The sequence below is a fragment of the Artibeus jamaicensis genome, unplaced genomic scaffold (genome assembly GCF_021234435.1).
Source record: "Artibeus jamaicensis isolate MK-2021 breed Jamaican fruit bat unplaced genomic scaffold, CSHL_Jam_final contig_886, whole genome shotgun sequence".
NCBI lineage: Eukaryota > Metazoa > Chordata > Mammalia > Chiroptera > Phyllostomidae > Artibeus > Artibeus jamaicensis.
Genome location: NW_026522002.1, coordinates 70,662 through 136,601, shown reverse-complemented (window position 1 = coordinate 136,601; position 65,940 = coordinate 70,662). Strand labels below are relative to the sequence as shown.

The following is a 65,940-nucleotide window of genomic DNA, read 5'->3' as shown; positions in this document are numbered from 1 at the left end:
CGGAAAGACCCCAAACGTCGGTGGCGAGGCTCAGAAAAGTGACGTTACAGGGAGGGGATTGGCCGGGGGAGTGGGACTGGCCGGGGGAGTGGGCCGGGGCGGTGGGCCGAGGCGGGGGGTGGCGTGGGTACCGCCGGGGTAGCGGGAACCCTGTGTCCTGTTTGTAGTACTGGTTTCCCATATGTGCCAACGCTCACTGAGGTGTACGCTTTAAGTGAGTGCATTTGTTACAGATGAAGTTTATCTGCACGCAGTACGGGTACCTGGAAGAGAGAGGCGTTGAAGGGGGGGTCACGTGAACTCAAACAAAACAAAGCCAACCTGTTGGGACTGACGGGAAATAGTCCATGGGAAATAGCATAGTCCCTAAGGTATGATGAGTGTGCCGTAAATGTGGGCTCACCTTCGGTTCGCACGAATCCTCACAGAACGAGTGCCTGGGACGTATGTGAAACATCTTGTCACCACAATGCAGGGAAACAGCGGGGAAGGCTGGACTAGGACGTGCCGGTGATGCGGATCTCAGGGAAAGGCGGTGTTTTCATCGACATCCGGTGCACAGGCACTGACAACCATTTTCCGTGTTAACTCAAGAATTCATGTTTCGTGTGACACGTGCAAAAACAGGAATGGATTAAGGAAGTTAAAAGTCTGGCTTAAAAATATTAAAAGTCTGCCTTTCTGTGTGAGGACAGTCAGGAGTCCTGAGTCTGAATCTCATATTATAGCCCTGTGATCTCAAGCAGTTGAGTAAGTCTGTTTCCTTCCTTGTTAAATGAGAATAATAGTATCTGCCTCCTGTGGTTGTTACAAGAATTAAGTGTGGTGAAATGTATGACAAAGAGATTAACAACCTATGCCAGGTCGAGATCTGGACGGCCCGGGGGAGGAGCAATCCCGACCATGCAACCTGCCTCCCCTTGGCTTCCTCTTCCCCTCTGTGAAAGGGGCTTCCTGCTTTTTCTCTTATCTTCTCCCACGTGGCTCGCTATAGGTGGGTGTGTTGGTTTGCAGTCCTTTTTCTCACGTAAATCCTTTTTGGTGATGGAATACCTAGTTGATTTTGTTTTATAGTCAATAAATGAGGTAACGCATATAAAACACATGACCTGACATAAATATTAATCACCCCTACACCTGTTTCATAAAAAAAGACCTAGTCAGGTCCTCTCCTAGTTCATGAGTGTGATGATTGTGTGACATTGTGTCACATTACCCATCTCACATGAACAAAAATACCCCACAACCACTCAAACAAAATTAGAATAACAGCTATTAGCCAAACACAGGAGGCTCCAGGAGAAGACATGAAACTCTGGACCTTGGACCGGGCCTTGGAGATCTGGACGCTTTGAATCCCTGAGGAAGGAGTGTGCTGGCGTGATTCCATGCAGCTCCCCTGATTTCTTGCTGACTAAACCACTTCCCTACATGGGGACCCCAACATGGAAGGGTTCACTACACCTCTGACCATTTCTTAGCTGTTTGGTTTACACTTGATCTTAGCCAAAAGGCCCAGGAACCGTGTCAAGGTCTATTTTAGACCTTGATTAACTGTGTGAAGATTAATAAACAGAAACGTCATTTCAGTTGGAATGGGCAGGGCCTTTAGGGGGAGATCTCACACCATACCATTCATCAATTGCCCCAAACTGGAAGATACTTTCCATTTCCAGCAGGAAGATGTTTTTTACCAGACTACTCCAGCAGGAAGGAGGATCTTGCCCAGCAACCACTCAGCCAATGAGAGACAGTTACAACTCAGCCCATGAAAAGCTGCTACTCTCTGAACTCCCAGTTTGCTCCAATGGATCTTTGTTTACCACAGCCCTCTGCATTTCCCCCTGGCCTGTATAAAAGAATGTTCCTCTCCTTTGTTCTCTGGACTTACCCTGGTTCACCTGCCATGAGACTGAATGTCCAAATTGCAATGCTTTGTTGTTCCCAGGTAAACCTGTTTTGCTGGAGGGATAGCTGGTCGGTTTTTTTAAGTCAACCATTGCTTTGTCTCCTTTGACATGCATTCCTGTGAGTCTAATGCCCCATCTCCATATTCGATAATCACGTATTTTACAGGCTTTTTACAATTTGATTTTTAAAACATATGATTGTAACATATATTTTATATTTAACTCTAGCTGGAATGTATTTTGGTGTGTGGTTTGAAGTGAAGAATCTGACACATTTCTTTCAAATGACCAATTGTCCCAGTGCTATTTATTGAACAACCCTTCAAGGACAGATCTCAACAGGTGGAGATGGATGTAGGTTATTTTGGGCAGTGGGAACATTTGCTCCCAGATGGCTAGAAGTCTAGTTTGGCTGGAGCCCAGGATTTGTGAGGAGGGGGTGTTGGACAACAGAGTGGGAGGCAGCTATACTGGGGTTCATGGGGAGGCCCTGACTTCTAGGCAGGAGTTTAGACTTGAGTCAAGGGGAAGCCCCTAGAGCTGTGTAAACAGGAGTGTGGTGCCTCCACTCAGTGTTCCAGGGAGGTCACTGACCACAGAGAACAGCATGCAGGGGGCTACGAGTGGCAGACCCAAGCCAGCAGAAATGGGGTGTGGCTAGCAGAGAGGGAGGGAGAATATGTTGGGGTGTGAGAGTGGACTAAAAGGTGATTTTAGGGAGGATATCCTGAGCGGCTGGTGCCCAAGGCTGTCAGGGAAGGATGAGTCTTCGAGGGAGGTGATGGGAGCATTGACTGAAGACCCCAGAGGGCCCAATGCTGCGGGTGGGAGGGGCTCCTCCCCCAACTACAACATGAGCTGCTTTGAGGCATTTTTGGAATACTAAAAATTTGTCCTGGAAGTTTATTACTTCTCAGTGGCTTTAAGCACCTGTTGTGACTGCCTTTTGGCAGATCCAGCATGAATGGGAGGGACTCTAAGGGCTGGCTTGTTAAATGTGAGGAGCTGGCTGGATGCCCAAGGGGATGCGTCCAAGCAGCTGTGGGACCCAGACACTCGGAGTCCAGAACAGGGTCAGCAGCAGAGATGCAGGTCTGGGAGCTGCCAGCAGACAGGGTGGTTTTGACGTCAGCGCCCAAGAGGCAGAGTGGAGGGGTCAGGGACAGGTGAGTGAGATGGGAAGAGAGAAAGGCTGAGCCTGCACGGAAACTTCCCACATGTTCTGTAAATGCTCTGAGATACGCAGATCTTAAGGAGTGTGGCAGAGACTGCAGCTCACATCCCTCTTTCCGAGGCCTGGCTTTGACACTGCCACCTCAGGGGCAGCACAGTGCTGACAAGGGAATACATGGGCAAGAGTATGGATTGGGGCTACCCAGGTGGCAGAGGGATGCATGAGGTTGCCCAGAGAGACCTGAGCCAGCTGGGGTACTGGGAAAATGGTCATTAAGTAGGGCCTAGAGTTGACACATAGGGAAGGGACTAGGCCCTGGAAGGCAAGGAGGTATCCCATTTCCTCTGACCGAGAAGGGGAGGAGAGACACAGGAGCTTCTGGTGAGAGGAGAGAGGCTGGGACGGATCCTACGGAAAGGCTGCGTCTGCTCCAGAGCCAGGAGTGAGGTGCATGCCGAGGATGGCATGTGGAGACTGGGAGACGTGGGCAGATGAGAACTCCCTGAGCTGTGGGTTTGGCTGGGGCAGGTGGGGCAGATGGGAGTGGCCTTGCCAGGGCTGAGGAGACACTGAGGGAGTGGGGGACTGGGGCCAGTGGCCTCAAATGGCTGGCCCCTCCACCTGACTCCAGGCCAGGAGAAGGAGGAAGGTTCAGATGTTGTAGGGCCTGGCTTTCTTTCCCTCTTAAGCTTAAAATTGGAACTCACACAACGGCAAGAGTATTACTCTATCCAGACCCCCAATGTTCATGTCTGACCACCTTTGCTTCCTTGTCTCTCATTTTCCCTTACTCCTGAGAACAAGGTGGGATGTGGTGTCCTTCAGCATCTTTGTCCTGAAAAAGGACAAGGGCCCTCTCTTGTCTAACCAGAGCACAGGGATGAAAAACCCAGAAACCAGCGCAGATCTGATACCATTACCTATTCAACGGACTTAATTTCATTTTTGGCCAAGTGTCCCAATTACGTACGTCCTTCACAGCAAAAGCTCCCGTTGCATTCGGGGGGCCTGCATCTATCTCTCTGCTCTGGACCTGGTCCTTCCTCAGCCTGTCTTTGCCCGAGTTGACAACTCCAAGGTGTAAAGCTGGTTGTTACGTGCACTGTTCTCCACTTTGGGCCTGATCCACCAGGGAGGGAAGTGGCCTGAAGGGCAGCAGGCAGGATGGGGGCTTTGGAGAAACTGGAGCCGAAGCTGAGGTTTCCCTCCCTGAAGGCCAGGCCCAGGATTCAGCTGGCACCTCCAGTGACATTTTCTTGGGACTGCACAGTGGGGAGCAAGTGAGTTCTTGCAGAGTCTGAAGAGATCCCCTCACTCAGTCCCACAGGATCTGGCACCTGTTGTGCGTGCCAGGGCCTTTGGTCTTCTTCGGGGTGGAAACTGTGCTGGTGCTGGGCCCAGGGGCTCAGTGCCCCTCCTCAGGTCTCCCCAATCCGCTCATTGGCGCTCCACAACCTGTAGCTGCTCATGACCTTAAAAATAGCACCCTGGGCTCCGGGTGGTGTGGCTCAGTGGATTGAGCGCTGGCCTGCAAACCAAGGGGTTGCCGGTTGGATTCCCAGTCATGGCACATGCCTGGGTTGTGGGCCAGGTGCCCAGTAGAGGGTGTGTGAAAAGCAACCACACATTGATGGTTCTCTCCCTGTTTATCCCCCTCTTCCCCTCTCTCTAAAAATACATAAAAATAAAAATCTTCTTAAATTTTTTCAAAAAAGGAATTGAACCCCTAGAAATAGCACTGTTGGGAAGTGTATCCAGCTTTGTAAAAAGCAGCTCTGGGAGTCCATGACTTGGTCACCCCGACACAAAGAGCAGGCGGTGGCCTGTCCTCAGGCACAGTGGCCCTCAGCTCGGCAAGGCCAGCTGCACTCACACAGCCTCCAGCAGGGCTCTCCTCCCAGCTGCTGTGGGGAACAGGTGAGCCCTTTCCAAGTGCCACTCAGGCTCTGTGTAGTCTGTCCATGGGGCTGGACAACGGCCATCTGTCTGGCTTCTCATCCCATCCAGAAAATCCCAGTGTTTTGTCCTCTCCCCTCTCCCCCAGCATTTCCTAGGGACTCTGCTTCTGTCGCCCCAGCACCTTCCAGAAGGCTGTCTGACTCAGAACCAGCTCCACCTGGTTACCCCGTCTGCCCTTCACCCAGTGAGGCAAGGCCCTCCCATGGGCTGGAAATACCCCAGTCTGCTGGGCAGAAAGCCAGGCCACATGACTGAAGGGCAGTCTGTGACCCGCAGTGGTGACAACCACCTGGAAAACAGCCATAGCCTTTTAAAAAATCCTTACCTGAAGTCCAGGTAAGAGTTGGGAACCCAGGCTCAGTTTCCTGAGCTGTCAGGCAGGTGAATGTGTGGCTGTGTTTGAAACCTTTCCAGCCCTGGGCATTGTCAGATTCTAAGCATTTGCCCTGGGCTGGCTGGATAGTGCTTTTCTCTGCCACTGTGATTCACTCTTCACAGGTTCCCCAGGAGGCAAGGTGTCTCCGCCTGCTTGTTGCTGCAGGTGTTTTCTCCTCAGTGAAATGCCTATTCATGGCTTCTTCTACTTTTTTTTTTAAAGATTATTATTTTTACTTATTTTTAAAAGAGGGAAAGGGATGGAGAAAGAGGAAGAGAAACAATGATGTGAGAGAGAAATATTGACTGGTTGCCTCTCACACACCTCCAACCTGGGGACCTGGCCTGCAACCCAGGCATGCACCCCGACTGGGAATCAAACCTGCAACGTCTGGGGTTATAGGGTGAAGCTCCAGCCAACTGACCCACACCAGCCAGAGCCTGGGGAGGATTTCTCAACAATCATTCGTGCTTGTACTCCTGCCTTGGTGACTTCCCACTGCCACGCCTTGGAGTTCTGGTGGCCCCTCATGCCTCGCCCATGAGAACCCATGGGTCTCTGAGCTGCAACCACTTTGCAGTGGGCTGTCATCTTGTCATCCGCCCTGGTCTTCTGTCACTGTTGGATTCCCTCACACTGTGGCCAGGTGGCTCCAGCTGGCCATCCTGCCTCCAACTCAGAATCCACGCGGTGAGACCAGCCCCCGGTTCCCTCCAGCCCTGGCCCAGCCTGTCCCCACTGTGGGCAGCTCAACCATGCCATCTGCTCCCAGGGCTGCTGCCCCTGGATGAATTTTCCCACACACAGAGCCCAGCACGATAGGCCAGCACCGGGGAGCCTAGCTGCGCGTGGGCCTGCATTTCTGAAGCTGGGCAGCCCTCTGCATCCAGAGCACACACGGGGAAGGTGCTTCGGGTCCAGGCAGGGACCACACTCTCTCCCCACATGTTGCCCTGCCTGGTCAAAGAAGCAGCCGGACATCTGTCACCCTCCTCCCCCTCCTTCGGTTGGTTGACTTGTTTCCTTGCTTAACACAAGTTTTAGTTCAGGAGATAGAAATGTTTTTAAAGTATCATTTATTAAAAGCTCACTAAAACATTGAGGGAATTTAAAATGAAAAACAGTCACACATAACACGGCAGCCTTGCGGACTCAGTTGCTGTGTTCTTTGTCCCCGTCTGGTTTATGTCCACATGGGCGCCCACTGTGCGCTACACTCACAGTGTGGGGCTGCACGTCATGTCCAGGAACAAACGTTCCCTCTTCCCCTCCCTGCTTTGCAGTGCTGCGCCCATCTTTCTGTCACCTCTTTCTGTCACCTTGGGGAACACCCACTGCCATAAGCCCGTGTCACTTGTCCAGTGCTCTATGCTGGGAACCCGGCTTGTTCCCTCCTCTGGTTTTCACAGGCCAAGCTCCTGTGCAGGGGGTTTTGACTCCTGCAGGGGGCTCAGGGCTGACGGTGGCCCCTGGGCCTGGGTTTCCTGCACGTCTGAGGTGTGCGAGTCACTCCCCCGCGGCTTTTGTGTTGCCATCTCTCAGAGACCGGAGACATAACTCTCCATGGGGCATTTGAGGAGGAGATTGAAATGCGTGTGTGAGAGAGAGTTTGTGCCCTGGGCTCACTCGTGCCCCAAGTCCCACATACCCCGTGGCACTGGGGACACCGTCCTGTCCCTGTCCCCTCCCACTCTTCTTATTCTCCCAGATGGAGCTCAAAGCACCCCATCCCCACCTTGGGGTCCACATGCTGCACTGAGTTGGCCATGTATCAGCGACGGTTCAGGAGTGGCCAGGACTCCCAGGGACACCTGAGCAAGTGCCCAGTGGCTCCAGGACATGGGGACAGTGGCTGGGGCTGGACAGGGTCAGGAGGTAGAGGTTGCTCTCCACAGGATGTTGGGTGGTTTAAATGGAGGGTGCAGGTGCTGAAAGTGTCTGCTGAACTCTGACCCTGGCCCAGATCGTCTGGAAGGGCCGAGGAAGGGGCCGCTGTGGGTGTGTCCTGGGCAGGGAGGCCACAGGACCCAGGGGAGGCTGCGCACCTGTCAGCTTGGCAGCCTGGCAGCAACACGCACCACAGATGGCAGCTTGAACAGCACAGGTCCATTCTCTCCCAGCCCTGGAAGCTGGACATCCCCGATCAGGTCCACAGGGCTGGGTCCTCCTGTGGCCTCTCTCCTGTCCTCACCACGTCATCCCTCTGTGTCCTCATCTGCTCTTCTCATAAGGACTCAGCCATGTTGGACCAGGGCTACCCTCCTGACCTCACTTTCCCTCAATCGCTCCTTTGAAGACTTTGTTTCCAGACCCATCACGGTCGAGGTCCTGGGGGTAGAGCTTCAACGTGTGAACTCGGGGGACACCATTCAGCCCGTATCCAGCTGTAACCCTGGAGCTTGGGGCAGTCCTGAGCCCACAGCCCAGGGCAAGGCCCCCACTGTCTCAGAACCCCCTCCACTGCCTCCGGGCCTAGAGCTTTGGCCATTGGTTTCCACGGGGTGAAGGGAAAAGCTCCCCTGCCTCCACCTCTGACTCACCTTTGCTCCAGCCAGCCAGCCACCCCCAGACTCCCACATAGGGTCACTGCTCCTTCCTGCACTTGAGAAGGCCTGTCCTGGGTGAGACCCTCCCATGGGTCCCCTTTGGGGCGGGTCGGGGGAAGGCATGAGCTTCACTAAGGAAGGTTTCAACCAGATTCCTGGGAAAAGCCTCGGCTGCAGCCCAGCAGCCTGGACTGGGCAGGGGGTCTGGAGCCTGCTCTGTCCTGAAGCCAGTGGGGTTGGGTTTACACCCCAGGCTGGCCTCCGCCTCCCTGTACTGCTGACCCCCTGCTGCAGACACAGCGTCCACCAGGCTGTTTCATGATATTTGCAGAAGGAGGGGCTTGGGGACATCAGTAGCTGGGATGCCTTCAGGGTGCACAATCTCTCACAAAGCCGAGGGTTGCTGAGGGACAGAAGGACAAGTGGCCAGGGCCATCTCCTCATGGTGGGGAGGTGAGAGTCACCAACGCAGGGCCTCTCTGAGCTGCCTACCTGTGCTGTTGGACCCTGGGCTCTCTCATGACTGCTCAGCCTGCTTAGTGCCTCTGGCCAAGACCTGACCGAAACTCTGTTATAAGATGCCCAGGTGAACTGGCCCAGTGGGAACACTGATCAGAGAGTAGCAAAGCGGGGCATGAAATGGCCTGTATGTAAGGGCAGGGCCACGAGGGCTCGGCGGCTCCCTCACCATGACGGTCGGCAGGCCTCACCCACAGTGTGACGGACACGAAGGCAGCTCAGAAAGCAACAGTTGCCTTTCATTCAGTTCAGGCATGATAGAGTTGTGGGCAATTTTTCCTCTGATGTAAAATTTCCGTAAACATTTCCCAAAACATCTGCTCTGCAAATACCAACAAATCCTTTGTAGAGGACCAGGCAAATGACAGCCACAGCACTGCGCCCTGTGAGCTCAGGGGCACCCACACCCCCCTTTCATGCTCGGCACTTGTGAGGACTGCTCACAGGACTAGACAAGCCCAGGACCAAGGGTCATCAAGGCAGACAGGGAACAGCTGGAGGGAGCGGGACTAGGGCGAGGTGGGAGCCTCTGTGCCCATGGGGTCGTGGGTCGGGTGCACCCTGCCCTGGCCCATCCCTGAGGTCACCTGCAGGCTCCTCGCTCCTCACTGTCCAGAGCGCCTGTGGACATTTCCTCAGGTAGGTTTGGTCGGCGAGATCTTTGGCCACGACTGCACTGCAGCCCCAGCCCCTTTTCCTGGAGGTCGAGGGTGGAGGTGGGAGCTTGTCCTCTGGCTCTCACCCCCGGTCACCTCATCAGCATAAGCACAGCTGTGGTTGGAAGGGGTCTCCATCAATCATCTCTCAGGCTGCCCCCGGGAGTTTCAGGAGCCTCGAGCTGTGTTCTGATGGCACCATACCGGGCCTCAGAGCTGCTGAGAGCACCTGGCTTCGGGAACAGGGGCTGGGCTGGGTGGCCAGGACTGCAGGTGGTCTTGGGGCGTGCTCATCTCCCCCCCTGTCTCCCCAGGGTCTCAGGGCACTTGAGCCCCAGTTCCCTACGTTGAGAAGTGACAGTGTGAGCATTGAAGGTTAGCTGTGAAGGTCAGATGAGGTGAGAGTCGGAGGACTTTGGAGGTGCCTTCATGAGGTGTGTGATTCGGTGTGGGGCAAGGTCCGCACCGAAGGACAAAACCCCAGACCAGGTCGGGCGGCTGCTCCGGCCCTTCGCCAGTGCCACAAGGGCCTTCTGTCTGGCCGGGAACACTTACCAAGCACCTCTAAGTGTGGTGTTCTGGACAGCTCCACAGCCTTCAGTGGAGGGTCCTGGGGGGCAGATGGCCTCCTGATGCCGTGGGAGGTGTTTACACAAGACCGCCCACCAGGTCCAGCCTGAGCCTGAGCAAGTTGGGGAACCAGGAACCAGAGGCCATCAGCAGCATCCCAACTGCCCCCTGGTGGCCAGTCCCTGTGCCTTGGTGGCACATGACGCCGTGGACCAGGCCGCAGCGATGTCAGGTGGAAAAAGGGTGATGGTGCATGCGAGGTGGGTGGGTGCCCCCACATGGGCGCGGCACTCAGCGCCTTCCCGGGGTTGGGACGATGGGTGACACGCTAGTTGGAGGCCCTCGCTGGTGCACGGGGGGCAGGGTGGACACTGGGGGCTGTGCTTCAATGGGAGAAGTTTCTGTAAGTGGGGCGATCCCTCTGCTGCTCTGGTTGTGCCCTGGGGTGTGGGGACTTTGCAGCCTCTGCTATCCCCACATTCAGCTGCTGTGGTCCCACTGTGATTCCGGGCCCTGTGGGGGACCCCAAGGCAAGGCAGCAATCTCTGGTTTCAGCTCAGCCCTTCGTTGGCGAGGGGAGCACGGGCCCTGCCCGGTCCTCGGCTCCCAGGTCCCAGCCTCAGAGAGCCACCCTGAGAACCCAGGTCCCGTTCGGGTCTCAGGCAGGCGTTTTACCGTTGTGAGTGGTCATTGGCTTCGCTTTGGTCTGGCAGTGCAACAGTTTTATGAGCGTCAACTGTCTCTTGGCAAACAACTGTCACTGTGATGAAAACTAAATGGCTATGAAAAATAACTGCCTGGCTGGGCCTCATGTGGCCAAGAGAACCTGATGACCTAGCTGTAAAGTTTCATGTGAGGCATGGTGGGCAGCGCCTGGGGAGCCCATCTGCCTGGGGAACGGGGCCGTGTGGCAGGCCCAGGCTCACCCCATGCTCCAGAAGCTGCAGTGGGTCGGAGCCCCGTGACTGCTTTCCCAGGGGTGGCCCTGAGAGAGCAGAGCCCAGGGAGGATGCCACGCCCCAGCCTGCTCTGCTGGAAGGGGTGTCTGCACGCTTGTCCCCTGTGGTTGGGAGGCCCAGACTCTGGCCTTCCACGAGGGGACTTGGGCTGGCGGGGGTGGGGGTAGAATGGCAGCCCTTTCCTCACTGGAACCCTGCATCCCCCAGGGGCACAGAGGCTGCTTGCTGACAGCCACAGAGCATGGGTGCAGCGAATGCGTGCTTCCCAGTGGCCTCTGACGTGGGTCCTGTGAGGACTCCTCAGGGGCAACACCGTCGTCTGTCCACGTCTCTGAGTGCTGCTGTGTGGCCAAGCAGTTTGGTGCAGGTGTGACACAGGACACATGTCCCTGCAGCGGCCCCGCTCAGGTCACTGGCCCTGCCCTTTCCCCACCTGGCACAACAGCAGGATGAAGGTGACACTGATGTTGTAGGTGTGGGGTGAGGGGACGTTTGCCAAGTGCCTAGAGCAGTGGTGGGTAGCCATGGCCGGCAGCAGGTATCAGGGCTGGGTGTGCACATACAAGAAGTGCACGGTGTGAGGCCAGAGTGTAATGATAGTGTTCTGTCACCTCCCTCTCCCTAGCTTGTCACCCACCCCTGGGACAGGATCTCAGGGTCCCAGAGCCCCAGGAACCACCCCTTTTCTCTGGAGGCTGGACGCACTGTGTGGGGCTCCGGGCCCTGGGCGTGCAGCAGGTAGCCCCCAGCAGTGCTAGGCCCTCGAATGCCGCCAGGTGGTGTGAGCAGTGGCTCCTCCAGGCTCCATGAAGTTCCCACTCCCTCTCTAAGCCCTTGGCTCTGCCAAGAAGCAGGTGGGCTTCCCAAAGCAGCAGGGGATACCTGGCTGGTGTGGCTCAGTGGGTTGAATGCTGTCCTGCAAACCAAAGGGTGGCTGGTAGAATTCCCAGTCAGAGAATATGCCTGGGGTTCCCACTAGGGGGCGAGTGAGAGGCAACCACACATTGATGTTCCTCTCTCTTTCTCCCTCCCTTCCCCCCTCTAAAAATAAATAAATAAATAAATAAATACTTAAAAAATAAAAAGAAGCAGGCAATGCTGACAGCTCTGGGACAAGCCCTGCCCCCAGCAACCTGTGGGACCCGCCAAAGGCTGAGACCTCCTGTGTAGGGACATTCAGGCCCATATTGGGGTTGGGCTCCTCTGTGGAGGAGGCTGGGGAGGGGCCACAGCCCCCTGTTGGGACCTCCAGGCTGGCTTGGGGACAAGCAGTTCTCCCAGCGCAGGAGGTGTTCTGTGTGCCCTCCTGGACAGGGACCAGGGGAAGCTCACCACAAGGCCACGGCCCATACCAACTGGGCACATCTGAGAAAGGGATGAGAGCAGAGGGGCTGCCTGTGCATGGAGGCAAGGGCCCAGGGCTGGGCTGGGCTGGGAGGGGCTCTGCTGCCAGAGAGGCGTTGCTCTGGCCTTCCTTTGCTGATTCCCTGGAAGTCCCAGGCCCAGGCCAGGCTCCTGGACTCTGGGAGGCCCTGGTTGCTCCCCTCAGTGGAGGTGCTCGCTCCCAGGGCTGGGACAGCATGAACCCCAGAAAGCTGGCGGGCCTGCTCTATGCCCCCAGTGGGTACTGGGCCTGCTGGCTTCCCCAGGACCCAGTAGGAATAAGGTCGGGAGTTGTGCAGGGGAGAGATAAAACAGGACATCCAGAAACCCACATGGGGGGCGGGGAGGCGGTCAGCCTGGGGCAGAAAGGACAAAGCTTCCTCTCAGACTACTGGTCCCACATCCAGGGGTTCCTGGGTGGAGGTCACACCAAATGGGGTCTCCAGGCCTCCTCCTCTGGTTCACGTGACCCTGCAAAGTCAGCAGAGATTGCTGGGGTGACATTGCCAAGCAGGTGGGGACGTCCACCCACAGACATAAGCCCAAGTGGCAGGCATGGTACCCTTTATTGACCAGTGTTTGGGGGGATTCTCGAGGGGTGGGCATAGGCAGCCAGAGGCCTCGTTGATGGACAGACAGGACAGGCGGGCTCAGCTGCTTGGCCACAGGAGGGTGAAGGCGCTGCGGCTGCAGCGGAAGTCGGGCTCGGGTTGCTCTGGCGAGGGCTCCACAGACACCAGGCGCTGGGTGCCACGCTGGGTCAGGGGGATGCAGTCAGACACCCGGACCTCCAGGGGGCGACCCTCCCTGCAGTGGATGGGAGAGAGGTCAGCTGCAGACCTGCAGGTGGGGAAATGGGCAGGTGGCCAGTGGGGGCAAGCATGCAACCACCCACCCCACTCACCCCTGGCAGTGGGCCGCCAGCACGCCCACCAACTCCCCCACTCGGTTGTCCAGCGGTGGCCTCGAGTGGTGCAGACACACCACCAGGTCGTCCTGGCCCTTTGCGTGCAGCACCACCAGCTGGTCCCGCCCACTGGTCACGCTCAGCCCGGTCACCTGCGGGGCAGTCAGGGTCAGGCGGCAGCAGGCCCTCCTCCCAACCCTGCACCCCCCAGGACCCAACCTCCCTAGTGGCTCTTGAGTCCCTGACCATGCTGGTGGTACTGAGCTGATCTCTCAGCTTTCTGTCCATTCCTTCTAAGTAACCACACTGGTCAAGGCTCTGGACCTGGTGTCCCCCAACCCTGGCCTGCCTGGGGCCAGTCCTTGCCCTGTAGGAACAGGAGCTGTGGACCTAGGGGCCAGGGAGCCACAGAACCAGGTAGTGAGCGGGGTCCACAAGGTTCTGGTGGGAGACCCTCAGCCAGGCACAGGTGTGGGGACAGGGCCCACCTGGGGGCCAGAGAGTAGAGTGGGGGGAGCATGGGGGCTGTGCTCGCAGGAAGCCACACAGGCTGTCGGCGAGGGGGGCTCATCCTGAGCTGGGACTGTTCTTGAAAGTTCCAGCTGTCCCAGGCAGGTGGGAGAGGTGGGGGCCCATGGATGCCCTGCCTTGTCCCCATGGCTCACCGAGTCCAGGGGCACAGCCCGCATCACCCGGTACTGCCGGCTGGGATCCAGCTTATACAGGTGCCGGTCAGTGAGCAGGAGTGCGCGGTCCCGGCGCCTGCTGAAGCGATTCACCTGCAGGGTGGGCACCAGGGGTCACCGGCCACCCGGGCCCCTCCCACCCCGCCTCAAGTTCTCCCTGCCTGGATCAGAGCTGACCCTGTCCCACACGTCGGGAGCCTCTGCGAGGCCCCAGGGATTGGCCCGGGCCCCTGCTCACCTTGCGGATGTGGCTGGAGAAGAGGATGGCGGTGAAGCCATCCTTGTCCCGCAGTGTCCTCAGGCACTGAGCAAACAGGTTGGAGGCGGTGGGGTTGTCGGTGGCCTGAGCACAGACAGGGGTTACGTGGGATGGGGCGTGGGGGTCACACTTGGTGACAGTGACTCTGGGTGAACGGCACAGCCACCCTTCATCTCAGGAGATGGAGTTGGGCTCTGTGTGCGCCGCTTCTGCTGCACCTGCCCTCCTGCCCCATGTGTCCCAAGAACCCAGCACAGACCCTTCAGCCTAAGGTACAGGACTGCACATCTCTGCCCACCAGCCCTGTTCCTCAGGCCAGACCTGGACAGACACCCGCTAGGAAGGCAGCAGCTGGCAGGGACCAGGCCCCTCCCTACGGCGCCCACCTGGGCAAACCCAGCCCTTGTCTCCTGCAGGCCCGACCAGGGGCGTATGGATGGTGCCCATGGGGACCTGTGCCTGAGGATGGGGGTTGGACTGTACTTGAGAATGGGGGTGGTTGGCCTTAGAAGGGAGGCTGGAGGGGAAGCAGGGTGGAGGCACAGTGCTCAGTAAAGCCCAGATCAGCCAGTTCTGGGTGAAAACCCATCAACTCCAGGGGCGGAGGGGCAGGGCCCAGAGGACAGACAGACAACCATGTGCAGGGGGAGGACACAGTACAGCCTCAGGCTGGAAGCCCTTCCTGGGTCCCCAGCTCTCTCACTCACAGAGGACAAGTAGTCTCGAAGCCAGGCCCGCCGGCAGCCCCAGTCTGGCCGCAGCTCCTGCAGGGCCCCCATGGCGGCCACCTTGGCCTTGATCTGGGCCATGTCTGAAGGGGGGATGTTCTTCACTAGCTGCCGGGCCCGCCACCTGGGGAAGGGCTGATGCTCAGGAAGGCCCCCTGTACATCCCTCCCCTCCCCAGCCCTGGTCCCGCTTCTCACGCTCCTCCCCTGTTGGAGAAGTCCAAGCCCTTCAGCCTCGCACCGGCCACCCTGGTGTCCCAACCACCCCTCCTGCTTGGCCATCCAAGCCTGGCTCATTCCTGGCCCCCACCTGCTATCCTCCCCTTGCTGCCCTCGAGTGAGGAGCCCGAGGCCTCTGTCCCCTCCAACGCTCAGAGTGGTGCGGGACAGTGGTGGGGCGGGGGCATCTGGGCTTCCCCTGCTCTCCTGATGACTGAGCGCTGAGCACAAGGGGCCCGGAGGGTGCTGGCTGAGGCTGAAATCTAGAGGAAGCAAGGGGCTGCGTGGGCAGTACCTGCAGAAGAGCGCGATACAAGTGTCCTGGAAAGGCTGCAGCACAGCCGGAGGCGGTGGCCAGACAAGGTCCCGGCCGTAGAGCGGGGGCTGCCGCGCAGCCTGGAACTGCTGGTGCAGCTCTGCCAGGTGGGCACGCATTTTGTGCCTCCGGAACCAGCGCATGATGGTGTAGACTGCCCGCAGTCGCCGGCAGCGCCACCGAGCCAGTGTACCCCGCCAGGCCTGGGGCCAGATCAGGGTGACAAGTCAGGCCCAGCCTGGCCCCGCCCCCTGGCCCCACTCTGGCCTGGGCTCAGGTCCCTGGAGAACGCTCTGGTCTCTCAGGGACCTTCTGCTCCACCCACTGCCTGGTGGTACCTCCTGCCAGCTACCTGCAAAGGGCTGCTCACCCGTCCCAGGCCTTTGGGCTGAGACCCACACAGCTAGGGACTCCCAGGTGCCCCAGGAAGAAAGCCTGTGACGAGAGGGACAGGGGCAGAGACAGCCCATTCCCCACCTGTAGTAGGCGGCTACCAATGGTCCACCTGGATCCTGACCTGGTCCAGACTCACCTCCCACTCCTAGGGGACCCCTAGACGGAGGGACACCCTAAGAGTGCAACCGTCAAAACTCAGACCACAAACCCTACAAGAGAGGCTGGCAGGCAGCCCAGCGGGCCCACAGATTGAATCAGACTTAACGCTGCGTGGGCTGCAACTGTCCCAGACCCCAACAGGGACAGGCAGGTGCCAGGGGACACTGACAGGCAGGCGCGTGTCAGCAGCAGGTCAGCACAAGCTTTCTATGTCCTGCTGTTTCTGTCATCGTCTTAAGCCCAGTGCCCACGTGTCAGAGGTGGTGACAGCTGGGCATCTGTGTGTGTCCCTGCTGATGGGATCGTGTGTTTCTACAGGATGGAACAGGCAATCCTGGGGAATCTGAGCGTGGCCGTGTGTTGGCCACTCAGACATGCGGGTTAGATCAGCGTTGGAACCCTGGGGTGTCACGTGGCTGTGAAGGGGAATGCCTTTGTGCCAAAGCACGTCCCTGCAGGTGCAGGCCCCGCCCCACCCCCACACCTGCTTGGCCGCACCTTCTGCAGCAGCAGCACGATGATGGGGATGAGGCGCGCGCGGCTCTGCTCCAGCGCGACCAGTGTCCGTGGCGAGCGAATGAAGAGCTTGGTGTGGCCAAAGGCCACGTCCTCCTGCAGCCCGTGCTGCTCCAGGAGGGCGCTCACGGCTGCGCGGTCCGAGCCCAGCAGGTGGTTGGGCCACGTGTACTCACAGGTCATCTTGTACCTGTCACCACAGGCCAGGGCAGTGGGTGCCAGGCCCTGGGGAAGGGAGGCAGACCCGCCTGCGCCCTCCCCTCCCCTGCACAGCCCTTTACACCTGAGCCCCACCCACATCCCAACAAATTGTGCCAGTTCCTGGTAGCTGTACCTGAGCAGGAACCGAGGGTAGGGCTGGCGGGAGGCGAAGCCGGCCCTGCGCACCCTCACGTTTTCCAACAGCCCCAGGTACGCAACCTGGTGGCGGCAGTGGCCCTCGTCCAGCCGCGCAGCCATCTTGTCCTCGTTGGGCTTGATGCAGCGCACGTAGAAGGGCTCCTGGGGTCAGAGGGCAGAAGACGCTCTGGCATCCGTGGCGTCCTGACCAGCAGGGCTGGGGTGGGGGCCCTCCCTGCTGGCAGGGGCTCACAGCAAACAGGAAAAAACAGCCCCTGCCCAGGATGCACAGAGGCCACCGGGGGCCCAAAATGATGCCCAGGCACGAGGGACCTGGAAGGATCCGGGGTGGGGCCGGGGCCTGGCTGGTACCTTGGAGGCCAGGTTTTCTACCAGGGCCACCATGGAGTTCTTGAAGAGTGTGCCGGCCGTCAGGGGGCGCTTGGTCACTTCCGTGATGTCCTGCTGCCCGTCTGGCCACATGGCCCGCAGGGTGGGGTCCGAGCTGTGGGCACAGGCCCCAAGCTCAGATGCCATTGCAGGGAGGCAGCCCCCATCGGCTTGGCGCTTTGTAACCTCCAGGTATCTGGTAGGAACCAGACCCGAGCATCTGTGGGCCCGGCCGCCAGAGCCCTGGCCGCTCACCTGTTGTACAGCAGCCGCTTGAAGTCCTGGAAGAGGGCGTCTCTGTTCTTGTCGATGAAGCCCAGAACAGAGTACCTGCCGGGGAAGGGGGGGGGCAGCTGGGCGTGAGGACCCTGAGTGTCCCGCCCTCCTCCCCAGGATGCCTGTGGGGTAGGGCCCAGGGGCTGGCATTTCTGAAAGCTCCCCAGCTTCTGGGATGCAGCCAGGGCTGAGAACTGCTCTTAAAAGCCCTTTTGCACAGTCACCAAGAATAATTTGGAGGTTGCCAAGGATCTGTTTTAAAGTATTCTCAAGTCTGACTGAGAACTCTGACACTTAAAAGAATGCAAAAGTAAAAATAAAAGTCCTTTGGCAAAGGGCAGATTTGCAGTGTCTAAAAGGAGCGGGCAGAAGCAGGAGCGAAGGGGTGGTGGAGGCCTTACGTGACGTCCCCCGCGTAGTGCTTGATCCGGAAGTCTCGGCCGAACTCCATGGTCTTGTCCGTGGGGCAGAGCTGGTGGGAGGAGGGGATAGCCAGGGTCAGGGCCCAGAGGAGGTGGGCAGTCCGCAGAGGAGGACAGGCTGCTGCTTCAGTGGCGCTGAGGCGGGCAGCATGGGGACTGTTAGGTACACGCCCGTGCTGGGACTGCATGAGGGTGGGGTGGCCGCAGGGCGGAGCACCTGGCGGCTTGTGTAGTGTGGGTGATGGCGGTGGTGGGTGTCCAGCGTCTGCAGGAAGATCCGGTCTGTGATGGGGCCCGCGGTGCTGCAGGCCTCGTCCAGCACGGCCAGGATGCCCCGGTGTGGCCGCTCCACCAGGTCCACAATGGTGGCGTTGTTGAAGTACTCCACCTGAGGAAGAGCGAGCAGGGCAGCTTCTTAGCCCGCCGGCCTCTGCCCAGGCCCCGCACCACCTCCCCGGCAGGGCCCGTGCTGCTCTGGGTGGGCAGGCGGCACTCACGCTCTGCCAGGCGATGCCCTCCCGCTGGTACTCCTCCTGCTCCTGCTGCAGGATGAGCTGGACGAAGAGCTGCTGCAGCTTCTCATTGCAGTAGTTGATGCAGAGCTGCTCGAAGCTGCAGTGAATGCCCACCTGTGTTATGTTGCTGCCCTGGGGGGCTTTCACTCTAGCTGGGAGCCTTGCCCCAGAAGCGCCCCTGAGGCTGGCCCACGGAGCCCCCTAGCCTCGCTGGGGGTGCCTCTTCTGGGCTGGGCCTCTCCTTCACCCCTGGCCCCTACATCTGGTGGCAGGTGGGCTCACAGTGAGGAGCAGTGAGCTCAGGACTGTACCTTCCTGGGCACCATGGGATGGGCAGCGGCACCACTGAGGCAGGCTTGGACATGACCCTGGGGCAGGGACCCATCAGGACAGGGACCAGATACCTCGCTTCCCAGCCAGCTGAGCCCGCCCCACCTGTTGACAGGGAACACTTCAAAGCCGTAGATGTCCAGCACACCGATGACTGTGTCCTTGCCATCCTGCCGGGGGTCCCGGTCCCGGGCTTCCATGACATTGTTGATCCGGTTCACCACCCACTCAAACAGCCGCTGGTACACTGCCTGGGGAGAGCCCGGGCTGCTTCTGGCTGCCTCTGGCCTTGCCTCCTCCAGGAAGGCCCCCTGGGTTCCTCCCCACACAGCCTGTCCCCAGAGTACCTTGGCACAGGCGTCCCGGGCATAGCTGGCTTCGGCTGCAGTATGGCCCTTCTCAATGACTTCCCTGCCTCCGGAGGCCACAGTTCGGGCCAGGAGGGAGCGCAGCACCAGCCCCCGGGGTGTGGCTGTCAACTCGGCCACATGGTCCACCAGCACCTCCTCAGCCACAGCCAGGTGCCCTTCCTCCGTCTCCACAAACTCAATGTTTCCCTGGTGATGGGGGAACCAGGAAGATTCAGGCTCCCTGTCCCCCAAGAGCCCACACGCCTTTGCTGAGGTGCAAGGAAGGGATAGCAGGGACACAGCCAGGGATGCGGGAGCGGCCCTGGCTCTGCAGCCAGGCTTACCAGGTGCAGAATGGCGGCCAGGATCCGGTGCACGGAGCCCACCTCCTCCGAGCTGAAGCCAATCACCCTCATGGCCTCGGTCACCGCCTGGTGGGGACTCCTCTCGTCATTGTCCGGGGCCTGGGGGAGAAGGGGCTCAGCACCCCAGCCCATGCTCAACCGCTGCACCTCTCACCACCAGGGCCTCTGACTCTGCACTGAATGCCCGTGGGATGGGGTCCCCGCAGTCCCGCCAGCCCCGGGCCCTGTGGACCCGCTGGGGAGCCCATACTCACACTGAGCCCTGCACCCTGGCGGGTGAAGTTGTACAGGGCAGGGTTTCTCTGCAGGTGCAGCTGTTGCAGCTCACTGTCCTCGCAGCCTTGCAGCACCTGTGGGACAGGCCCGGGTCAGGCCCACCCATAGGAGGGGCCTACAGATGTCCTTTTGGACCCCGCCCACCACTGAGCTCTGCAGAGGGGTGGGTGGACACTGCTGGAAGGCAGGGAGAACCCACTTCGATGGTCAGACATGGTGCAGACACGAAATGAGCCCTGAGAACTCGCTTCAAAGTCCAGGGGGAACGCACGTCTGGGTCAGACAGGGCACAGACACAGTGGTGCCCAGGGGGAACCCACCCCAGGGAGTGGGGCCAAGGGGTCAGGAAGTGGGCTGTGGACAGGGTGTTCGGAAGGGCCATCTGGTCTGCCCCACCTGCCTACCTTGGCTCACCTGATAGAAGGCGTGGAAGTTCCTTTCACCCACGTGCTGCTTGAGGACCCGAGACTGAGGAGAGAGGAGCAGCTGGATCCAAGACTGGGTGGAGGGGAGCCCCCCAGGACAGGCCCCAGAGGAACCCCACCCTGTGAACCTGGGGCGTTAGAAAAGGTACATTCTGGCCCCCAGGGCTGGGGCTGGGGAGGGCAGGGCCTTTGGGACCCACCTTCTCCAGCAGGTAACTGTGGATGTGCCCTCCCACGGGGTCTCCTTTGAAGTCAAAGTTGATATCCATGTACTTGCCGAAGCGGCTGGAGTTGTGGTTGCGGTTGGTGCGGGCGTTGCCGAAGGCCTCCAGCACACAGGTGGACTTGAGTAGCACGTCCTTGACCCTGCAGGGGGTGTGGGGCAGAACCATGATGCATAGACCTCGACCTGGGGACTGTGCCCCGGCCCAGCGTCCCTGTCTGTGCCATGCCCTGTGCTGCCCCTCTGGGCCGTGGAAGGGCCTTCACCCTGAGAAGCCGAGAAGGCATCTCCCAGGCTTTGCCAGTCTTCACCAGGTCTTCACTTAGCCTGTGGTGAGGACTTGGGTCTGGACACTCTGCCAGTGGCCTCCAGCTGCAGGGGGAGCAGCTGCTGGCCACTGGCCATGTGTGCTCAGCAGGATCTGCCCCCCAGCCCCAGGCCCGCTGTGTCCACAGGAAGAGCAGGTTCCCGCACAGGAAGCCCCTCCCCCAAAGCTGGTGAGCAGCAGGATGGCCCTGATTTCCGGTTTCTGGCTGAAACCCTGACACCTGGCTGACATCGTGGACCTTCCTGGCCGGCTGGCTTGCCAGCTTCACCACTTCTGTCCGGTGTCCCGAGAGGGGCCCAGGCCCTGTGTTGGCCTCGCCCTGTGCTGCCTCCCTGCCTGTGGCAGGCACCCCTGCGCTGGGCCTCGCCTTCCCTCACCTCAGTGGAGGGGTCCTGGGTGAGGACCCAGGAGGCTTCTAGACAGATGGCCTGGCCCTGAGGCCCAGTGGCCTCTCCTGTTGCCTGGCCCTGCCCAGCCTCACCTCTCTACCTCAGCCCTCTGGCTGGGGTTGGTGACTGCCGCGATGTACTGCATGATGCGCTTGCTGGCTTCCGTCTTCCCTGCACCACTCTCTCCTGCCGGAGACAGGGACAGGCAGAGTGAGCTGCCTCTGCCCCTCTACTGGCGCCCTGTGCCTGCCCGCCCACCAGGGGGCTCCAGTCACCTCCCGTCACTCACAAATGATGGTGCCGGGGCCCCGGAGGGTACCTGAGATGACAATGCAGGTGTCCCTGGACCTGCGTTTCATCGCCCCGTAGGCAGCGTTGGCCACAGCGTACAGGTGGGGCGGCCGCTCGTAGAGCTCATGGCCCTGGTACCTGGCGATGGCCTCGGGCCCGTAGAGGGGCAGCTCCTGGTACGGGTTCACGGACACCAGCACCTCCCCAATATAGGTGTAGATTCGGCCCTTCTCAAACCTGGTGTGGGCAGGGCCACCCCTCAGCCCTCAGGACACACGCTAGGCCCAGGGGTGGTGGGCCCATGTGGGGAGCTTGGGGCCCTGGCCCACCCTGGGGCTGAGCTTGGAGACGGGAGAGCAGTGGCCCTGAGTCTTCCCAGACCCACCCCCACCACAGCAGCATGTTGGGGTCCACACTGCCCTCCATGGGGTCCTAACACACAGGAATTGTGACCCCCCTCATTTACCTAAGGCCACACTGGGTAAACCAGAGCCTGTGGGCAAGGAGACAGACAGGTCTCAGGCAGGACCAGAAAGAGATTAGGAGGCAGAGGGAGGGGCCTGGGCTGCTTCCTTTCTCAAGGCCTGGGTGGGGCCCCAGTGGCAGAAGGGGACCCCGCCCAGCCCCACCCAGACAGGGCCTGGGAGTGGTACCTGGGAAGGACTCGGGGGCTGCAGCCGCTGCCACCCTCCCCCAGCACATCCTGACTTCTCAGCCCTTCCTTTAGGACCCTGTCACCAGTTGGGGCCGGAATCACAGGGCTGCTCCCTGAGATGTCTGGGCCCTGCCCTGCCCTCGGCACCCATTGGGGTTCCTCTTCCTCAGCTGCCTCTGATGTGGGGGTTCCCTGGCTACACTCCCTCAACCACCCCCCCCACCTGCTGGGACACACTTTCCCATGTGCCAGCTGTGTGGCCCATGGCTCGGCATCCTGTGTCAGAATGGAGTTGGTGACACTGTCTCCTAAGCCGGTTTGTGTGAATGAGGTGCAGCCCTGCCTAGCTCGGTGCCCTGTGTGGAGCAGCTCATCCCTGTCCTCTGACCCCCACACCTGTGCTCAGCAGGGTGCCTTCTGCTCCCCTTGGCTGCCCAGGGGCGAGGCCAGCTCCTGGCAGCAACCTGTGTCACCAGCGCCGCCTGACCCTGGCCCCTCCCTGCCCTCTGCCCTCCTCTGAGGGAAACGCGCCCTGCTGCTCTGCCACAGGGAGCGTCCACCCAGTCTGGTGCTGGTCTGGGTGCAGTGGAGCAGCCCATGTGCAACAGAGGCTTGCTCGGCCTGCCCACTCCCCCCAGGGCTCAGCAGGGCCCCGAGAGGGTGATGGGGGGTCTGGTCTGGGTGCTCAGCAGTGGGGCAGAAGGCACTGGCTGTGTGGGAGGCGGGGTCTGGGGAGTCCGCTCCAGCACTGGCCACTGCCCTGGCCTGAGGGGATGGTCCTGCCTGCCTCACCAAGTGCCCCCGAGGTGAACCCAAGATAGTGGTCTGGGTGGCTGTGTGTGGCTCCCCTTCCCATGGGGGATCTGGGAGAAGGGAGCCGGGGCCCAGGCCCACCTGAGCTTCAGGTTCTCCATGAAGTCCTCCATGGTCACTTGGTCCAAAAGTACAAAGTCCGCTTTGCCGCACTCAGGGCCCTCCTCGTCCTCCATCCTGCCGGCAGGGAGCACCCAGACCAGGTCGTCCGCCCGCCCAACCTTCCTGTGCAGAGTGTGCAGGGAGCAGGCCCGGCCCTCTGCCCACAGCCCGCCCTGCGCTTCTTCGGAGTGTGGTGAAGTAGGAAGTGGGTTCTGGCCCCGGGGAGGGGCTGTCCCTCCTTCCCCAGGGGCTCTGACCCCTGCTTCCTGGGCGGGCTGCCTAACGGTGCTCTGAAGGTTCCCTGGGGCCCTTAGCGATATCCAGCCCACCCCTCGCCCCCAGTGGCAGTGGCCATGGTCCCCAGCCCTGCTGCATGGGGTCACCTGCAGGACCTCAGCATGTGCGGGTGGCCAACGCCCTGGCATTTGGGGCAGGGACCTGGACATGGGCAGTAGCCATCCTTGGAATGCAGAGACCATGCCAGGAGGTGACCGGCAACACTGGCCAAGGGTGGGCTGGGGTCTGCATTTATCTGCCCCCGGGTGTTTTCCGGAAGGTCCCTTCCTGTGTGAGGGCTGCCAGCCTGCCCATTTGGTGGCAAGGTTGGGGAGCAGCACAAGGGGCCTCCTGTGCTGAGAGCTCCACTGACCAGGCAGCAGGTAGGAGCGCTCAGTTCTGTCCCTGAACAGCCCGTCCCCAGCACAGGACGGAGGGTCTCCCAAAGTCATCTCATCCATGTGCTGACTTTGGGACTCTGTGTCAGGAGGAGAGTTTATCTGACAATTGCCTTTCAATCAACCTGCTTTCCTTTTTATAAAGATTTTATTTATTTCAGAAAAACGAGAAGGGAGGGAGAAAGAAAGGGAGCAACATCGATGTGTGAGAGAGACAGAGAGACATCGTTTGCCTCTTACACACTCCCAGCCGGGGACCTGGCCAGCAATCCAGGCACGTGCCCCGACCAGGAAGCGGACTGTGAGCTCTCAGTCCACTGGCTGGCGCTCAGTCCACTGTGCCGCACCAGCCAGGGCCCAACTCACTTTTTTAAGCTCTGAAATAATTGTTTGATATGCAATGGTCCCCCCGAAAACACCAATGTAATAAAATTGCAAATTGCTTATTGCAGTGCGGAATAAAACCAGCCCTGCCCCTGTGCACCCCCCAGAAAGCCCTGCGAGTTCTTGTGGGCCAACTGGGGTCAGGTTTCACCCTCCCAAGCTCTGGACAGCCCTCAGCCTGCGTCTTGGGCTGGTGCTTTTGAAGGGCTTTCCAAACCAAAGCCGGGGAGAACCTGGGGAGTTCCCAGCATGTGTTCACTTCTCCGAAGTCCTGGGTGAGTGTCCTGGGCTTGTATCAAAAAGGAGCGCAGTGGCCGGTCCATGACACTTTGGGGTCACTGAAACCTGAACTTAGCAAAATTTGCGTATGACAAAATAGTTTCTCTTTCTTTCTTTTTGTAACCCTCATCTGAGGGCATGGTTTAACTGACTGGGGGGAGGGGCAGAGGAACATCAATGTGAAACATCGATTGGTTGCCTCCCATAGGTGCCTGGGCTGGGGATTGAACCCCAAACATTTCTTGGTGCGTGGAACGACACTCCTACTGAGCCACCTAGCCAGGGCATGAAAGTTTCCTGGGGGTTATTTTTTTCCATGTGAAAATGTCCCAACCTCTTGGGTGGGAACTCAGTTTTGGGTCCTGGCTTCAGGAGCTGCTGCCACAACCTTGAGCCACGCTCTACCCCACACCCCACTCTGACAGCCGGCAGGGGTCTCCACCTACCAAGGCAACATTCCTCAAATCCTTTCACCTTCCCAGCCCACACAGGCTAGGCGTGGCCTCATCAGCAGCCTCCCCAGCCCTTGGGCTTGTCATCCCCAAGGCCTGACAGCTGGAGTGGTGCGGGTGACACGAGGTAGGGTGGCAGGGGACCAGTTTCGGGTTCTGAGGTGGCTCCCCCATCTGGCCCCCCGCTGATCCTTTGACCTGCGCTGCACACCCATCCCTTGTGTCTCGGCTCCCACGTAGGGTTTGACTCCATCACCTCCTCTCCAGGCTGGCACACTACAAACCTCAGCTACAGCCTGTCCTCTGAAGGCGCAGAGGAGCTGCTCCCAGGCCACCCTCACTGTCCCTAGCTGCTGGGACAGCTCAATAGGGTCTGACTGGGTTTCAAGGTGAGGCTTTCAGCCTGGGCCTCAGGGTGTGGCTGACATGACTGGGGTGCTCTTCCTCTCACCCGGCACTAGCAAACTGAATGTGAACGCTGTCAGCCTAGCCCAGCCGGCTGCCGACCCTGTGGGGCATGGGGACCTGCCTGTGTGCCTGCAGTGCTGGGCTGTGACCAGGTGCTCGTCAAATGAAACATTAGGCAGGTGTCTCACTCACTAGGGTGTCAGTTCAAACTCTGCTTCCAGTAGAGACGCAGAACCCCATCAAGCCCCCAGGATCTCCAGGTGAACCTGCTGCAAGCAGGCCCTTGCCCGCCGGCTTCCCTCCCTGCATGGTTCACAACGGGATGGGAGGCACTGGAGCCCTGTTCCAGCTTGGCTCAAATTCCTTCAAGTAGGGCAGGCCGTTCTCTTCTTTGCACTGAGCATACTGTGGAAAAGAGAGAAAGAGGCTGGACCAAATCACACATTTAAAATCTCTTTATTAAATGTCCCTGATTTCTCATTCAGGAAATGCCAGAGGGGCCTAGGTCCTTGTTCTGGAAGCAGGCTGAAGAAAGAGCATCCCATCTGGGCTCAGAGAGGATCAGTCAGATGCTAGGGCCTGAGCCGCCCAGACCCCAGTAAGAGCCAGCAACTCCCGACTCCTTGCAGAAGGGGAGCCGGCAAAGACTGGAACCCGCTCACAGAGATGAGGGGCAAAGTCCTGGGCCCCAAGCCCGCCGCACCCTCCCTGGCGTGCTGGCGCTGTGGGTTTCCACCGCTGGGCATCCGCTTCATCTGCAGAGACAAGAAGGTTGGAGAACCATGAGGCCTGCCGCAAAGACTCACTGGCGTGAACACATGGCCAGGGGCTGTTACACGAAGGCCAGTCGCCAGTGTGGCAACAACAAACAACCTGGGTTCCCACCCCTGACCTCACTGTGAGCCGTGAGCCTCTGCAGTAGCTGCCCGTTCTGGCCCACACCACTGACCCAGAAGATCCCTGGGGAAGGATGTCCCTTGGATCCCAAACCCCAAAGGCCATTAGTCACCTGACTTACAATATGGAAAGGTCTGAACAGTGGGTGGTTTTGAACTTCCTGGCCAGGCACTCCTGGTCTTCCTGCATAGCCCCCACTTTAAAGCCCTGGACCAGTCTGGTGGCCACCAAAGGGAACAAACATCTCTTGGGTCTCTTCTAGCCCTGACATCCTGGCACTTAGGGGCAGGGACACATGGCAGTCTGTGCAGGGAGGTGCCCCTCAGCAACTGGAAGGGTCTGACCCCTCGCTCCCAGCCTGCAGGTGACAAGGCAGCTCCTGCAGCTTCACAGGTGCTGGGAGGAAGCTTGAGTCCCCAGTGAGACAGAGAGTTGGTGATTCACAGCAGCAGCAGCAGCCAGAGCACTAGCCCCAATTCCCCTGGGGTGCCAGGTGGGGCCACACTGGCTCCCTGCTCTGCAGGGAGAGGCTACTGCTGCCCTCCCCACACCAGGCTGTCCCGAACAATCCCAAACAGATATAGTGTGGGCCAAAGGAAAGCCAGTGCCTCACTTCCAGAACTGCAGAAACACAAGACTCATGGAAAAGAACTGTCTCCTGAGGGCAGCTGCGTGGAGGCTCGCGTGTTTGGTGCCTGGGCTCAGACAGAGGAGCTCTGGGTCTGCTGGAGGCCCTGATCTTCAAGAAAGGCGTGGTGTGAGCCTGCCACCCCGAGGGATCTAGGGGCTCTGCTGCCCTGCCTTGACCACGCCAGGCCACCTGACCATACCCACAGCCACACCAGCGAGGACACAGGGCCTTCCCTCCCTCCAACCTACCTGGCTCCACTGGGTGAGCCTGGTCAAGGAATTCTGCCCCCTGCCTCTGTATTGGATGGACCTAATACCCCCTATGGCACTCCTCCAGACTTTGACTGGGTGAAGGCACTGTGTTCTCCGAGCCACACAAGTGGTCTCAGCGTGGGGACAGAGTACAGGAGCAAGAAGGCACTGCTGGCCACCTTGGGCTGTAGCCATGTGGACACAGAGATGCCCTGCCCTCCCACCCACAATGCTGACTGGTGAGCGCCAAGGGGGTGGTGCGCACACACTCCAGCACACAGGGAACACCCACTCTCTGGGGTGGACTTAGCCAAGATCAAACCCAAGGCTCCTGCTCCTCAGGGTGCTGCACAAGCAGGTGCTGGACAGAGGAGCCCTCACACTGGCAGGCTCCACTGCTGCCACTGCAAGCGGGACCCAGGTCCAGCCTCTGGGCCCAGCCCCAGCTCTGTCCCAGGAGCCCAGCCAAGGCTCAGTCAGGCCTGGGCAGACCCCTGGGGCAACACACAGTAGGAGGGAAATCCCTGCCAATTATGCCCTGTGCAGAGTCGCTGCCACACAAGCAGGCTGATCGAGGCTTGGATGAGAGAAGTATAGGGAGGTGAGGTGTCCAGCCAAACCACGTGGGAGTGGGCACAGCCCTGACTTCCCAAAGGCAGCAACCAGGGACCTGGAGTCTGCCCATCCCGACCCCCCTCCATCCTCCTCCTCCCTGATGCTCAGACCACAGGACCATACTGCAGGCCAGAGCTCCCAGGATGGAAGGAAAAAAAACGATCGGGAACATCTCTCCCTGGCCCCTGGCCTGTGGTTACCACTTGGGGTCACTGCCTCTCTCAAGGCTGCCCTCTCTACATAGCCCTTCCCAGGTTCCAGTGATCACTCCTCCCTTCTTCTAAGGGTGTGGTCATCATCAGGGCACCCCACACTCCGCTCCCACCTGTGAACTATGCCCTGACCACCCCCCCAGACCCCCAGACTGGAGTGCGCTGTTTCTGGCAGAAACGGGACTGACACAAGAGCCTGCCCCGGCTCCCCACCTGACAGAAGTCCTGGCTCTGGGTTTGGAGGCTTGGACAGATCAATGTGTCCCCATGGCCCCCATGTACCTTGGGTCCCAGCCTAGTGCAAGGCCTCTCTCTAAAGGCCTTCAGTCGGCTCCAGCCCACTGGCTGGCCTTCCAGGGTTCCGAGTCCAAATGGCTAAAGCCAGAACCTCACCCTCCAGAGAACTCCTCCTTTATGACTTCACCCACTGAAACCACCTTGGAGATAACAATGAATGTTCCAACCCAGAGTCCAGGCCTCGAGGAGGCAGGACAGCAGGCCCAGGCAGCCCCAAGGACTCTGTCTGCAGTGTGGACAAGAACGCCACCGGCCCATGCCTCACGGGTCCGTGGAGGGCAGCCTCAGAGATACTGGGTGCTCTGGGCACCATGGATGACGCTGCCGTCCTCAAGCGGCGAGGCTACATCATGGGGATAAACTTGGGAGAGGGCTCATACGCTAAAGTCAAATCTGCTTACTCCGAGCGCCTCAAGTTCAACGTGGCGGTCAAAATCATTGACCGCAAGAAAGCCCCTCCAGACTTCTTGGAGAAGTTCCTTCCCCGGGAAATTGAGATTCTGATCATGCTAAACCACCACTCCATCATCAAGACCTACGAGATCTTTGAGACCTCAGAGGGCAAGGTCTACATTGTCATGGAGCTCGGGGTCCAGGGCGACCTCCTTGAGTTCATCAAAACCCATGGAGCCTTGCATGAAGACGAGGCTCGCAAGAAGTTCCGCCAGCTCTCCTCGGCTGTCAAGTACTGCCACGACCTGGACATTGTCCACCGAGACCTCAAGTGCGAGAACCTGCTCCTCGACAAGGACTTCAACATCAAGCTGTCAGACTTTGGCTTCTCCAAGCGCTGCCTGCGGGATGACAGTGGCCGGCTGACCCTGAGCAAGACCTTCTGTGGGTCGGCAGCATACGCAGCCCCAGAAGTGCTGCAGGGCATCCCCTACCAGCCCAAGGTCTACGACATCTGGAGCCTGGGCGTGATCCTCTACATCATGGTCTGCGGCTCCATGCCCTATGACGATTCCAATATCAAGAAGATGCTGCGAGTGCAGAAGGAGCACCGCGTCAACTTTCCGCGCTCCAAGCACCTGACTGACGAGTGCAAGGACCTCATCTACCGCATGCTCCAGCCGGATGTCGGCCGGCGGCTGCACATCGACGAGATCCTTGGCCACTGCTGGGTGCAGCCCAGGACCCAGGTCCTGTCCTCTGCAGCCATCAACAAGGAGGCGGGGAGCTCCCGGGGCGCTGAGCCCTTGAAGACCCCCGAACCTGGCTCTGACAAGAAGTCGGCCACCAAGCTGGAGCCCCGGGAGGAGGCACAGCCTGAGGTGAGGCTGGAGTCAAAGTCCAAGGAAGAGACGCTACAAGTGCAGGCATCGAGGCCGTTGGAGACCGCCAGTGTCACCCTTGTAGGCCAGCAGCAGAGCAGGGAGACAGTGGAAGGGGGCTCCCTGCAGCCCCCTGACACACACACCTAGTGAGCCTCTCTCAGGGCCCAGGGGCTAGCAGGAGATGAGAGATGAGGCTCAGGGCTTCAAGCCCGCGGGCTGCAGAGAAGCCAAGGGACGCAGCAGTGAAGGACAGTCCCGGATGAGCCACTATTTTTGTCAGTTTCCTTTCCCTCCCTTAGAACATGGCTAAAGAAGCAATAAATCACTATATTAGTGCATATACTGGGTGAAGAATGACTTAGTTTTGTACAAAACACAGCTCGGCCCACATCACTGTCCTCCTCTCCCCTGGGCTCTGCCTTTGAATCAGTGCACACAGAGCTCACCCTCCATGGCTCTGCTGCAGGATTTAGCCTGTGGTTCTCTGGAGCTTGTCTCCTGCACCCTCAGTTCCTCAGGGCAGGGTTCCTTGCCCCTTACTGCTCTCTATTCTTTATTCCCTGTAGCTGCTTTGCCTCCACCCGCCACTCCCCCTGAGTTTCATCTTCAACTTTTTGTAAGTCTGTTTCAGGATATGGTAATACAAAATTACCAATAATGGGCTTGGCCCAGAGCAAACACCCAGGAAGCCCCAAACAACTTTGGCACAGACATGACTCTTCTGATTTTGCACCCCAATCCAGTGCTATTTGCCTTATGTCGCTACACAGTACCCTACCTGACACGTGGGTACTATGACTGAAAATCTGAGTGTAAACGTTTAATGTGGCAAGTGGCTGCCGGGGGGCTGAGCAGATCCACACGGGGCCCCGCACACCAGATTCTGAAGGGAACAAGCTACTGTCTGAAATTTCTATAACCTGGCCCTGGGTGCAGCAGGGCCAGGCCTCAAACCGTTTCAGAATGTTCTTGCAAGCGCTGTAGGAATGCACAGGGTCACTCCAGACCCAAGCACGCTGGAGGCTTGCAGCCTGCAGACCGCCGCAGTTTAGTTAGCCCACATGGGTTTCTTTCAGGAGCCTGGCACAGGTAACCGACTGATGGCGGGAAGGAGCCTGGGAAGCGGCAGGCTCATCAGGCACTCGAGTCCCTCTCTGCCATTCCAGCGCAGAGGATCCTAAACTTACCAGTCCCAGGGGTTATCTGTGTCATCGTGTCATTGTACAAGACAGCCTTTCTTCCACATTCTTCTACAGGTCAGCACACTCTGTGGGATTACAGGCAAGACACAGAAGTAGGTTCGGTTATTACTGACACGTGAACTACCACGGAGGCACAGCAGGCCCGGTGCTGGAGGTGCTGGGAGGCAGCACTCCAAGCGCGTGTCGCGGGACCCCATGCCCAGCGCGTCCACTACCCTCCCAGGCCGCACGTGTCCTCGGAGCCCAGGTGGAGACTTCCTGCAGGCCAGCGCACCTGCTGCGTCAGGCCGCGAGGGCCCTCGACTCTTACCCAGTCTTAGCAGATGGCGGGCCCCGCCTGGGATCCCGGATGGCCTCGGATGAAGAACATATCCGGGAGAGTCCCGCCGACACAAGACCTTACCGTGCGCCATGACTGCCACCACACACGCCACACGCGCCGCGCGCCTGCGTCATCACGCAGCCCTCCCAAAGCCGCCTGCTGCGTCACACAGTCAGCGCCCTAAGGCCGCGCGCGGCCCGGGAGGTGACGTTACGGGGGGGGGGGGTGTCTCTGGGCGAGACGTGGAGGGCGGTTGCCGCGCGCCTCGGTCGTACTGGTGAGGACTGGGCTCAAGGCTAGTGCTCGGTGCGGCTGGGCGCGCCGTGAGCCTGCCAACCCGGTCGTGGACTGGGACCCAGGACGGCGAGAAAGCTGGTAGAGAAACCTGTGAACAGCCAGGGGCGGCCTTGCGAAGGAAAGGAGATGTTGGTCGGCCCTTTTCCAAGTAACAGGAGGACCCCTTTGCTTTCAGAATTCCATTCTTTGCTCTTTTCAAGTGAAATCTCTAAAGGCTAAATAAGTTCGCAGCTGGTTTCACAACCCGGAAGTATTTCCCAAGGACTCCGGCGCCCTCACTCTGACCGTCTCCGGGAGTCCTGGGAAGGCAAGGGCCCAACTTGGCACTTGACTCCAAATCGCACGACCTCCCAGCACCTTCTGCAGGCAGAGGAGGAGTGCTCAAGGGTCCAGCTCCATCCCGCAGAGCAGGAAATGAGAGAATACGGAGCCGAGAGGCAATACACTGGCAGCTGGCATAGGATCCCTTACTGAAAAAACGGTCGAGACAAACATTGTTTTTTTTGGTGTCGGTTTACACTCTGTGCTGCAGGATTCTTGCTGGCATCTTGGTGTAGTTGGCAAGGTAGTGGACCTGCTGCTGCCGACTCCAATTTGCATTGTGCAAACCACCCGATTCTAGCTGACTGTTAGGTGTTTACTCTGTTTCATTCAGATAGGGTCTGGACGTGTGAGTTTGCAGCCTCGGGAGCTTCCCGGGTGTAACTTGAAACTGTCCGCCAACGTGGAGGGCAGGGAGACACTGAAGAAAGAGGCGGGACACCCCGGGTTGGCAGATGGCAGGTTTAATAAAAGAATGAAACCAGGTTCTCATCTTCCTGTTAGGACCGCCCTTCCAGCTGCCCCCGCCTCTCATCCTCTGAGACCCCTCCCTCCCCGGGCCCGTTCTCCCTTCTATTACCCCCTCCCATGTGCCCCGCCCTTCTCGCAGGCCCCGCCCCATGCCCCCCACCCAGCTTTTCTCATCGGCTTGAGCTTGGCCTCCGGAGCGCAAGGCAGGCCAGGAAGTTGGCAGTCGTAAAGATGGCGGCGGAATCGAAAAGCTGGAGACGCTCCCGCGGCTCCAAGAGACAATGGGCGGGCTAAGGGTGAAATAGGGGCGTGACAGGCGCGCTCCCAGCTCAGAAGGGGCGGGGCGGGGCTGGCGCGACTAGCCGAAATGAAAGGTTGGGGGCGGGGCGTGCGGGGGGCGGGGCCGCGCCCTCGGCCCGGAAGTGCGGGGTGCGGACGGCCCCTGGCGGCCGCGGGCGGAGACGGCAGCAGGGCTGGCGGGCGGAGCAGGAACGCGGCCGTGGTGGCCGCGGGGCCCGGGAGAGCATGTAGCGGTCGCGGGGGGCGCGGGGCTCCCGGGGCGGGCCGGGCCGCGGGGACCACTCGCGGCGACATGGAGGAGGAGGGCAAGAAGGGCAAGAAGGTGCGTCCTCCGGAGGGCCGGGCGGGGGGCGGCAGGGCCGGGCTCCGGGGCACAGGGAGGCTCCCGCGGGCTGGCCTTCGGTCTGCCGGCGCCGGGCGGCCGCGGAGGGCGGTCCGCGCCGGGGGTGAGCGTGGCAGGCAGGCCCGGCCGGGTGGGCGGCGGAGCGGGTCCCCGCGGAGGGTAGGAGGCGCGCCCCGGGACAATGCCGTTAGGGGGTCCTCTGCCAGGCGGCGCAGCGGGGGAGGAAGGGGCCACGCCTTTCCGCCCCTTCCGGCCAGTGACTCCCCCAAACCCAGGCTCTCCACATGGCCTGTCCCGGGGTAGTGCCCAGGGATGCAGAGGAGCTGGCCCTGGGTGCGGGTCAGAAAGTCCCCGGGCTGGAACTTTAGGGACAGTGGGTGTAAGCTTAAGGTACGACCTTTGGCTTATTGTGTCTTCAAGTTTTGGATTCAGAGTAAAACCAGAAGCTGCGCCCCAGGTGCGGCCGGTTCACGGGTTGGGTTTTTTCCGCCTGACACCATCCGAGTGATCTTAGTGACCTTAGGTTCGCAACTGGATTTGGGACATAGGGCAAGAGGCTCCTCAGTTTATGTAGGTTTTAAGATGTGGCTTTAATTGCGGGGTAGAGTGGTTGATAAAGAAGCTCAACGTTTTAAGGAGATCGGAATAACCACGTGGGAGAAGCTATCATTAAAATGGAAAATGGGTTTCAATGAAATGTATATTTTTCAAATACAGGCTTTATAACCTGCTTAAGTGTCTTCCCTATCATTTTTGGTTTAGTAAACGTGTATGTGCATGCACTTTCATGTTCAAGTGTGAAACAAAGCATGGTTAAGTCCTATGATGTTACATCAGAGGCAGCTGTGTCCATCAGTTGAGCCGCTTGCCACCTGCCCTGTAAGGTGCCCCCTGCCCAGGGTCGTGTGGCGCTGCCTCTCTCGCTGTGTTTGCTTGTTCTGTGTTGTGAGCAGCATGTCCAGCTTCAGTGTGGCAGCAATAACCTGCAAAGATGTTTGCGTCTGGAAGATGGCCCAAGGAAGCGAGCGGTTCAGCCTGAAGCTCGAGTCTGCAGGGGGATGCTGCCCACTGCAAAGCGGGCAAGCTCTCAGTTTTGAACCAAAGCTGGTAGAAGGCCCTAGAAGGAATTCAGTCAGTTCCCTCCTTCCTTGCACAGAGAACCATGGCGGCCCAGGCCTGTACAGGAGGTGGCCTGTCCCCAGCACTCGGGCCCACCAGCTCAGTTCCATCAGAGCACCAGTCCCTGCCACCGTCTTCCACAGTCAGGCCAAACACCCTTCCCCTCTGCTCAGGATAGTCGTGGGTTAGCACCCACGGGGGCAGGATGGGATTGACTGAGTTTCTTTTAACCTCCTATCAGCTTTGGTAGGAATGTTACACCATTTAGCAACATTGAAAGAGAAAGAAGCAGACATTCCCAAGCTTTTGGACTAGAAGTGAAAAAAACAGTAAACTCACCAACTCTGGAGCTGGGGCAGTGGAAAGGTGTAGGCACAAAGGTTGCTGACGAGCCCATTAGAGGAGCTTCATTGTCTGGTGAGAGGATATATAGTTGCCTTGGGCAGGAGCGAGTGTTTTCTCTGTTCTGCCACTGCCCTAGTTTGTTTTCCCACAGGCAGCTGTGCAGGGCTCTGGGACAGGGGTTCCTGTTCAGGCCACCACTCAGCACACTTTCCTAGTGCTCTGTTCCACTTGCAAGTCTGTGCAACCTTCTTGCTCTGCTCCCCCATTTGATGCGAGGTCACCTCCAACTCCTAAAACTTGGTGTTAGGTCGTTTTTTTTTTTTTTTTTTTTAGATCTTATTTATTTATTTTTAGAGAGAGGGGAAGGGAGGGAGAAAGAGAAACATTAGTGTGTGGTTGCCTCTCACATGGCCCCCACTGGAACTAGGCCCACAACCCAGGCATGTGCCCTGACTGGGAACCGAACTGGTGACCCTTTGGTTCTCAGCCCGTGCTCAATCCACGGAGCCACACCAGCCAGGGCAGTGTGTTAGGTCATTTTTGTGTGGCAAACTAACCAGAGATGCTGTTCTAAAACATTCACAGGTTCAAGCTGAAACAGCAGAAATAATGACCAAAGAGATTTATGAAAGTACAGCTGGACATTTGAATTCTCTTCCCAAGTTAGCTCCCTCACAAGATGCATACTTAACCCTTTAAAAGCGTGGACCACGGGCCCTGTCAGGTCCTCAGATACTGGCCTTGCTACTCATCAAGCAGTTGCCAAGGCGTGTTCTAACGTGGCCCAATTGCCCTTGATGGGGTGGCGAGCTGCCAGAGAACCAGCAGAACCAAGGGGGCTTCGCATAAGGTGGCCCCAGGCACAGTCCTATTCTTTCTGAGGACACGCTGGCATATAGGGTGAGGGTGACTGGAGCCCCTGCCATTCCCGTGGAAGCCGCTGGGTGATGGGGATGCAGGAGGAGCCTGCCTGCCAGAAGGTGGGTGGCTGAGAGCATGCCTGGGGTGAGCGTGGGGACAGAGACGTGAGCTGGGTGCTAGTGGCCTGGGGCCACTCCTGCCTGGAGGTCTCAGAGGGACTGGTGCCTTGCAGACCACAAGTTCTGATTTGGGGGTTTAGAGAATAAACCTGCCTTCTCACAGAAAGTCCTGTGAGCTTTTGACACCATTCTGTCAGGATGTAACTCCTTTTTGTAAGAAACGTCACTGCACACTTGAGTCGGATTGTGTGCATTTTTATAAAGATGTGTGACTCCGTGGAGGATTACAGCCCGTGGGCAGTCGCCGCTATGGGAAGTCACCACCCGGCTCAACGCTGTTTGGGTCCCGGCTCCTCCTGCTGGGGCTGCTGTTAGGCTGCTGGTCGCTCCACGGTTGGCCAGGAATTCAGCCTGAACAAAATGAAGCATTTCTGCATTGATCTAGTTTATTTGCAGTCTTCAAAAAGAACAGTTATGCGGCACCCTGGAAATGTAGGACTGGGTCTGAGATGGTGATGAGGGGTCATTCATTTTCTCATGTTCAACGTTTGGGTTTGCCATGTTCCAGTCTTGGAGATGCTGAGATTTTATAGGTGAGATTATAGGGTTTGTGAGATTGCTGGTATTCGCCCAGAAATGGGAGATGGCTGAATGTTTTGGCAGTGGGTGCTCATTGCTCGTTATTCTGTACTTGTGTGAATTTTCTTTTTTCCATATAAAAAGTGGGGAGAAGAGTCCTGTAGATTATGGGTCCTGAGTCACCAGCCCCTGTACCTGCTGCTCTTCTGTTGGGTGGTGCGTGGGGCACCAGGAGGTAGGCTGAGACCAGCACCTTTTAAACTTTCATGACTGCAGCCCCAGGCAGCTGTCCCTCACCTTCACGGGGTGTGTGTGTGTGTGTGTGTGTGTGTGTGCGCGCGCAAATGTTTGTATAGCTGAAATGGAAGTTGGAGGTAGTACCTCTTCCAAGCCATGTGCTCTGATTGCTTAAAACTGTTATGTTTTCATTAATGAGACTATGGGCCATGACCTGCTAAATTGCTCTCATAGCTAAACTGATCCCACAGCTGTGACTGGGCTCACGAGGTAACTCCGAGCCTCCACGCCTTGTTTTGTCTTTGCTCTCGTGTACTCCTCACTATGATTCTTGGTGGCAACGTGGTGCCCCAGGGCGAGGAGGCTGCAGGAGTGGGGCAGAGGTGCCCAGGTCAGGTGGCCCTTAGACCGGTTCAGAGTGACTAGCAAATGGCAGGCTCATCACGCTCTGGTTCGTTGGAGAGTTCCCATCAGAGCGTCATGTGTTCATTAATTTTCAACATAAGGAAGCATCGAGTCCCTGCTCCCCCTCTATCAGCATCTGTGACCTCCTGACCCCCACAGTGGGGACTTAGAATGCACATGGGGACCTTCCTGTGCTCTGTCACTTCTGGGAGTGTCCTTTGAGAGGAGGCTGGTGGCCAGGCAAACGTTCGTCTTGGCACCAGTGCTGCAGTGGGGCTGCTCCAGAGGGAGAGGCCAGCAGCATCAGGCAGTAGGGTCAGGAACGAGCCCCTTCTGTACCCCGTATGTTTGCCCCTGCAGTTACTTTGGTGCCAGTAACACCCTGCCCTGCTCACCTGCTTTTGCTGCTGAGTTAGGAGCCACGGTTAAGCCTGGATTGGCTGATCAGCCTGAAGTCACCTTCGCTGTCACCTTGCATGCCACTGACATGCTTTGTGCAGCGAGGAGAGGGCTGAGGGCAACGCGTCTCGCTTGGAAAGCAAGCTGCTAACACACACAGAGGCCGTGCTCTTGTGTCAAGAGAGACCCGTGGGGGCTGCCTTGCAACCTGCAGAGCTGGGGAGGTGGGGTGAGGCCCGAGGGGCGTCTGGCTTGCACCTCAGCACAGCTGAAGCGACTGCAGCTCGTCATCTGTTTCTCCGAGGACTGTTTCCCAGCACTGATTGGCTGCTCGGCACACAGGCGGGGGACAATGAGCTCTGGGGCCGCAGACCCTCCATGGGGCCCAGAGGACAGGCAGAGGGTCGTTAGAGAGTGAGTAAGGAGTCTCTCAGTTACGGAGACATCGAGTCCAAGTGCAGAATCTTGTGATGTCCCCTTGGGCCCCAGCCTCACATAACACCAGTGTGTGACAGCTTGGTTCAGGTGCATGAGTGCAGCTGCCCCTGCTCCCAGGCGCAGTGAGCTGGGTGGCCGTGCCCCCCCACATTCCTGTGTGGAGGCCTAGCCCCCAGCACTTGGGCAGGGCTGTTAGGAGATGAGGTTAGATGGGATCATCGGGGTGGCCCCCATCGCATATGACCTCCGTCTTTATCAGAAGAGGAAGCTTGGACAAAGGGCCACCCCAGGATGGCATGCAGCAGGAGGACCGTGTGAAGCTGGGAGAAGGCCTGTCTCCTCACCCCAGAGAGTGGCCCTGGGGACCCAGCCCTGCCTGCACCTGGCATGTGACCCCCAGCCCTGGAGGTTAGGGCTTTTGGCTGCAGGAGCCCCAGTCTGTGGTCCTCAGTCCTAGTGGACTAGGGCAGCAGGCGATTTCAAAGCAAGCCCAGGGTGCCGGGCTATGTGACAGGAATCTGGTGCAGTGGCCCTGGGCTAGGACCGTGGCTGGGGCATAGTCTCTAGCCTGGAGGTCTGAGGACCTGGTCTCCACAGCTGCCTCTGACATGGTGGGGTGACTCAGAGAGGCAGGGCCACCACAGAGCTCTGTGCCGTTGCTGTCCTGAGCACCGTGGGCAATGCTGGCACTACCCTGGCAGGAGCAGTGCTCAGGTTTCCTGGGTCGCAGTGGCTGAGAGAGCTGAGACAGGAGTTGCCGACTGAGCAGAAACACAGATGTGTGTTCTTACCCTGAGCCAGTGGCGGCACGTCGCGGTTTCTCAATGCCTGCGAGGTGTGGCAGTGGGGCTGAGATTAGACACCCGATCATGGGTACAGAGGAGCGCGGTGAGTGTGATCCTCTGTAGTAAGTAGGAGCTAGGAATCGGGCTTTTGTTCGAGGCTTACAAGGCTTATGTGGCTGCACACGCAGGGGATCTTGTGGCCCAGGAGGGGGAGCAGCCATTGAATCCGGAAAGTGGGGGAAGACGGACGGACACTGACTGAGGTGTTGCTGCTGCTCCCCAAAACCTGGTGTGGGTGTCCCTCACCGGTAGGAGGGGCCGTCTTGCCTCTGCCATTACTCTTGACATGGGAGGAAACTTATTGATCCTGAATCTACAGTTTGAAACTCCATGCTAGTTTTCCCCCAGAAATGCAGTGGTTTGGGATGTTCTGCTTACATGGTGGGGTGCAGTTTGTTCCTTCCACGCCTTGCACAGACCTGCATGTCAGGTGTGCTGCCCTCCTTGTCACCTGTCAGGAAATGCTCCAGCTCTGACCGTCTCTCATTGCTGCCAGTCACTGTGTCACTTGAAATAGCTCTCCCATTTTACGTTCAGAGGCTGACCTGCGCCTTGAACCCTCAGTGTCGGGCCCGCTTCAGGCTCGGTTCCACATCCTTCCCCTAATGCTGAGTCTTGGCTCCTCCTTGCAGGTGGAGTGTACAGCTGTTCTCTGCTTTTTCCAGCCTCACTCCATGTCATTACGTAAAATTTTGAATTCCTGTCTCCTTACCGCCTGGATCCATCACATTTGCTGCACTGGTGTTTCCCTGCACGGCCCTTCTCACCCCCACACCCAGCAGCCTGCCTCACCTTCCTGCGCGTGTCACGCAGACTCACCTGGTCTGCCACTTAAGCAGGCGCTCATTAACTAGAGCTCAGTATTTGGTGACAGTTGTCGCTTGCTGCAAGATACATTCACCGTATGTGTACGCCAGCTAAATTCTGATAGGTGCACACACCTGTGTGACCTACACCCTGCTGTCACCCAGGAAGTCCCTGTGCCTCTTAGGAGGCCCCTCCCTGGGCAGCCACTGCTCTGCCCCCCTCTGCCGAGAGCAGTCTGTCTGCGTCAGAGCCACCTGCCCCAGGCCTTCACCTGCACTGGTGCACATGGCAGTGTCCTTCTGGGCAAGGCCCCTTTGACTCAGAAGCCCGCTCTGGGGTCCCCCCAATTCGCAGGCATCACGCCGGGGATATTCTTTGTGCATCTGCCACTGCTGGTTCTCTACTGACCTATGCTGGACGGTTGGGTTCGGAGCAGTTCGGAGTGACTAGGAGAAGCTGCAGGGACATTTGTGAGCAAGTCAGCGTGGGCACATTGTCATTTCCTGGGTAGACACCCGATGACGGAATTGCTGGGTGATGTGGTGACTGTACTTGGGGTCCCGCACAAATGTACTTTGTTTTTACTACAGATCTTTTATCATGAAATCACAAGCATGTAACTCTGGGACATCAACAATCTCACACTCAAGCACACCACATGACATTTCAGGCGCACTGTTCACATGGCTGTCCCTCTCCTGCAAGACAGGTGCCCAGCAGGCCCTCCTGCCACCGGCCTGCGCCTGCTGCGTGCTCCCTGCAGATCCTGTCGGTTCTGGGGGCCGGTTAGAACCTCCAGTTACCGTTTTGGGTTCGTTTTCCCTGCAGTGCTGTTAGTTTGGGCTGCATGTGTTTGCAAGGCTCAGTTCTTCAGTGCATGCACATTTAGGGTCGCTTTGTCTTGTTGAAACAACTCTCTTCCACAATGAAACAGCCGCCTTTATTCTGGGCACTGTTCCTTGCTTTGGAATCTACTCCATCTGATGTTAATGTAGCCACACCAGCTTTCTTATGCTGCACATTTGCAGGGTGTGTCCTCGCAATGTCTACAGCTCTGTGTTTAAACTGCATCTTTTATAAACTGTGTTGTATAGGTAGTTGTCACATCTCACTTTTTATCTCATCCACTACTTCTGCCATTGACCTTTAGTATAATTTTTTTTTTAAGATTTTATTTTGCCCTGGCTGGTGTAGCTCAGTGGATTGAGCGCGGGCCTGCGAACCAAACAACAGTGGTTCAGTTCCCAGTCAGGGCACATGCTTGGGCTGCAGGCCAGTTCCCAGCAGGGGCCTCATGAAAGGCAACCATACATTGATGTTTCTGTCCTTCCCTTCCCTTCTAAAGATAAATAAATAAAATCTGTATAAAAAAAGATTTTACCCTGGCTGGTGTGGCTCAATGGATTGAGTACTGGCCTGTGAACCAAGGGTTGCAGGTTCAATTCCTAGTCAGGGCAAATGCCTGGGTTGTGGACCAGGTCCCTAGTAGGCACGCAGAGGCAACCACACATTGATGTTTCTCTCTCTCTCTCTCTCTCTCTCTTTCTCCCTCTCTGTCTCTCTGCAAAGTTATTTTCAGAGAGAGGGGAAGAGAGGGAGAGAAACTTGGATCCTTTGCCTTTCGTGTGCCCCCGACTGGGAAATGGGAATGAACCAGTGATCTTGCTTTGTGGGACGATGCCCCGCCCTGAGCCAAGCCAGTCAGGCCAGTATAATTACTGATACAGATATGGCTGTGTTCATCTGCTCTTTTGCTGTTCGTCTTCAGTTTCGTCTTGTGCTTTGTTCTTCCTTGTCTGTCGTCTTCTGGGTTGCGTATTTTCAGCGCTCCATTCTGTTGTGAAGTGCCTGTTAGCTGGCTCCCTCTGGGCAACAGTGTGCTGCCCTGTCCCTGCGAGGCCGCAAAGTGATGCTGTGCCAGCTCTTGTCGATGGGGGCTTCTCGGTCATTCTGCTCACATGTCCCCTGGCACATCGACACATGTTTGCTTTATCTCAGCTACTCCTGTGTGTGCTGTCAACCCAACTCGACAGGGTATTTGCTGGAAACAACCGATTTTCCATGCCTGTCTGTTGAAATAACTTCAAAAGTACATGGCAGTTGCAGGAGCAGCCTGCAGATGTCCACCCAACACTAGCTGCTAACTGTCCCGACCCGAGGAAGACCCTGAGGGCTCGGCACCATTTCCAGCCTCGCGTGCTGAGACCGACTTCTGCCAGGAGGCTAGTGTAGGTCCATCCTCATCTCAGACCCGGACCCCCACACGGGTGCCACCCCGCCCCTTGCTGGTGCTGTGGGGGTGCTCGCTGCTCCTGGGAGCTCTGGCTGCCTTCCATGGGGAAGGTGTTTAGAAGCCACAGTCCAGGCTGTTGTGGGGCTCGCTGCTGCCAGGTGTGCGGGCACCCTGCACCCCTGAGCCTACAGCCTCTTCTGGGGGAGCACCCTGGGGCTGTACACTCCCTGATGGACGGGCACCTCTAGGGGCTCTTTTCTCCACTGAGCTTTGGCAGACCTGTCATTCTTTCCATTCAAGGCTGACCGGCACCTTCTCCTGTGGGTCACTGTGCCTCCCTCTCACAGCAGCCTGTTTGCTCCAACTGGCAATGCAGACGCAGCCTGTGGCTGCCCTTGCTTGCATCCAGGTATCTGCGGCGTCAGCTCCCGAGGTGCACTCTGCTCAAACTCAGCTGTCATTTTGGCAGGTGCTGGCAAACTGCCCGTGCTGCCGCAGTGGCACCAGTTTGTATTCTTCTTTAAAAATTTGTTTTCATTTTATTTTTTGGTATCTTTCCGGTTTTTATTAACAACAGTGAATGAGAACACTTGTTTTCTAGGAACCTCACCCACATAGCATGTTAGCAAAGGGTGGGGTGTTTGCCTAGCCGGTAGATGAAAATGGCAGTTGCTGATAATTTTGGATTTTATTTTCCAAATGAACTTAAAATTTCTTTCTTAAAAAATTTATACCTCAAAAAAAAACCCCAACAAAATATACTCAAGGAGAAGTAATGAGAAGCCCCCGTCCACTGGAGACAGCCATCACCGGCGCTTCTCTGCGCGCACCCAGATCCGTGTCTGCACCCACCGGCACGCTTCCTCCTGGTGGTCTCAAACGCTCCCTTCCTGCTTGCTCACTGGGCTCTGTGCTTCCTGGGGAATCTCCCTCACTGTCTGGGGGCATCTTAGTGCCTCGAGGTGGAGAGAGCCCTGTGCTGTTTCAGGGGGCGGAGGGCAGTGGTCTCACCAGCTTGCATCCCCATTGCGTGCCCCTGCCCACCTGCGGAGTCACTCGTCCGAGGGCACCGTTTCTGTCACTGCTTCTGGCATGCGCAGGACCAGGCAGGGCAGGGGCCATCATTGAGGTAAGTCAGGAATGGAGTCGCCTGGTAGGAGGCCGAGGAGCTGAGTCCCTGGTTCTGGAGATTCTTCTGGAGGTCCCACTGTGATTTTTTTTTTTTTTTAAATTTCAGAGAGAGGGTATGTGAGGCAGAAAGGGAGAGAAACATCCACATGAGAGAGAAACATCAACTGGCTGCCTTCCGAATGCATCCTGACTAGGGGTCGAACCTGTAACCCAGGCATGTGCCCTGACTGGGAATTGAACCGGCCACCTTTCTTTGCAGGATGACATCCAACCAACGGAGCTTCACCAGTGGGGCCCATTGTGTTCTAATGCTTGTTATAAGGAGCTGTCAGTGGTCCCGTTTTCTGGGGAGTTTTGTTTTTGTTTTTTAAAATTTACTGATTTGAGAGAGATAGAGAAAAACATTGATTGTTGTTCCACTTACAACGTTTGTGGGTGGAGGCTTGTATGTGCCCCAGTCGTGGATCAAATCGGAACCGCTGGCATGTCAGGACGATGCCACAACCACTGAACTGCCTGCCCAGAAAACTGGTATGTGATTCTAAAAGTCATTTTATTTTGAAATGATTCCAAACTTTAGAAAAGCTGCAAGAATGGTGTGAGGAATGCCTGTGCCTCTCTGCTGAGTGTGCACTCGGGGCAGGTCTGCTAGGAAGCCAGGGCAGAGTGCGCTGCCTGTCCCCCCGCCGCCTCGGCAGTTGCTGGGCCTCCGTGTACGCCGCTCCTGTGTGGCTGCTGTGGTGTGCTCACCTGCCTTCGCACAGTGAGGGCCAGGCTGGCCACACGGGTCCCTTCTGGACGCTTGTCGCCGGTAGCCAGGCTGCTGTGGGGCTGCTCCCAGTACTGCTTCCTGTGGGCACAGGACAGACTCTGCGGACCTGACGCGCCAGCCAGGTGGCGCATTTGACCCCAGGAGGAGCCCAGATGGCGCCCCTTGGCCAAGGTGTCGTGTGCTGGGCTGTGGGTGGCTCATGGGCACTGGTACAGACAAGTGCAGCCTTCGAGGTGGTGACCAGGTAAGGTCCTGCCCGGCCTCCCGGGGTCAGGCCTGTGGCCACCCACTCACGGAGGTATCTGGGTTTTGTCCTGAGGAGCAGTGGTCTTCCCACCTCCCGGGGGTCTTTTTCGGAAGGAGACTCCTGCGAAACAGACCAAAACCAGTGCCTGATGTTGGGGTGCAATGACGGCGCATGACTGTCTTCCTCCCTGAGTTGATTTCTGGTGCGATCCCAGTGAGAGTGCCACCGGGCGCTTTCTGGAACTAGACCCCTCACCGCTCACTGGTGTTCGGAACGAGGCACAGCAGCCAGAGCACCTCTGAAACAGAAGGGCAGGAGGGGCTGTGCAGCGCTTGCCACCGCCATGGAACTCTGCCATGGGCCCGCTCCCCGGGGCCCCGGGCGCAGACAGCAGCCCCACTGCCACCACCACCCTGTCTGTCCCTGCAGAAGCGGGTCTGGGGGTGGGGTGGGGACACGTTAGACCCACCCTCTCATGGATGGCAGCAGGGTGGACAACAGGCTGGTCGGAGACATGAATAAGAACAGACAAGCCTTGTACACACAAAAGTGGGGAGGACTCTGCAGGGACCAGGGAGGTGAGGAAGCTTGCTTCCCCGTCACTCAAGCCCAGAAGCCGTGGGGCAGTGCCCACAGTCTGGTGACATCAACAGAAGTGAGAGACAGCAAATCAGGGAAGATATTAACTTATAAAGTGAAAGGTAAATATTCTTTATATAAGGCTCTTCTAGAAATAGAACCAAAACCCGTGACCTGAGAGAAAAAGCAGGCAGGAAGTGGGAACAGACAGTTCACAGGAAAAGACACGCGGGTGGGTTTTAAACGTGTGACAAGGCAGCGTACACTTGTGCGTGTGTACCTCGGTGGGAGACGCGCGGCCTGCTGGCGTCCTTTCGGGTTCATCACCGACGTTGCGTTTCCAGCCGGAAGCAGATGGCAGCTGTGGTCACCGTCCTTCCGGTGCCTCCACCAGAGCAGCAGAGACGGCGGAGCATGCACGGGGGCTGTCGGCCCAGGGGGGGCGGCCACAGCGCCCTCGCGGGAACCCCCCTTCCTGCAGATGCCCCTCGGGGCGGGCCCACGGAGAGCGAGGTGGGCGCAGGGCAGGGTGCAAGGTGATGGTGCGCCTGGGCCCTGCCCTGGGGCCGGAGGTGGGGGTTCCGGCTGTCTTTGGGGTCTGAGAACCGGGCCTGCTGGTGGCTGGCCGGGCTCGAGCACCCGAGGTCGGGAGTGAGGGGCAGCAGGTGTCACAGCTGCTGAGGACCAGAGTCTGCGTTTTCACTCGAGGTCAACAACGACCCAAGACCCGAACTGGAAAGTAACAGGGGGGAAAGGTCACGAAGAGTGCACTACTCACGGCCACCTACCCACGCCTGGAACTCCGTCCTCAACCCCTGCGAGGGGAGGAGGGAGCACGTCTCTGCAGGTCTGAGCACCGCTGCGCCCGGCTCCTTCCGCAGCCTCTGCCGCTACTGCAGAGGCCCGGCAGAGGCCCCTCGCGGTGCCTGGGCTCCATCCGGAGCCTCAGCCTCGTTGGGCTCCTACTGGGGCTGGGCGGGTCCTTTTGTCTTTCTGGGTCAAAGGTCACAAGGCCCTTCTGGCGCTGGTGAACCTGGGCATGTGGTAGAATTAAGAGGTTGCAGGGCTGCAGCCACTGGTGACAATGGTGGTCAGCTGGTCTCCCGGTGCATCAGTCCACTGCCACTTACTGGAACCGGGTGTTTCCTTTTGCTTCTCAGCCAGAACTTCCCTTTACAAGTTCACTGGCAAACCAGCATCAGCCGAAACCCTGGGGGGCCTCTCGCTAGCTGTTCCTGCGAAAACAGTCCGTGCTGGCTGGGTGTCCCATGTGGACTGAGGTGGCAGGGGTGGCTGGCTCCTCACCTGGCCAGCTGGCAGCCTCAGGGTCGGGGGTGGGAGGGTCCAGGGCCACCATGTTTACCCTCAGGCTGGCCGCCCGAGCAGTGCCTTAAGAACAGGCTGGTTGGCACTCAGCTCACCATGCAGGCACCTGGCGGCATCTCATCCTGAGTTCAGGGCCTGTCTACCTGCTATGGGCTTCTGTCCCTGGTGGGGCTGTGACCTCTGCAGGGCCTTCCTGGGGCCTAGCCCTCAGGGCCCCCAAACAGGTGTGTGTTAACCAGCCAGCTTTTACTGTGCCCCAAGGGGGTGCCCGGGGCAGGAGGGAGGTTCAAGGTAGGAGAGTGAGTCCAGACACTGCCTTTGCACACGATGCAATTTCCCTCTAGAGGAAAAGCAGTTCGAGTGCTGGTGAGCGTGTTGATAGCAGCTGCTCAGGTGCAGTGTGGCTTGTTTCTGGGCTGTTGGCAGGGCTGGGCCTGCTGCGGGCCCTGTTGCCATCATCTGTGGGGCCCTCCAAGGACGGAAGGTGACCCATGGTCTGGTGTGGCCTCCAGCTCCTGGTTCCCCATGTCGTGGTTTCCTGCCCATTGGTGCCTGTGTTCTCTGGTTTTATGTCCCTGGGGATGACTGGAACCAGTGACCCTCAGCACCCGTGTGGGTGACAGCACAGGGCTAGACTTGTGCCCACAGCACTCGGGCTTCCTGCAGCTCCCAGGGAGACAGGCGGCCTCAGAGCCACAGGTGGCTCGCCGGTTCACCTGCCGTACCCTTGCTGTGCACATTTGCTGCAGCTGTGGCCTAGCCTCCAGGGCCACCCAGACTCTGGCCAGGGTGAGAAGTCGCCCAGGCTGGGGGGGACAGGATGTGCAGAGGGGCACGAGATCTTTTACTGTAGCGGGAGAGGGAGGGTGGGGCCTTTGCCGTCCGCTGCTGACGCTGCAGCCTGGGCTGCACCTGCTCGGGCCTCTCAGGTCCTGGAGTGCAGTGACCTGTGGAGCCCGGAGGACGGAGGACTCGGCATTTCTATGGTCTGGGGAGAACCTCCTTCCCACCCTCTTCCCGCCCACTGGAAACTGGCACCTGACCTTCCAAGTGTCGGCACACAGGTGAAGGCCCAGCCCACCATGCATGTGTCTAGGCACTCTCTCCGCAGCCCATGTGGCCAATTCCTCTGCGTGGGGACCGTGCTGGCAGTAACCACAGCCATTGCCTCTCTGATCGCAGCCTGGGATCGTTTCTCCGTTCAAGCGCGTCTTCCTCAAAGGTGAAAAGGGCAGAGACAAGAAAGCCCACGAGAAGGTGACAGAGCGGCGCCCCCTGCACACGGTGGTGCTGTCTCTGCCGGAGCGGGTGGAGCCCGACAGGCTGCTGAGTGACTACATCGAGAAGGAGGTGAAGGTCAGTGCCGCCCCGTCCCCCCAGGGCCATCCGCCCCCCAGTGAGCTGAGGGGCCGTGTGTGAGGGCTGGTGCACACAGCCCCTGACTCCTGTCCTTGGGCCCTCCTGGCTGCCCCTGTGGTGGCGAGTGCCTCTCTGGCTGGCCACGTGTTCAGGCTCCTGGGTCAAGAGCGAGAGTGGTTCTGTGCTCTGCGCTCGTGGCCCAGACACAGGTCTCCAGGGTCCTGTCGAACCTGTGCCCAGGGCCCTCTGGGCAATCTCCCCCCTAGACCCAGTACAGAGAAAATAGGTCAGTAATGAGGCACCTCACCAAGAGGTCAGGGGAATGGGAAAGGAGGCAGTTGTGACCCTGGACAGGGCGCCAATGGGGCTGAGCCACAGAACTGACAGTGAGACCCCATTCGCATCACTAACAAGCAACACGCCCATACACGTGCAGCAGCGCATGTGCTGGCTTGTGTCTGAGAAGTGCGCAAAGCTGTGACAGCTGCTGTAGGTCCAGGTGGTGGACGCCGACCAAGTGCAGGGCCTGGAGACGTGGCCTGGACGAGGCACCAGACCTCCCCATGCTGGGGTTCAAGGCCAAAGCAGCACCTTGCAGAAAGCTGTCAGGGTTCTAAAGTTTATGTGGAAAGGCAATAGGATAGAGGAGCCGAAATGGTTTTGAAAAAGGACAAAAATGAGAGAATCCGTGCGCTGGCCTCAGAACCACGGCAGCAAGGGTGCAAGGGTCAGCAGGGGGGCTGACTCAGACCAGCAGCAGTGACAGGGACCCACACGGGCATGCCCAACATGTCTCCAGGTCCATGGGAAGGGCCGGCAGAAAATGAGCCCCTCTGGCTTGCCTCTCACATGAAATGATCTCAAAGTGGAGTGAGGATGTACAGGTAAAATGTAAAACTATAACCTTTTTAAGGAAACTACCTTTTTTTTGTTCATGTCTTTAAACAGTTTTTTAAAAGATTTTATGTATTTATTTTTAGACAGAGGGGAAGGAAGGGAGAAAGAGGGAGAGAAGCATCAGTGTGTAGCTGCCTCTTGCGCGCCCCCTACTGGGGACCTGGCCTGCAACCCAGGCATGTGCTCTGACTGGGAATGGAAACAGTGACACTTTGGTTCACAGGCTGGCATTCAGTCCCCTGAGCCACACCAGCCAGGGCTCATGTCTTTTATTCACACGTGTACAGTGACTTGTCTTCCGGTTTGCCGAAGCAATAGGTTAGACAGTGTTGTCCACAGCAGTGTCTCAAAGTGGCCAGCCACTGAAACCGCAGCACCGCAGCACCGCCTGAAGGCACTCCGGGCGCAGGTGGCCGACGATGCTTCCCCCGTGCACTCTGTCCTGCCCCAGTCCGGCTGGCTCGTCCCTCTTCCTCTCCTGCTTGAGCTCCTCCGATTGGTGTGAGGCCCCTTCCTCTTCTGGGCGCCACCTTGGGGTCCTGGTATGAGGTGGGGGGGCTTCCTCTGAATGCCGTGGTCAGAATTCCGCCTGCCTCCCTGTGTCGGCTAACGCACCAGCCGTGCTGATCAGGAGGCTTTCTTACCTCATCCCGGCTCTGGGCCTCCACCTTTTCTCTCGTACCCGAGGGTTCAGCCTCAGGCATGCTGACCTCCCCGTAAGGGTCTTCCTGAAAATTGGCATCTTGGTGGCAGGTCCACTGTGGACGGCAGATTGGGAAAACGCTAACATGTTTTTCATTGTGATAAAATGTCTGCAATGTGCAACCTGCCGTCCTGACGCTGCCCTCGCACAGCCTGGCGGCGCTGAGCGCTCTCCCACTGCCTGCGGCTGTGGCCCAGTCTGACTCCGAGCTCCTCATCCGGCAGAGCAGAGCCCTCTGTCCCATCCCGCACTCGCTCCCCTCCCCCAGCCCCTGGCTCCAGCATCTCCTCTGTCTCTGAGGCTGAAGACCCCGGGGCCCCTGTGGGTGGGGTCAAGCAGCGTTTGTCCCCCTGGCTCTGGTTTCTCTCATTGGCATCACGTCCTCGTGGTCTGGCCGTGTTCTAGCAGGTGTCAGAACTTTCATATTTTTAAGGCTGAGTCACATTCCAGTGTGTGGATGGACCACATTTTGTTTACCCTTTATTCTTTTTTTTTTTTTGGCTTATGCATCTGTATTGAAGAAAAATAAGTCAGTTAACAGCAGAACTGTTGGTTGCTCACTCCCCTGTTGTCGAGTTTCCAGGGTTCTCTGTGCGCCCTGGGTGGTACTCCCTTATCACACAGATGATATTTGCAAATATTCTCTGTCCTGCTGCCTTTTTACTGTGTGGCTCGTGTCCCTTCATGAAGTTTTACATTTCACACGAAAGCTGGTTTGTCTGTGCTTAGTTGCTGTTGCCGCGTACCTGCCCTGTGGCTTTTGTCTCATTCTTTCCTCATGGGCTCAGCCTTGTCTGGCCGCACCATCCAGTGGACCAAGGAGAGTCATTGACTTTCAGTTGGTCGGGTTTTTCTTGGGGGGACAGGATGAGCAGGTGTTGAATGGGGGAAGGTAGTCTGGGTCACCCGCTGCAGCAGCGACCCTGCATGTGGTCTGCACAGGGCTGACAGGTGCAGAGGGAGGGTCTGCTCCGGGAAGACGTCCACAAACACTAGATAGTGTCGGTGGCAGAAACACTGTGCTGTGTCACACCCAGACTCCCCCACGCGGCCGACAGGCCCTTGTGAAGCCCACTCAGGCTTGTGGGCACTTGGGCACATCTCTGTCTGCCCCCCTCGCCTCTGGCCCTCGGCTGTGGCTGGGATACTGGGGGTGCTGTTGTGTTGGGGGCCTGCTCCCCAAACATGGGCTTTTCCAGAACTGGGGCACCTCCCAGGGGCCACACTTTCAGCCAAACCCACTGCGGGCTGCTGGTGGATGAGAGACTGGGTCGCCTGCGGCCAGGCCCTGCTGGCTGACTGCCTTCCCAACAGCCCCTGCCTTCCCTCTCTCTCAGTACTTAGGTCAGTTGACGTCCATCCCCGGGTACCTGAACCCATCCAGTCGGACCGAGATCCTGCACTTCATAGACAATGCAAAGGTAACCCACCTTCCACCCCCAGCCTCTGACATGGCCTGCTTTGCCTCCTGGCCACAGCCTCTGACCCTGGGCCTCTGTGGCTGTTAAGAGATGACCCATCCCATCAAGTTTGGTTCCTTGGTCTGAACAAGACTTTGTCCCCAGATGTGTGGCTTATGGTTCTGTGCTGCCTCTACATTTTAATGACACCCAAACCCACGCTTCATTGGTCCGAGTCCGTGGGCCTTTCCCAGGACACCCCTAGGGTGTGTGTGGGGGGACCCAGCGTCTTGGCATGTCTGATGCCTGGTCACCTCTTCCAGAGAGCCCACCAGCTCCCCGGACACTTGACCCAGGAGCACGACGCCGTCATCAGCCTGTCTGCTTACAATGTCAAGCTGGCCTGGAGGGATGGCGAGGACACCATCCTCAGGGTCCCCATCCATGACATCGCTGCCGTGTCCTACGTGCGGGACGATGCCTCGCATCTGGTAGTCCTGAAGACAGGTATGATCTAGGGGTGGGGCCTCGGCAGCTGCAGCTGCGTCCCCACAGTGGAGGGGCCTGCGTGGGGCAGAGCTCTGGAGACAGCCTCCGCCTGCCATGTCGGGGAAGTGGCCCTCCTGTCCCTGAGGTCAGTCTCAGCTAGAGGAGGGCAGGACCCAGGGGAGCAGGGGGCACAGATGCTGAGCCTTGCCCTCTACTCAGTGCTGCCTTCTCTGGGGTACTGGGGTGTCCTCTGGTATCCAGGCCTGGCAGGGCCTCCGCCCAGCACAGCCAGTGTCCAAGGTCTGAAGGGCTTTCTCCTACCTTGTCCTCTGCCATAGCGGGGCCACCTCACTGGGCACCCGGACAAGCTGCCCTTGGGTCCATGGCCTCTGCCCTGAGGAGTGGGCACTGGGCTCCCCAGTGGGGATCTAGGGTTGGTGCTACAGCACGGACTCTGTCCCCAGAGCCCCCCGCCCCCCCACCCCCACGCATCCATGCTACGCGTCGGGCAGCACAGAGGGAAGGTCCGTAGTCGGCGGGCAGGGGGCTGCTCTTCAGAGCCCAGTTCTGGGAGAGGCGCCCACACTGCTGACTTGGAGCGTGGGCAGCCCTGCAGGGTGGGGGCAGTCAGGGCGTGCCCACCTGTACGCCTAGAGGTGTTGCTGGCCACCCACACTGTGGCCGCCCCAGTTAGAGCCCCTGGGCTTTGGGCTGCTACACCTGGCACCTTTGGCCCACACGAACATTCTCTCACATGGACTGACACACCCACCTCACACCCCTGCTCTGTCACCCACACTGAGCAGGCACCCCTCCAGTCTGTTCCTGTGTCTCCTCCGTGTGCCCGCCGATTCTGCTCAGTGATGGCACTTCCTCAGGTTGGAAGACTGCTGATATTTGACTGCTTCAGTCCTCAAAAATGGCAGTTTCTGTGGCTCAAACTGGTGTGGAGGCTGTGATGGGACTTACCTCATCCAATCTGCACAGTGACCGTGAAGGTGGGGGTGTGTCCACGCCCACGGCACAGATGTGGTGATGGCACAGCCGTATGGGCGGGGCTCTGGGTCCAGGTCCCCACCCGGACTCTGCCCCTCACATGCGCTTTGCGCCTTGCCTCAGTTTCCCCACCTCCCGTCAGGATGGTGTCCCCAGCCCACTGTTTATTGCCTGGAGCCCTGTCAGTACCTTCTGTGGAGAAGGTTGAAGGGAGCTGAAATCTGGCCGTCTCCCGTCCTGGCCTAAGCCATTTGTCCATTTGTGTGCGGATGTCAGCAGCTCAAGGAGGGTGGTGTCGCCCTCCTTGGTGTGAAGGGTGGGCGGCCTGGAGACAGGTGCCGCTGGGGCTGGCCCTCATCCAGACAAGGCGGGGGAAGCCCGTGCCCACAAGAGCCTGCAGCCAAGCCCTTGCCTCCCCTAACCTGCACGGTGTCCGCTTCGCAGCCCAGGACCCCGGCGTCTCCCCCAGCCAGAGCCTGTGTGCGGAAAGTCCCCGAGGCCTCGCCACAGGGTCTTTGTCCGAGAGCGGCGTGGTGCCTGTGGAGGCCTGCTGCCTGGTGGTCCTGGCTGCGGAGAGCAAGGTTAGCAGCCTGGGGCCTGACCAGCCCTCACCCATCCAGGCCGGCCCTGCCCCCGCCATGCTCAGACTCCCACACACCCAGGCCCAGGCCCTGCCCATACCTGCCTGCCCCTCCCTCCTCTGTGTGATGGGGGTCTCGGTCCCCTGTACCCCAATCTGTGCCCTGTGGGTGGATTCCTGGGAGTGGTAAGTTAGGGTTTGGGGCCCCGTCAGCCACTTGAGGGCCATCAGCCTCTAGGAACTCCTTGCCGTGCCCCCCAGCCCTGTGTCATTCATGCATCTGTGAAGCGGCAGTGATGCAGCCAGGCAGCTCCTTTTTACTGCTGCCGTCCCGGCCAGCCCGTCCCACTGGAAGCCCCACTCAACACGGCCCCATGTCCTGGGGGCCCTGCTTCAGCTGCAGGCATGTGGAACCTGTGGTCTCTGTTGGGAATGTCGATCCCAGCACCCCAGGCTGGGACAGAGAGATGGGCGGTGGCCAGCAGGGCGGTGGAGGAGCTGCAGGGAGTATCCTGGCAGGCTGCTGACCTTGGCCCCGGGGGACACTTGGTCTTGGTGCCAGTTGGCACTGAGGGGTCAGGCTTCTGGGTACTACTGCTCTGCCCCACGACAGGTGGCTGCGGAGGAGCTGTGCTCCCTGCTCGGGCAGGTCTTCCAGATTGTGTACACGGAGTCCACCATCGACTTCCTGGACAGAGCCATCTTCGACGGGGCCTCAACGCCCACCCGCCACCTGTCCCTCCACAGCGGTGAGTGATGGTGGCGGGCAGGCAGTGGAGGGCCCGTCTTTTCCCACCGGGGCTCTCCTGCTACTCAGGCTGTGCTGCCCGGGCAGCAGGGACGTCACTGCCTCTGCCCCATGGACCTGGGGGTGTGAGCCGACACCTTGGTTTCCGGGCTCTGTCATTTACGGTCACATTGCCGGCAGGGTCAGCCCAGGCTGTATGTGGCTGTTGGGGCCTCCTTCCAGGCCACTGGGCTTGCTTCGGTCAGGGGGGTCCCTCCCAGAACAAGGCTGCCAGGGTGGGGTGGTGATGGTGGGGTGCGGGGTATGGGCGAGCGCAGGAGCCCTGGAGGCTTCGACCCAGATACTCTTGGGCGCCACCACGCCCCACATGCCAGCACACAAGACGCCCCCGTGCACACAGCCCACTTCAGTCAGACCTGCTGCTTCTGAAATCTGAAGTTTATTAAGGACTCGTGGCTTCTGCAAGTCAGGTGCACAGAGAGGAGTCTGGTGGCCAAGCAGCCCAGTGTGGCCTCTCTGTGCCGAGAGAGCCCACCTGCCCCTCTCTAGGTCTCCCACCGAGGCTGGGAGCCCGCCCCCCACAGAGACCCTGTGTGTGCCGGGGGCTCAGTTCACTGATGGGCTCCCACACCCCACGGCTCAGACATGGGTGGCCCTCGCCATGCGTGGGCAGAGCCCGACGTGCCTTGGGCTCCATCTGCACACTGCCCTGTGTGTCCCTCTGAGGCTCCAGGGACAGGCTTCATCCTGCCCTTTATCACTCCTGGGGCTTCCTCCATCCTCAGGGCTCTGACCAGGACACAGTGCTTCATGGTCCCCCCGAGAGGCCCACTGAGGTAGCCCAGGACGGGCACCCTGTGTTTGGGTCAGAGCTGAGCCACCTCCTTTCCTGGCACACACTGAGTGTCATCTAACGTGCTCTCGGGTCCCCAGCTGGGACGTAACGTTAGCTGGGGCCCTACCTCTGCCCACCACTCTGACAGTGCTCCTGCTTTTCCTCCTGTCCTCTCCCACAGTCCCACACTCTGTCACCTTCCTCAGCTCGGTCCCTGCACGAGACAGTGCTCTTGGAGACCTCGTGGTCTGTCCTGTGCATTATTAGGAGCTGCTGTGCTGGGCCCTTCACTGGTCTGAGGTTCTTGGCTTTGCATGGCCCGTCTCTGTCCTTGGCTGGGTCCAGGCTGGGGTCAGGGCAGGTCTCAGCCTCTGCCCTCCTCGGCTGTGTGGCAGGGGCTGGCTGCAGGGCTGACCCAGCTGCTCATCCGAGCGTGGGCTGCCACAGCGACCCTGGCGGCTCAGAGGAGACGTGGTGAAAGCAAGGACTGTGCTAATGGGAGCACATACCACAGGCAGGCCTTTTCTTGTCCTTGGTTCTGGGGAGCCCTCTGCCACCCCCCACCTCATGAGGCCCCCAGGAAGAGTCCCCAGCTGAGCGCTGACCCTGTTCATATACCGCCTGGTGACCCTGCTCTGCGTTTCCATACAGACGACTCTTCCACCAAGGCGGATGCGAAGGAGTCGTATGAGATGGACACCAGCACCTTGTGAGTTCCCGTCCTTCATGCAGCCCCTCCCTGTGGGTCCCTGGTCCCCCAGTCCATCTAGTGGGCTCCCCAAAGTCACACTGCTGATGTCATCACTCTATGTGAGACCCTGTGGTGGTCACCTTCCATGTCCCTCCCTGCATCTTGTCATTCCCTCTCCCCAGCAGTGCCCTCCCCCCACGGTAGGCCCCTCTCTGTCACCCACCCTGCCCCCCGTGCTACCTGGGCCCCACGTGTGGTCATGGGTGCAGGTATAGGGTGGGGCTGTCCTTCCAGCTCCTTCCCTGAGTGTGTGCCTGCGGTGCCCCATGCCAAGACGGCCAGCGAGAGCGAGCTGAGTGCCACGGCCGCTGAGCTGCTGCAGGACTACATGCTCACGGTAGGCGGGGGGCCCTCTGGGGGGTGCTTGGAGGCTGCTCTGGGCACCTGTCCTTGCGGCGGAGGGCTGCGTGTGTCCCTGTGGGTGGGCGTGGCTCTGGCCTGGCTTCCTGTCACTGCCTGCTCCCTGCAGCTGCGCACCAAGCTGTCCTCGCAGGAGATCCAGCAGTTTGCGGCGCTGCTGCACGACTACCGCAACGGGGCCTCGGTGCATGAGTTCTGCATCAGCCTGCGGCGGCTCTACGGAGACAGCCGCAAGTTCCTGCTGCTGGGTGAGGCCGGGGTTGGCGCTGGCGTGGGCCTTGGGGGTTAAGGAGAACGGTGCTGGGTGGGGGCGGGGGTGCCATTGCAGCCCAGAGTCCAGGCTGGTCGATGGTGGCTGGTGGAGGCCCCTGGGCCCCCAGCTCAGGGCATCCTCCCGGTCTTGTCTGGAAGTGAGTGAGCCCCACGGGTGGGAGCGCAGTGGGGCGGTGGGGGTGCCTTGCTTGGGGTCCACCCTGGTCTCTCCACCTGGGACGTCCTGGCAGAGCTGCCGCCTGCAGGATGTGCAGGGTCAGGTGTGCGCTGCGTCTGCAGGTCTGCGGCCCTTCATCCCCGAGAAGGACAGCCAGCACTTCGAGAACTTCCTGGAGACCATTGGGGTGAAGGATGGCCGCGGCATCATCACCGACAGCTTCGGCCGGTACCGGCGGGCCATGAGCTCCACCTCAACCTCCACCTCCAACGGGAACAGGGCAGCGGGCAGCTCTGATGACCAGTCCGCACCTTCTGAGGGGGATGAGTGGGACCGCATGATCTCGGACATCAGCAACGACATTGAGGCACTTGGCTGCAGCATGGACCCGGACTCGGCCTGAGGGGCTGGTGCCGCAGGCCGGCTCTCCCGTGCAGGGCTGGGGCCAGGCCGGCCTATACTGTGAAGGAGACGCTGCGGGGCAGAGGCTGCCCCAAGCTGCCTGCACGCGGCCCCGCTTGTGGGCCGGACCCCAGACAGTTGTCGTTCTCGCATGCGACGTCCCTGTCAAAACTCTCAGAGACCCAAAGAAGTTTACTGCAATGTGAATGGTTTATCTGTGGGTGCCTGTGTGTTTCTGATCCTGCTAGGAGCTGGGCTTCCCTCCTGCCTGTCCAGGGCCGCCACTGCCTGCCCCGGGAAGCTGGGCCCACTTGCGAGACCGCCAGCAAGGAGGGTGTACCTGGGGCTTTGCTTCCTGGACTTGGGGCCCAGAGCAGGTGTCCTATGCACCTGTGGCTGTATCAGGGCCTTGCTGTGGGAGGTGGTCACTAGGCTCTCCAAGGGGCACTGCCTGTCCTCCGACCTGTGCCCAAGTCCCACCTGCCTTCACAGGCGGCCTCTACAGCAAACCCCGTGTCCCCCCTTTCCCCTCCTCCACCAGAAGTGCCATCCCCACCCTGAGTGTGTCCATGGGGCCTGGGGGCCTGGTCTTTGGGGAGGCTGGCGGGGGGCACTGTGGCCTCAGTTGCTCCTCCTTCGGACATGGGGAGGCAGTGGGGTGGCCCCAGAGCAGAACCTGGAACCTGCAGGGACAGGTGCAGGGGGCCCAGGTCACCCCCTCCCTACAAAGGTGCTTGTTCCCTGCACCTTCCCTGGTGTGTGAACAGGTGGCCCCGGGGAGGGCAGGCCCCCTGCACAGGGAGCCAGACCCTCCAGGGATGGTCAGGAGCCTTGTCTTCCTCTCTGGGGCCCCACCCCCTCGTGGCTTCCTGCTCTGCAGATCCTCCACACCGTGCTGTCCTGGGACACTGGTCACCTGGTCCTAGGACATGAAACCCTTTTCTGCAGGTCCCTGGGTTTGGGAGGAGGAAGGTGTGGGAAGGACGGGACCCCCTATAGCTGGGCCCCTGAACCACTGGCCCTGAGCAAGGCTGCCTCCCTGCAGCCTCTGTAGCCCAGTGCCGGGGAGCTCTCCCAGAGCTAGTCCTCGGGTCTGCGGCTGGGCCACCGCGAGGTGACGGGTCTGCTTGCAGTCCCCACGCAAGCTGGGCACCTCCGGAGTGCGGAAGTGGGTCACCTTGGGAGGTCCCCCCATAGGACATGAGGAAGGACTGCCATCCTTGGGTGTCACGTGGCTCCCACACCCCGTTGAGCGAGAGGCCACACTTGGGGAGCAGTTGCGGCAGGAGCAGAGGTGAAGGGAACCCCCATTCACTGGGCAGCAGAGCTGGGGTCGGGGTGGAGCCGCGTGCCGGCCAGTGGCTACATGGTCAGCTCCTGCAGGACATGGGGAAAGGGGGCCAGGCTCAGGGGTGACCTGGCAGAGTCACAGCAGAGTGTGGGCGGGTCGAGGAAGGCTGGCTGCTCACCATGATGGCGTTGACAATGTCGCTCTGGTTGTCCCGCAGGGCCCGCACGGCCTTGGCCCTGGACACGTTGGCCTGGGCCATCACCAGCTCAATGTCCCGCAGCTCCAGGCCTGCCTCATCCACCTGGGGGGGTGGCAGGAGGTGCTGGGGCTGCCCCTCTCCGTCTGAGTCCCCACCTCCTACCTCCAAGGGGCCTCACCTCCTCCTCCTCGCCCTCCTCCTCCTCACATTCCGGCCTCACCCGTGGCCCCGGCACTGACTCGGGGACCAGGGCAGAGGGCTCTGTGGGCACCTTGAACTTCTCGGCGGCAGCTCTGTGCACTTGCTGGGACAGGTCCTCGATCTATAGCACGGGCAGCTGTCAGCGAGCCTGCCCTGACCACCCTGCCTGCGCCCGTGCCCACGCCCCCCACCTCCAACCTTGGCCTCCCCGAAGACCACGTAGGTATCTGATGCTGGGCTCTTGAAGACGTCGGGCTTGGCGATGACAAAGAGGATGTTCTTGGACTTCTGGATGGTGATCCTGGTGACACCCTGGATCTGCCTCAGGCCCAGCTTGGACATGGCCTGGGGGCACGGCAGGCTCAGACCTGGGCGCGGCCCGAGGGCTGTGCTGGAGTTGGGGCGGGCTGGCCTGGGGAGCTGGCATGCTGCGGGCCGGGGTCCCCACGGGTAGAACAGCATGGGGACTCAAGCTGATGGAGCCCAGCTGTTTCGCGAGGGTGTTTCGTCACCACATTTCCCTAAGGACCATGGGTGGGAAGGGTCCCAGTCCTAAGGGTAGCTTGCCAGGCCAGCCCGGCCCTCCCGAGGGAGCAGGGTCCCAGCCCACCTTCCTGGCTTTCTTCTCGCTGCGGCTCTGCTTGGCTTTGGCCGAGGTCTCCTCGCTGCTGCTGGCTGGGGCCTGGGGAAGGGCAGGGCTAAGCACCGAGGGTGGGTGTGGGCCCCCCTCGCACCCTCCCCCCAGCGGGCACCTGGGCCGAGCACTGCACAGCCTGAGGTCCTGAGGGCTCCTGCTCCTCCAGCTCGGCCGACGACTCCCCGTGGCTGTCCGAGGGCTGTCCGGGAACCCGGGAAGACTCTGCGGATAGGGTGTGTGAGGATGGCCCTTTCCCCTGGAGCCAGGCCCTCTGCCATCCCGCCACCTCCTGTCCCTCGGCTCCTCGGTCTGGCCCTCACCTTCCTCCAGACTGTCCTGGTCGTCCTGCTGCTCAGTGACCGGGGACCCTTGAGGGCTGGCCGGGCTCCGGGGCCTAGAGCCAGGAGGCACTTGGCAGGGGGGTGGGATCCACGAGACCAGGTCTTTGGCATGGGTGCCCCCTGCGGGGGCAGCCGAGGGGCTGAGGAGGGTGGTGTTGGGTGAGAGACTGACCCTCGGCCCAGCCCCCATGGGCTTCCTGGTTCCTGAGAAGGCAGACACTGCCAGTGGAGCTCCTGCCTGGGGTGGCAGGAGGTCCGGGGAGCCAGGGGGCTTCTGGTCCTCAACTGAGCCTTCCTGGGGACCCTGGCAAGGGCAGGGGACAGGGCGTGCTGCTGAGGGAGGGGCCACCCCCATGAGTCCTCTGGGCATGGAGGGCTCAGGGTTCCGGAGCCTGTCCTGGGGCTGTGATGGGGAGGGACCCGGGGCTCCAGGGGCCACATGGGCCTGCTCGTCCCTGCCCGGGCTCAGCTCTGGCCATGGGGAGGGCGGTGCAGGTGTGGGTGCGGGCTCCTCGGGACAGCCTCTGCCCAGCCTGGGCACAGCCCTTGATGGAGACTCTGAGGCCGCAGCCGGCTTCAGCCTGGGCCCCAGGGTGACCCCTCCATTCCCTGCGTGGCTCTGGGGGTGCACCACACCAACCTGGGGGCAGGGGCCCCGGGGCATCGGCTCAAGGCTGCCAGCCCCCTGTTTCTCCACTCCAGGGGCCTCCCGTGAGGGTGAGTGGGGCTCAGCCCCCTGGCCAACAGGCAGTGGGGCATCGTGACGGGCTTCTCCGCTGGGTGCCAGTAGGCCTTCAGCTACTTCTGTCCCACTGGAGGTAGGCCCAGGGGGGTCCAGGGTCTCTTTGGGGGAGTCCAAGGATTCTGTGAGGAGAAATGAAGGTTCTGGGATCTCCAGGGTGACCTTGGGGCAACCTGAATTCTCCTTGTGGAGGTCCAGGTGGTCCAGGACCTCCATAGGGCACTGTGGGGGGGCTTGGATCTCCAAGGTTGGACTGGGGAGGTCTGGGGTCTTTGCAGAGGGCTCAGAGGTATCCAGAATCTCCATGGTAGGGCTGGGGAAGTCTGGGGTGTCAAGGGTCTCCATGGGGGGATGTGAGGGGTCCTGGGTATCCACAGCAGGCTCAGGGGTATCCAGGGCCTCCTTGGCTAGTTCAGGCATATCCAGGGCCTTTGAAGCAAGTTCAGGGGTGTCCTGGGCCTTTGAAGCAAGTTTAGGGGTGCCCTGTGCCTTCAAGGTGAGTTCAGGGGTGTCCTGGGCCTTTGAAGCAAGTTCAGGGGTTCCCTGGACCTTCAAGGTGAGTTCAGGGGTGTCCTGGGCCTTCAAAGCAAGTTCAGGGGTGTCCTGGGCCTTTGAAGCAAGTTCAGGGGTTCCCTGGACCTTCAAGGTGAGTTCAGGGGTATCCTGGGACTTTGAAGCGAGTTCGGGGGTGTCTGGGGCCTCCGTAGTAGTCTTGGGGGAGCACACATCTCCACATGGAGCCCAGTACATCCCGATGTCTCCATCTGGCTTTGAATGACCCTTTTGGGTCTGGCCCGAGGCCCGGGGCTCTGGGTCTCCAGTGTGGCCTGTATCTTTCTTGAGGTCTGGCTTCAGTCCACAGGTTTTGCCTCCTTCCCACTGGGCCCTGGTGGCCGGGGACTGGGTCCCTGAGTCACAGCCCATATCTGTCTGCAGGGTGTGAGGGCCGGCTGCATCCCGAAGGGGCACGCGTGTGGCTGCAGGGACAGTGTCCTCAGGTGGGGTGTGGCCCTCTCCTTCAGGTGAGGGCTCCTGGCCAGCATCCTCCTTCAGGTCCTGCAGAGCCTCTGGGCTGGGCATCCTGCTTGCCTCTGCTCTCGGGGCCCAGCGCTCAGTCCTGGGCTCAGGCCCTGAGGCAGCGCCCTCTCTCCCCTGCTGGAGCTGAGGTGTGGCTGCGGGCACGGGCTGTGCTCCAGTGGCGGAGCCTGCCACTTGACCCAGGGCCTGAGCTGCCACCCTGGGGAGACCGGCAGGGGCTCCCTGGCCTGACTCTGGGCCTGGCGGGGCAGCGAGCTCTGCGTGGGGCTCGCTGCTGTACAGCTGCTCATCCTCCACCCCTGTGTAAGAAGCCGAGTCGGGGTCTGAGGAGGCGGCCGAGGCATCATCCCGGAAGGCGAAGGCCTCGTCCACGCCCTCAGTGATGGAGAGGTCGGACAGGGACTGCAGGGAGGAGGTGAAGCTGCTGATGTCCTCGTCCTCGCCAGCCCAGTCCCTGCCTGGGGCTGCGGCCTCCTGCTCCTGCCCGGGCGGCAGCGGCGTCACCTCCACGGCCTCCACTTGGAAGATCAGACTGCCCCGGAATGGCAGGAGGGCGGCGGGGACCATTGGGTCATCGGCCAGGAAATCCAGCTCCAGGAAGTGGGCCTCCTGGCCGCAGGAAGAGCTGCTGGCCGTGGAGAGGCTGGACTCAGGAGACAGTGGCCCTGGGGACCCCACTGGGGGTAGCGCCCACTCGTGGGCCTCAGACTCTGGTGGAGAGAAGCCCCAATCTGAGGCCACATCCAGCCCTTCAGAGGGAGCCAGCAGGCTGAGGGAGCAGGACGCGGATGAGGCCCAGCTGTCCCCATCTGCGGTGACGTAGGAGCCAGAGGGTGAGGTGGGTGGTGATTCCCCTGAGGCCTCAGGCTCAGCCTGGGTACCCTCCACATCCTGGTGGGGCCTGGGGCTGGGAAGCAGGGCAGGGGCCTCGCTGGGGGTGGAGGGAGGTGTAAAGTAGGACTCAGGGTCAGGCACAGGGAAAGGCACAGGGGGGTCGCCCTGAGGACATGTGGTGGGTGGGCTCCAGCTCCCAGGCCGCTGCTCTTGGTCCCTGAGCTCTGGCAGGGCCACCCAGGGCACCGGGCACGTCTCCTCGCCCATTACAATCCGTGGCTCCAGGGTGGCTGGGAGAGGCCCTTTGGGGGGCTGGACCTCAGGGGGCCCTAAGCTAGGGCCGCCCTCCATGGGGACTGCCCAGGATGAGGGTGCCTGGCCGGGCCCTACATCCCAGCTGGCTCCCTCGGGTGGAGGCCGGGCACCTGGCTTGCTGGGCAGGAATGCAAGGGCCAGGGCGTTGGGTCCGGGGGTCAGGGCACATTGCGCCAGCTGGTCCCCTCTTGGGCTGGTGGCCTCAGCTGCATCGAAAGACAGATCTGTGGAGAGACAAGTGAGAGGCAAGCTGGCACCTGCTCTAAGAGGCCACTGCGCCCGGCTGGCTGGGGGCTGAGACCAGGTGGGGCCCGGGGAGGGGATGTCATCAGAAGAGGGTGAGCAGGCAAAGGCCATTGCTGTGTCTGGGGAAGAATTCCCTGGTTCTGAGCTCAGCGAGCAGCATGGGGTTGGGGTGAGTGGGGAGTGGCTGGGGCTCAGCCGGGCACCCCAGTGGTGCTGTGAGTTGCTCAGTGCCGGTGACATGCCATCTCCCGTGACACTGGCTGCTTGTACAGAACCCGCCACCTTGCTGGGCTTTGCAGGAAAGGCCCCCTTGTGGCCTCCTGGGTCAGAGGGCCCTAGGGCGAGGGGCCTGCACTTTACTCAGCTCTGGAACATTCCACCCCAGGTATGTGCTTCCTGGGCCTCAGCCTTCTGTCTGCAAATAGGAGCATCTGCCCAGATTCGAGGTGAAGCTTTCAGGGCGCCTGTCTACCATAGCAGAGCCCCCACCTTTGGGTCCCACTGCTGAGGTGCTGGGTGGCCAGGGGGTCCTGAGGGGGCAGTCCCTGGGGTCTGCTGGAGTGTGACAGACACCCCATACCTGAGGCAGGTGTGGATTTGTGGGGAAGATGGGGCCCTGGGCACTGAGCCTGGCGTGGAACCCCTGCCCCTCCCCCGCCCCTTGGACCCCAGTGCCCCAGGGCAGGGGGAAGGCAGAGTTGGGCCAAGGTTGAAGTAGAGAAGAAGCCTGGAAGTCAAAGGTTTTAGTGACTCATTCAAGGTCATCAAACAGTCTGAGCAGAGCCAGCCCTAGCCCCTGGGCCTGGGGACCCAGCCCTGCCCCCTCTCCTGGAGCTGAGGGAGCCTGGCCTCTGACAGCTCGGGTCCCACCCACAGCAAGGTGCCCTTGGCCCTGGGAATCGCACAGGGCTGCCCTGCCGGGTCTTCCCAGGCCAGGCAGACAGCCGCGGCTCCAGGGTGGCGGGAGGCCCGCAGCTCCCAGCTGCACTCCGTGGGGCCTCTGACCTCCCTCCTCTCACACCCGCAGCACCCTTTTGGCTTCCCAGATGTCAGCCCCCTTCCTGAACCCCCTCTGGGACCAGGGCCGGTCCTAGCGGCCCTCAGGCATCTGCGGGACAAGTGTCCTCAGGGCCCTGGGTGCCGCTGGGAACTTGCCACTCCTGGTTCAGGTCCCGACCTGCCCAGGCCCGCAGCTGCGCGCAGACAATGGGGTGCCCCGAGTCCGAAGCGCTCGGTCCAGCCGGTCACTCCAGCTCTTTACCACAGTCCCAGGGCGGCTGAGCAGCGGTCAGCATTCAGGTGCTGGGGAGGGAAGGGGACTGGGATGGACAGAGCGTGGGGGAGATGCACGCAGCGGAGAGCGCGGGGCCTCACCTTTTCGGGGCCCTGGGCCTCCTGCCTCTGGCAGCAGCCGCTCTGCGCGGGCTGCTTCCCCGGGCATGGCCTCGCCGGCTGTCCTTCTGTCCGGTCCCGTCTGTGAGTCCCTCCCGTGGAGCTCACGCCGCGGCCACCGCCCCTTGCCCGGGAGGGAGGGGGGTGGTCAGTGGGTGACGTCAGCGCCGCCCCGCCCTGAGTGAGTGTGCGCGCCGCTGGGCGCTGCGGGTTCCTCCCTCCCCGCGCCCTCCTCCCGCGGGCGGAGCAAAAGCCCCGCTTTTCCCTGGAGTCTCCCGCCCTCCCAGCGGGAGAGGGGTTCGGCTGGCCGAAGCTGGGCCGCCCGTGTGGCATCACCCCTCAGCTGGGGCAGGAAGAGGCAGGTGTCGCCAGACCTCAGGGTGCGGGGGTAGAGGTGGTTGGAGGCTCTGGGAGCTGGGGTGCTTCACGTGAGGCGACGTAGCCCCCTCCTCATCCCCGCCCCGGCGCCCCCCCCATTCCCCCTTTGTGGCCCCCACCTGCCCGGGTCAGCATCCCCTCCCAGCCTGATGCCTCCATCCAAGAAGTGAGCTGGACCCGCGCATTCTGATTGGCGGGTGCTAGCAGGTTGGTCTCCATGGCAACCTCCTCCCGGCTCCCTGGCAACCAGAGCCAGAGAAGAAGATGGTTCCCGGAGCTCTGCTGCCCCACCTCCCCACCCTTCAGCTCTCTGCCTGGAACCCGGAGAAACCCTCCCTCCTCCTCCCGCCCCAGCCCTGCTAGAACCCTGGCCCCACCCCCAGAGCGCAAGCCCACCCTCCCAAGGAGCCGTTCCAGTGCCAGGCTCTGGGAGACACTGTCACTGCCCCGGCTGGGCGGGGAGTGGATGGAAGTCAGAGTGGCTGTTGTTGGCAGAAGGGTGTGTCCTCCACCCAGTCCTCTGCTGGTCCCGCCTCGGAGCCCCCAAAGAGTCCCCCCCGAAACTGCTCTGTAGACAAAGATTCTAAAGCAGGAAGTCAACAGCCCTGACATGGGAGGCTGGTGATGGAGCAAAGGCCCTGGGGGCTCGCATCTGGCTCAGCCCTGAGGGCTCAGACCACCTGGGAGATGGGATCTCGGATGGGCCCGCCTCCTCCCCCTGGGCCGCTGTGTGTGTGAGGCAGGGAGGCCCCCCGGGGTTACGGTGACCACTAGTGAGATTGTGGGGAAGGGTCTCGTTAGTTAGACAGTTGCAGTGGCTGAGAAGGGACCTGGAGCCAGAAGCATCCAGCAATGGCCTTTTATTGGAAGTGGGGCACAGCAATCAGGGGCTGGATACAGACGGCAGCCCCAAGGGAGAGGGGAGAAGGGCCTGTGAGGTGTGGGGCAGAATGGGGCGGGGGTCACCCTTCAGATCTGCCCCATCCTTCCCAGGGGTCTGATCAGGGAGGGCTGGTTCTATGCAAAGCCGGAGGGGAGGGCCAGTGAGGGCTCAACCGGCTCCAACAGGATGCCTCAGTCTGGGCTGATACAGGGACCTCGTGGTTGGAGGCCTGGCCCAGGCCGTGCCTGTCTTTGTTCCAGCCCAGGCGGTGGGCCAGGCACATGCTAACAGTTCTCGCCATAAGCTCTCCAGTCCCTTCATTTGTTAGGATTTACATCGTCCTTATGGCAGCTGGCACCCCCCCACCCTGGCCTGGCCTGTGTCGTGGTCGGGCTGGCCCAGAAAACAGCGAGCAGACAATTAGAGCAGGCGGGAGGAGGCAGGCCCCTCCCTACTGTACTGGGGGGCAGACCCAGAGACCAGGGCCATCGGAGGGTGCCCTGTCCCCTTCCAGGGGCGTCTGGTCACAAACCCCTTCCCGGCCTCTCAGCTGTGCAGGCTCAGCCTGTGGGAAGCACAGGTCAGTGGTGGGGAGGTGGGGGCAGGTCAGTGATGGGGAGGGGCTCCTCTAGCTGGCCAGGTGGCAAGCCCGGGTGTGGCTGTCCTGTCCTGTCCTTGAAGAAGCTGCAAAGGGGCTGCAGGACACTCACATGGTGCCCCAGGAGACGGTGGGAGGGGGTGGTTCTCCCCGAGTTGACTGGCTATCACCTTGTGGAAGCTACTGTCAGGAGTCGGGAGGGGCCCCAGGCAGCAGCAGCCCCATCTGTGGCCTGGGTGAGGCCTGCTCTCAGGAGCCCAGGTGTAGGGAACGCCGCCTCTTAGGGTGGCCCCTGACAGGTGGCCTGCTTTCCACTGGGAGGCCTGCAGCTGCCTCAGCTCTGCACTGACCCTGTCACCCATTGCTGAGGTGGCAAACACTCGAGTTTCCTCAGCATCACGAAGTCTCAGCACCCACCCACGCCCTTGCCGTGGCCACCCCACCTCGCCTGGCAGGAGGTGCCCTGTGGCTGGGCTGTCCTGGTCAGAGGCCATGTCCACCACTATCCAAAATGGCTGTCACCCCTGAGGAGGCTCCATGGGTGAGTCTTTCCCTTCAAAGTCCACAATCAAGCTTTGTTTAAAGCCCCGATGTCATGTTCACTTGTGTCTGTCAAGCTCAGATTGCATGACATGGGCACAGGGCCTGTCCCTGAGGGACTTGAGGGACTGACTGTCTAGGACAGACACCTTGACTCATTCGGAGGCCACACGGACAGCCAGACTCCAGGCCAAGGCGGAGCACAGGGCACAGACCCCAGAGCGAGGAGTTCCCAGAACATGGGAGTTTTTCTGTCCTGCTGGGAGTGGGTGCGTATGTTCAGTGCCTGGGGGATCTGGGCCCCAAGTGAGAGACCTGAACGTGGACGACCGTTTGCCGGATTCTTCAGTGAAACCATCGGGGCCTGGGGATTTCTTTGGGGGAGTTTTTAAATTATGGATTTTTAAAACAATTCTAAAGTTATTAAAATTATCCATTTCATATTGGATGAGTTATGTACTAATAGTTTGTGTTTGTTGAGTTTCTTTCTCTCTTTGCTGACTTCTCCCTCCTTGGTCCGTCACCAGTCATAGAGAGACAGTGTTAAGTCTCCAGCTGTCACTGTGGATTGTCTGTTTCCTTCAATTCTACCAGGTTTTGCTTCATGTATTTTTCAGTCTGTTTGGTGTGTACACAGTTTGGAAAGTGTCTTCCTGGTGAATTGATCCTTTATCAAAACATAATGTCCCTACCCTGGCTGGTGTGGCTCTGTGGATTGAATGGCAGTGGCTGGCAAACCAAACGGTTGGTAGTTTGATTCCCAGTCAGGGCACATGACTGTGTTGCAATCAAGGTCTCCAGTAGGGGGTGCCTCCAATGTGAGAGGCAAACACACACTGATGTTTCTCTCCCTCTCTTTCTCCCTCCCTTCCCCTCACTAGAAAGAAATAAACAACATCTAGAAAACAACAATCCAATAATTAAAAAAAAAAACAATGTCCCTTTCTGCCTCTGGTCATTTTCTTGCTCTGAAGACAACTTTGTCTGAAACGAATGTAGTCATAGTCCTGCTTTCCTTTCATTAATTTTGCCTGGTAATTCTTCCCTCCTTTAAATTCAACCTATCTGTGGTGTTCCATTGAATTTGCCCCAAATTCAATCAGCCAGAAAGTCTGCACACTTGGCTAAAAAGCTCCTTGGGCCAAGAAATTTGTTCGATTGGTCAAAAAGTCCATTCGATTGGCCGTAAAATTTGTCTGTCTGGCAAAAAAAAAAAAATTTTTTTCATTAGGTTGGCCAGAAAGTTCATTCAGTAGCCTTAAGAAGTCCAAAAATGTTGCTTATTTTCTTCTATCTTTAATATTAAATGCCTACACAGAAATTCACAACTTTTGGTAAGTTGTTTTAAAAACTTCATGCTGATATGACAGTTGCCCCAATACAATCTAACAAAATTGTTTCAAGTGAAATTAAAGACAAGTCAGTACTACTAGAGTCAGCTTATGGAAAGGCAAGTAGACATTTTTTGACCAGACAAACTTTCTGGCCAGAAAACAAACTTTTTGGCCAGCTGAATGAACTTTCTGATCAAACAAATTTCTTGGTTGATGGACT

At 59.5% G+C, this 65,940-nt stretch overlaps 4 protein-coding genes, 2 long non-coding RNA genes and 1 other non-coding gene across 12 annotated transcripts; 2 read left to right on the top strand and 5 right to left on the bottom strand.

Annotated features, from left to right (window-relative positions):
- Positions 1–12,599: 12,599 nt before the first annotated feature.
- Positions 12,600–22,916, bottom strand: MYO1G (myosin IG). 2 transcript variants are annotated; one of them, XM_037150296.2, is made up of 22 exons: positions 22,706–22,916; positions 21,185–21,393; positions 20,958–21,051; positions 20,126–20,291; positions 19,915–19,968; positions 19,479–19,574; positions 19,204–19,323; positions 18,857–19,066; positions 18,615–18,760; positions 18,162–18,276; positions 17,882–18,052; positions 17,644–17,714; positions 17,222–17,296; positions 16,949–17,081; positions 16,572–16,738; positions 16,220–16,427; positions 15,146–15,369; positions 14,612–14,756; positions 13,884–13,988; positions 13,625–13,738; positions 12,957–13,111; positions 12,600–12,859 (listed from the first exon to the last, which is right to left on the bottom strand). In XM_037150296.2, the coding sequence occupies exons 1-22, from the start codon at positions 22,798–22,800 to the stop codon at positions 12,703–12,705; spliced, it is 3,030 nt and encodes a 1,009-aa protein (XP_037006191.2). In that variant the 5' UTR covers positions 22,801–22,916; the 3' UTR covers positions 12,600–12,702. The 2 variants fall into 2 exon arrangements, with proteins under 2 accessions (XP_037006191.2, XP_037006192.2); XM_037150297.2 differs by lacking the exons at positions 20,958–21,051; positions 21,185–21,393.
- A 2,447-nt stretch (positions 22,917–25,363) lies between these two features.
- Positions 25,364–30,765, bottom strand: LOC119052886 (uncharacterized). Its single transcript, XR_005083202.2, has 3 exons — positions 30,616–30,765; positions 30,291–30,368; positions 25,364–25,678 (listed from the first exon to the last, which is right to left on the bottom strand). It is a non-coding gene; the product is annotated as an uncharacterized LOC119052886 (long non-coding RNA).
- Positions 28,050–29,375, top strand: LOC119052885 (testis-specific serine/threonine-protein kinase 1-like). The gene has a single exon (XM_037150300.2). The coding sequence runs from the start codon at positions 28,138–28,140 to the stop codon at positions 29,248–29,250; it is 1,113 nt and encodes a 370-aa protein (XP_037006195.1). The 5' UTR covers positions 28,050–28,137; the 3' UTR covers positions 29,251–29,375.
- On the bottom strand, positions 30,002–30,133 carry LOC119052905 (small nucleolar RNA SNORA9). Its single transcript, XR_005083206.1, has one exon. It is a non-coding gene; the product is annotated as a small nucleolar RNA SNORA9 (small nucleolar RNA).
- Positions 30,766–32,177: 1,412 nt separating the features above from the next.
- Positions 32,178–54,963, top strand: CCM2 (CCM2 scaffold protein). Of its 5 annotated transcripts, XM_053654803.1 has the most exons (12): positions 32,321–32,338; positions 41,984–42,408; positions 45,731–45,865; positions 45,984–46,157; positions 49,098–49,181; positions 49,484–49,667; positions 51,090–51,226; positions 51,839–51,974; positions 53,460–53,517; positions 53,794–53,896; positions 54,029–54,167; positions 54,472–54,963. In XM_053654803.1, exons 2-12 carry the CDS (start codon positions 42,325–42,327, stop codon positions 54,750–54,752), a joined length of 1,515 nt encoding a protein of 504 aa, XP_053510778.1. In that variant the 5' UTR covers positions 32,321–32,338; positions 41,984–42,324; the 3' UTR covers positions 54,753–54,963. The 5 variants fall into 5 exon arrangements, with proteins under 5 accessions (XP_053510779.1, XP_037006163.2, XP_053510778.1 ...); XM_053654804.1 differs by lacking the exon at positions 41,984–42,408 and having other exon boundaries at positions 32,178–32,338; XM_037150268.2 differs by lacking the exons at positions 41,984–42,408; positions 45,731–45,865 and having other exon boundaries at positions 32,180–32,338.
- LOC119052860 (uncharacterized) lies at positions 40,984–43,841 on the bottom strand. Its single transcript, XR_008389616.1, has 3 exons — positions 43,756–43,841; positions 42,628–43,194; positions 40,984–41,953 (listed from the first exon to the last, which is right to left on the bottom strand). It is a non-coding gene; the product is annotated as an uncharacterized LOC119052860 (long non-coding RNA).
- Positions 54,964–55,640: 677 nt separating the features above from the next.
- NACAD (NAC alpha domain containing) lies at positions 55,641–62,084 on the bottom strand. Its single transcript, XM_037150266.2, has 8 exons — positions 61,970–62,084; positions 57,400–60,573; positions 57,195–57,301; positions 57,053–57,124; positions 56,641–56,787; positions 56,420–56,563; positions 56,221–56,343; positions 55,641–56,128 (listed from the first exon to the last, which is right to left on the bottom strand). Exons 1-8 carry the CDS (start codon positions 62,034–62,036, stop codon positions 56,114–56,116), a joined length of 3,849 nt encoding a protein of 1,282 aa, XP_037006161.2. The 5' UTR covers positions 62,037–62,084; the 3' UTR covers positions 55,641–56,113.
- Positions 62,085–65,940: the final 3,856 nt, after the last annotated feature.

What these genes read in the sequence shown, in the direction of transcription:
- NACAD (XM_037150266.2), bottom strand. Translation starts at nt 62,036, where the DNA reads ATGCCCGGGGAAGCAGCCCGCGCAGAGCGGCTGCTGCCAGAGGCAGGA. An exon ending in CTGTGCAGTGCTCGGCCCAG is followed by an intron (nt 57,125 to 57,194) that starts GTGCCCGCTGGG and finishes GCCCTTCCCCAG; the next exon opens with GCCCCAGCCAGCAGCAGCGA. An exon ending in AGGAGGGCGAGGAGGAGGAG is followed by an intron (nt 56,344 to 56,419) that starts GTGAGGCCCCTT and finishes CCACCCCCCCAG; the next exon opens with GTGGATGAGGCAGGCCTGGA.
- CCM2 (XM_053654803.1), top strand. Translation starts at nt 42,325, where the DNA reads ATGTGCCCCAGTCGTGGATCAAATCGGAACCGCTGGCATGTCAGGACG. An exon ending in TCCTGGCTGCGGAGAGCAAG is followed by an intron (nt 51,227 to 51,838) that starts GTTAGCAGCCTG and finishes GCCCCACGACAG; the next exon opens with GTGGCTGCGGAGGAGCTGTG. An exon ending in GAGATGGACACCAGCACCTT is followed by an intron (nt 53,518 to 53,793) that starts GTGAGTTCCCGT and finishes CTGTCCTTCCAG; the next exon opens with CTCCTTCCCTGAGTGTGTGC.
- LOC119052885 (XM_037150300.2), top strand. Translation starts at nt 28,138, where the DNA reads ATGGATGACGCTGCCGTCCTCAAGCGGCGAGGCTACATCATGGGGATA.
- MYO1G (XM_037150296.2), bottom strand. Translation starts at nt 22,800, where the DNA reads ATGGAGGACGAGGAGGGCCCTGAGTGCGGCAAAGCGGACTTTGTACTT. An exon ending in GAAGTGTTCCCTGTCAACAG is followed by an intron (nt 18,277 to 18,614) that starts GTGGGGCGGGCT and finishes CATTCACTGCAG; the next exon opens with CTTCGAGCAGCTCTGCATCA. An exon ending in TGTATCGCGCTCTTCTGCAG is followed by an intron (nt 14,757 to 15,145) that starts GTACTGCCCACG and finishes GCCCTTCCCCAG; the next exon opens with GTGGCGGGCCCGGCAGCTAG.